The sequence below is a fragment of the Phocoena sinus genome, chromosome 13, assembly GCF_008692025.1.
Source record: "Phocoena sinus isolate mPhoSin1 chromosome 13, mPhoSin1.pri, whole genome shotgun sequence".
NCBI classification, from domain to species: Eukaryota; Metazoa; Chordata; class Mammalia; order Artiodactyla; family Phocoenidae; genus Phocoena; species Phocoena sinus.
The window spans coordinates 60,605,512-60,675,859 of NC_045775.1; the positions used below are offsets into that span (position 1 = coordinate 60,605,512).

General features: G+C 48.9%; 2 protein-coding genes across 2 annotated transcripts; both read left to right on the plus strand.

The window, feature by feature from the left end:
* Positions 1 to 1,709: 1,709 nt before the first annotated feature.
* Positions 1,710 to 28,588, plus strand: VAX2 (ventral anterior homeobox 2). Its single transcript, XM_032652006.1, has 3 exons — positions 1,710 to 1,947; positions 21,711 to 21,898; positions 28,154 to 28,588. Exons 1-3 carry the CDS (start codon positions 1,710 to 1,712, stop codon positions 28,586 to 28,588), a joined length of 861 nt encoding a protein of 286 aa, XP_032507897.1.
* A 2,199-nt stretch (positions 28,589 to 30,787) lies between these two features.
* Positions 30,788 to 58,584, plus strand: ATP6V1B1 (ATPase H+ transporting V1 subunit B1). Its single transcript, XM_032653797.1, has 14 exons — positions 30,788 to 30,972; positions 37,478 to 37,533; positions 50,295 to 50,393; positions 50,602 to 50,695; positions 51,288 to 51,365; positions 52,254 to 52,393; positions 53,335 to 53,436; positions 53,954 to 54,051; positions 55,035 to 55,158; positions 55,305 to 55,455; positions 55,695 to 55,777; positions 56,629 to 56,733; positions 56,927 to 57,056; positions 57,147 to 58,584. Exons 1-14 carry the CDS (start codon positions 30,855 to 30,857, stop codon positions 57,308 to 57,310), a joined length of 1,542 nt encoding a protein of 513 aa, XP_032509688.1. The 5' UTR covers positions 30,788 to 30,854; the 3' UTR covers positions 57,311 to 58,584.
* The last annotated feature ends 11,764 nt before the right edge of the window (positions 58,585 to 70,348 follow it).

Genomic DNA, 70,348 nt, shown 5'->3' on the forward strand with positions numbered 1-70,348 from the left:
ACCGTTTCCTTCCTTTCTCCCTCTCTCCCTCCCTCCCTTCCTTCCTTCCTTCCTTCCTTCCTTCCTTCCCTCCTTTCCATTAGTACGGACCAGCAGGCCTCCTCCCCTGCCCCTTTTTCCCGTCCCCAACCCTGTGGGGAGGCGCCATTAGTCACCCAATTAAATAATTGGCGCGCCCCTCCCACTTCGCCTTCAGTTGGGGACATTTGAGATTGGACACACGCACACACTCAACCGCGCACAAGCACACTGGACACCCACTAAGGCACTGACTCACACGCTCACTCATTTACCACTCCTCCGGCTCAGGGAGTCATGGAGGCTGCACCAGCAACGCACTTTGCCACCCCACTGCCACTGGCACCCGGCGCAGCCATGGGCCCTGCCCCCAGACACTCTCGATCGGACACACCGAAGCACCCCCGCTCGCTAGCATGCGGCACAGAAAAAGGAAGACAAGTCTGAAGTTATAGCGTTTTAGGGAAGGGGGTCACGGGCCCTCCCGCGCGCACACACAGGTTTGCACACACGTCTTCGCTGAGGCCTCTCAATCTTTCTTCCAAGCCCCTTTCTGAGTCAAAGGAAGGGAAATCCGGGCCTGGCCTCTCCAGGCGCTGTCCAAGGAGAAGCTCGACTCAGGAGAACACTAGGATCCTCATAAAGTGCTTGGGACTCGGAGGGCCCAGGGACCCCACTGCTCAGCTTCAAAACCCAGCTCGGCTTCCAGCCGCGCTCACCTCCGCCCTTCCCCTCTCCCCAGCCCGGCGAAGCGGAACTGGAACCCGGGAAAACCTCTTCGGGGCCGGGAGTGGGGTGGGGGAGACAGGGAAATTTTCACCTTCTATCTCAGTCTGAGATACCCCGTGTGAAGGCCTCAGAGCCGCAGGGGACCTGGGCGTTTGCAGCCTACCACAGTCTCGGCCTCACTCGACCCTCTCGGCTCCCGGACCCGGCTATCCGTCTGCAAATCTGTCTTCTCACCCCGGCGAGTGCGGGTCATTCCCTCAGTACCCTTGCTTCACTGTCTCGGGCTCTTTTTACCACAGTCTTGGCCTTGCCCTGCAAGGAGCGCCGGGAAGGGCCTGCGATCTGTGCTCCTGAGTGTGGGCAGAGGTATGAGTCTGGAGGCAAGGGCGGCCACTGAACCCCAGGCCTGAGCCCCAGCCCCCCACCCCGCCAAGCGCCCGAGCAAGGCCAACTTCCTGTTTTCTGCTCGGTCTCGTAGGTGTCGCCTTCCTGGAACACTTGGGTTATTGATCCCGCTGAAAGAGCCGGCGTGCGGAGACAGCGCTTCCCTGGGGATGAAGGGAGTGGGGAGGGGAGTAGGCTGGTGGTTGGGGGAGGGAATTGATAAAATTTAGGAGAGGATGTAGGGCCTCCCTGGCCTCCCTCTGCCGGGCTAAGTGTGGGGCTAGACAAGGGTGGGGAGCAGGGCCAACGAACCCCCATCCCTTGGCGCAGCTCCCTCGCGCACCGCTGGGAGTCGGAGAACCCTGACTCGAGACCAATCAGCAGGGAGGGGTGGAGCGGCCGGGCGGGGGCGGGGCCGGAGGAAGTGGAGGCGGGCGGGGGGCGCGGGCGGGGGGCGCGGGGGGCGCGGGGGGCGCGGGGGGGGGCGGGGGGGGGCGGGGGGCGCGAGGGGCGGGGAGGAGCAGGCTTGGCCGGCCCAGGCTGGCCAGGCGGTGGCTAAGGCGAAGGTGGCGGCCGGCATGGGCGATGGGGGCGCCGAGTGCGACCGCGGCACCTCACGCCGGGAGTCGCGGAGCGGGCGCGGCGGGGACCGCGGCGGAGCGGAGGACTCGAGTGCTGATGCCGGCGGCCGCAGCCCAAAGGAGACTGCCGGGACCTCCGCCTCCAGCCCCGCGGGCTCCAGGGAGAGCGGCGCCGACAGCGATGGGCAGCCGGGGCTCGGAGAGGCAGACCACTGCCGCCGCATCCTGGTGAGAGGTAAGAGGACAGCTCGAAGCCCTGGCCCAGCGGACGCCCCTCCCATCCCCTACTGGCGCCTCCGACCTTCCTGCATCGTCCACCTCCCAATTCATATATTCATTCAGACAGTCATCATTCAGTCATTCATTCAGCAAACATTGTTTTGAGCGTCTATTGTGTGCTGGACAGCAAGCTGAGTGCAGGGGAGAAAGCGGCGCCCGGTACCGAAGAAATCCCCATTTCACTGCCTTAACGATTCTCAGCTTCCCAGGCCCATCCTGGCAGGTTACAGTGGCGGGGGCGGAGTTGCGAGTGCGGGATGCAGAGAGCCGAGTCCCCGCCCCGCGGCCCTCGCGGCGGGTGCGGAGAAAAGCGTCACGAGCGCTCCGCGGGGTCAGGACAAGGAGGCACCAGCGTCCGGAACCGCGGGAGGAAGAGGCCAGGCTCCGCTCAGCAGCTGGGGCGCTCCCCGACCCCTGCCCAGCCCTGTTTCCCGTTCCCAGCCACGCAGACGCACCGGGCTGCTCCCGGGAGAGGGTGCCGGGACGCGGAGGGCGGCGTGCGCCCCGCTCGCCCGCCTGGGCTTCGCTTTCTCGGTTCCCACTTCCTCGCGGCGCCTGGGCGCAGCCGGCTCTCGGCGCGGCCTTCTCCCGGCCGGGCCTTTTGCGTTTCTCCCGTTCTCCCTCACCCTTCGCCCTCCTCTCTTCTTTCCTGGCCATTTCTCTCCGCCGAGCTCGCATTCCCTTCCTGCAAGCGTCCGAGTGCCCAGCTCTGCCTGGCTTCCTCGCCGCGAGGCTGAGGCTACTCCGGCCCCCAAAGACAGCCTCACGCGAAGCTCTAGGCTCGCCTTTAGCCGGGCCTGGCCTAGCGAGATGGGAGAAGAAAGGGAATCCCGGAGTCTTGCCTTCAGCCCGTCCCTAGGCCGTGGTCGGAGCCAGAGGTCTGTTCCCCCATCATCCCGGAGTCCCAGGACTGGGAGACCCAGCGCCTAGAAGAGGCCACTCGAGAGTAACGGCTGCCCCGGCCTCCTCCTCCAACTCGCTCCCGGCTTCCTCCCGCTGCCTTTTTCTTGCCCCTTTTTTTTTGAGCACCTCTCCTGCAAGCCTAAGGGCCTAGAAAGAAATCAGCCAGAGCCGATTTCCTCGGCCACCGCCTAGGGAAGGGAAACCAGCCTGACTGACACTGGCTCGAGCTCGCTCCAGCGCTAGGACCCCGAGTTTGTCTGATCTGGGCTGGGCTGTGTGGGAGCTACCCACACGCAGACTGGGACACCTTGGCCTGGTCGGGCACAGCCGCTGGGTTTGGGTGGCTCTGGGCAAAGGGGCTAAGGTAGAGCATGGAGGCGGCCCAATGTGAAGTTGGCTGATGACCATCTTGGACACAGACTCAGGGACCCTGGTCTTCAGAAAACACAGGAAACTCCAGGCCAGGTATGGTCACCCAGCACTGTTCTGGGTCAGGCTTGGGTCAAAGGACGGTATGGGGAGGTGGTCAAAGGACAGGGTATGGGGAGGTGGTCCCCACCCAACAGGGATTTCAACAGGTATGTGGACCTGTTGGGCACCTGGGATTAAATTAGATCTCATTCCATAGACTGTGGGATGTCCTGGGTACAAGGTGTTAGCAGCCAGCTTGGAGTTCCATTAAGGAAATCTGCAGGGCTTCCAGAAACAGAGAAATCAGCCCCTTAAGCCCACACTCCCAAATTTAGGACCTCAAGTCCCTGCAGGATACTCACCACCTCACACTCCATCTATGGGTAGTCATTTCCTTCTGCCTGGACAATTGTGAGTTCTGTGTCCACCTACCATCCCTTCTGCTCTACTAACTCCACATGTAGATCGAATAGATTTTGTGTATAGATGTCAGTCAAATAAATCCTAGGTTAAAAAAATAATAATAATAACTCCTAGGTGTAGACTCACAAAAGGTAGGAGTAAAAAATTACCCTGCAAGAGACCACCCACTCTAGGAGCAATCCACAGCCAGGAAGAGATGGACCCCCTACTGTATGTGGGGCAGCTTGTGTGCATTGGCAGGTGTACTTTTACAAATGCGTGTAGGCAATACAGCAGTGCCATTACACTTATACAGTATAATGGAAATAGAGCACAGAGGAGGTATTTATGCACCTAAAAGAAATAAAAGGTAAACAGGGCCCTCCTAAATCCCTCTGTCCTTTCCATTTAATGACAAGGAGGTTATTACAGGCCTGAGATACCAGGGACATCATTTACCGCTAATCCCTCCTAGCCAGGGTCACCTGTGTCACTCCAGCCCTGCTGGGCCCAGGGCAGAGGCTCTGGCAGATGAAAGGCCCTGCACTGGTGAAGGGAAGTCTGCAGCGTCTTGGCCCCTGGCTGAATGTCCCTCCAGTATGCTCTAAGCGAAGAGTACCTTTTACCTTTGACTTCCAAGGACACATCCTCCCAAAGTACCCTTGGAGGAAACCATAAAAAGGGGGGAGGTAGGCGGTTAGCATCTCAGCTGTCAGGTTGCTGGTGGGGTGAAGATTCTGGGAAAGAGCCCCACTCTCTCTGGGTCTTTCTTTCTGTCTCTTTTCCACTCAGCACTTGCTCCCTTGAGGGCTCTACCCCAGGGTAGCAGATCTGCTGGGGGAGTCCCAAGGTGCAGGGGAAGAAGAGGAAAGCCTGGTGCTGGAATTAAGCGAAGTTGGTTTTCAATACAGGCCTTACTACAGCCCTTTGAACTTGAACCTGTGTCTTTGCCTCTCCGTGCCCCAGTTTCCTCATCTGTACAAAGAAAGCATAGTGCTTCCCTACAAGGGCTATGCTAAGGGTCAGAGATGGTGTCTATAAAACTGCAACCGGGGCTTCCCTGGTGGCGCAGTGGTTGAGAGTCCGCCTGCCGATGCAGGGGACACGGGTTCGTGCCCCGGTCTGGGAAGATCCCACATGCCGCGGAGCGGCTGGGCCCGTGAGCCATGGCCGCTGAGCCTGCGCGTCCGGAGCCTGTCCTCCGCAACGGGAGAGGCCACAACAGTGAGAGGCCCGCGTAACGCATAAAAAAAAAAAAAAAACTGCAACCAACCGACAGGATCTCCATAAATATTCCATTGAATGAAAGGGGAGAGAACTCAGGAGACTCAAACTGCTTCAGGCAGTGGGCCTACTTCCTCAGAGGCCTCCCCAACTGCACCCCCTGGGCCCAGAGGCTGTGTTAAGTGTTGGGAGGTGAACGGCCAAGGGGTCAAGGACCGGCTAATGAAAGGAGGCCCAGTGCCACCTTGCAGACCACGCAGTGCGGCCCCCCGCATCCCCTTTGAGGAACCCTCGCTCCACCAATCACTCACGTTTCCCTGCCTCTGCAAAATGTGGGTCAGGGAGCCAGGGAGGCTGACCTTGCTGCATCCCCTGCCTCAAAATGGAGGCTGCTTCGTGCCACACATGGGCACAAACAAGGCCACTGGGATGACGGACGTACACACAACAGGCACCCCACACACCCCACCGGGGACACAGCTAGGCTTCCACAGGGACTTTAGAGCCGCCTAGGCTGCCCCACACCTCTGCTTGCACAGCCCGTTGACTGATGAGGGGAAGGGATGGGAGATCCTTTTGTTTTATGTTTGGAAAGGACAAGAAGGGGTGGGAGATCCTTTTGTTTTATGTTTGGAAAGGACAAGGCGCGGGCAGGAAGCAGATGGAAGGAGAGCCATGGCTCTAAGTTAGCTGCAGCCTTGGGTGCTATGGCTTTTTCGGTTGAGCCGGGATCCCTGCAATCAGAAGAGGTGGGACAACTCTTCCCCCAAAACTCCCAAACCCCACAGTCTACGCACACTCAGATGCACCTACGTGATTTGCAAGTTAATCGAGAGTCGAATTCAACAATCCCTCTGGATAGGGCCGGAAATGGCTGCCTGCCAGCGTCACCCCACCCAGCAGATGTTAGGAACAATGCCTAGCGCTGGTCCCAGCTCACCCAAAGCGTCCCTCTGACCTGCCAGTCTCAAAACCCCAGTCGGGCCTCACCAACTCCGTGCTGCCACCTTGGCCTGAGTGGAGCAGGATTTAGAGGCTACCGGCCGGGCACTCCCGCACCTTGAGGCCTGCGGCACTCCGGGCCCGGCTCAGCACCCCTCTGTCTGGGAGCAGGGAGACAGGAGAACTGTGGAATCCTTTGACTGAGTGAATGGCTACCCCCTCACCCCATAGCACCAACACCCACTAGCGGAAATGCTTTCATCTGGGAGCCTGATGTATGTGACCAGTGGCTGGGGATGTGGGAGGACACAGGAAGTCCAGGGCCTCTGGCTGTGGCTGAACAATTCCCTCTGTGGATGTGGGTTTGGGGCAGGGGGTCATTGAATTTAGCCCCCTGAGAATCTGAGTGCAGTGATGGACCCGCGCTGCAGAAATGCATCAGTCGAAACACAGCACAATGGTGTACACCAGGCAGGGCACTGGATGGATGCTGCAGACATGTCTGAGGACGCTGGGCAAGGGGCCAAGCCTTCCGGGGCTTGAGCTAGCATCGACCCATGGGAACAGACAACCCCCTTCTGCAGCCAGGTCTGGGCTCAGCGTTGACCAGCGTCGCCTCCCTTTCTAGTTGAATTTACAGCAGCCCCTGGACCTAGGAGGACTCCACCCAGACCTATCAGTCCTCCCCCGGCAGGTTGTGGCAGCTCCACAAGGGCACACCTGCCGATGGGGTGTTTTGGCAGTGGAGTCGGTGAGGCAGGGTGTTGTATTGGAAGGAGCACTGGATTGCGAGTCCCAGCGCCTGGGCCCTCCAGACCCCGGACCTCGGGACTATAGCCTCAGTATAAGTCTGCTAAGAGAGGAGATAACCCAGGAGCAGCCCGCCAGGCAGTGGTTGAAAGGTTTAAATGATTCATGCAGGGGATTGCATTTTGGGGTTTTTGGTTTTAGTTTTAGTTTGGGGGCTTGTGGCGGGTATTAGGTTTCTTTTATATTTTCCTGGGATTGTTTTTGTTTTATGTTTATGCCTTGTTTTTGGCAGAAGGACCCACATTCTCGGGCGGGTCTGTGCTGGGCCCTTTCATTTTTGCTCTTTATTTTTCTCCTTTATATCCATGCCCCCACCCCACCCCCAACACACACAAGCAGAAGCAGACCTGCAGCCAAATGCATCGTCTTGTTGGTGTGTCTTGCGTGCACCGTTTCATTTTCAGGAAACTGTGCAGGGCATTTGGCGGCTTCTTGTGTTCTCAGCTCTTGCTGTCGCCCTGGGTGGTCTCTTGAACTCGGGTGCCGGTGGACCCGCTGCCGCATCCCGCGCGCGCACACACGCACACCTGAAAGGTCTGAGCTCCCAGGTGGCCCACAGGTGACCCAGCCGGGCAGGGAGGCTGGGACTGCATGTGGGCACTCGGAACTGGAGGGGAGGGAACGGACTGCAGCAGCGTGTGTCCCTGGGCCTTTGTACGGTGACACCAAACAGATTGGGTCTCCGCACACTGTGCACCCCCCGTGGCGACAGAGGGCTTCTAAGGCTCCTGTTGGCCCTACGCTCTTTCCTCAATTATGCCGGACTCAAGTCTGGGGCCGTAGTAAACAACCCAAGCTCCCTCTCAACCCAAGCTCCCTCTCAGTTCGCAGTTTCTTTGATTTGTACTTTAAGTGGGCGTGGGGCCGGCGGGGGCGGTATAGAGAAAAGCATGTAAATTTTGCCTTTTATTTCCTGTTTGCTTAATATAAACTAAAGATCGGCTTGACTCTCCTCGGAAAGCGGGTAGCGGATTGCTCTCCGTGCATCCGCGGAGTTGCGTACCCCAGTTTGAACATCTCTGACAGAGGACGCCGAGGCAGAGTAGGCCTGCCCAGGGATCCCCGGGACCAGGGGTGGTCAGTGCGCTTGGTTTGCCCCCCACCCCGCGCCCATCCAGGAGGGAGGTTGGAGGGTCTCGGCTAGGGGTGCCGGGGTGGCAGTGGACACTACGGAAAGAGGTGGCAGTGCCAGGACCGACTCTGGCCTACAAAGCCGGGGAGTGGGCGGACCCGGAAAAGCCAGGGCTTCGAGCGCGGCCGGGGGATGGGGGCGACCGTGGGATGCTGCTTGCCACCCCTCCCCGCAGGCCTAGTAAAATCCCCCGAACCAACTCTCCCAAGTTCTCCCATGATCTTGCCCTTTGCTTGCTAGTTGATTCATTCCACAAACATTAATGAGTACCTACTACGTGCCAGACCGACCCGGTGGGGCTGCAGGTACTCAGATTACCAACCGAGAGACTGCCTCGCAAGCGGGGACTTGCCGGGGTCCTGACCCGCCCCGGCGGCGGGGCCCGGGTGGCGAGGGAGCGATGTCGGCGCTAAACTTAAGGGAAGCGGGCGCCGGAGCCCGGTTCCCTTGATGCCCCACGGGGACCACGTAGGAGGTAGTCACCGCACTCGCCAAACCCACGCGATCTCCCCAGACGCGTTCCGTACACATACAGTAGGCACTCAGTAAATATTTGCCGAACGAATGAGAGGAAGCGAAACCATCCACATCTCGTGTTTCACGAGGTAGGAGGCCGCAACGCCCCTCCCTGGGAAGAACATCTGTTGTGAAATGACCTCCTTATTTTTTGACGTTACAAAGTCGTTCCTTACATGAAATGGTTATGATGCCAGAGCACAGAGTAACTGTTAAAATATAAAGTTGACGACGCCATATTTCTGTAATTTCGTGCAATCCTCAACTTGGGAACCACTGAAATACAAAACCTGAAAAAGTTCAAATATGGTTTGTTTTACTGGTTCCTTGGATCCCCAGGGCCGGGGAGGCCCCCTAGAGGAGCAGGAGTCCGAGGGACGCACAGGGCCGAAAGGGCGGTAGTGAGTCTCCCGGCTCTCTAAAACTGCTTAGGGTGAGGTTCCACCCACAAAGCCAACCAGGTAAATAACTAGATAAATCCGCGCTCCTCCTCCCCGCCCAATTCACACGTCCCCAGTTCTCTGTTGGAGCCTGAAATAACCGGGTATTTAAAGTCACGGTTTGTTCTGTGTTTTGGTTGTCCCGCCGCCCACGGCGGAGCTGCGGGGAGCCAGGGCGCGGCGGGTGGAGGACCCCCCGCGAGGAATGTAAAGGCCACGCTCACGATGTAGACAGGAAGATAGAGAAATTAAATTCAAAAAGTAATACGTGCTCAAGGTAAAAACAAACCAACCGAAGTGGTAGAAGCCAGCATACCCAGTTTCAGGTGTGTTTCAGGAGATTTCCTCGCTCTCCTATACAGACAGTAGCGAAAGCGGAATCATATTACATAAGCTGTCTTGCGATTTACCATTAAAAAAAAAATTCAGTCCGCAGGGATCGTCTCTTTGGCCCGTTTCACACAGTTCCGTGACTGTACGGTACTCCTCTGGTGGGGGAATGCCGGATTCTCCTATCCTCTGGGAGGATGTTCCTGTTATTTTTCCCTGGTACAGGGAAGCATTGTTTGTGAAAAAGTAGAACCAACCTAAATATCCATCAACAAGGGACTGGTTAAATTAAATTTTATTATATCTGCTTAATGCAGTACTATGCAGTGGTTAAAGCACTTCCAGTACAAAGATTTTTTGTTTGTTTGTTTGTTTGCGGTACGTGGGCCTCTAACTGTTGTGGCCTCTCCCGTTGCGAAGCACAGGCTCCGGACGCGCAGACTCAGCGGCCATAGCTCACGGGCCCAGCCGCTGCGTGGCATGTGGGATCCTCCCAGACCGGGGCACGGTGTCCCCTGCATCGGCAGGCGGACTCTCAACCACTGCGCCACCAGGGAAGCCCTAGATACAAAGATATTTATTAAATAAAGTTTATCAAATAAAAAAGTAGTTTACAAAAAAATCTTACTTTTGTAATATACAACTTACATATTTATTATTTTTCAATTACTTGGGAGATTGCGAAATGAGCTCTCAATGCCTGGGTCTTTGTGCCCTTGAGTGTTTCCAAAGGATAAATTCCTAGCAGTGGAATTGCTGCTTCAAAAGGTTTACACGCACTAAAAAAATTTTTAATGTGTTTCCTTTAATTTTAAAATAGTAACTATTTCATTTGATTCAAATATCAAAAAGTTGTTTTAAGCACACAGTGAATAATCTCTCTCCCATCCGTGTGCCCCATCCTTCAGTTCCCACCCAGCTCAAAGGCAGCCATTATTTACTGCTTTCCACTATGTTCTTCGAAATAATTTCTATGTTTATGCAAGTCAGTACAGCTATATTACCTTTTTTCCTTTTGTTTTTTACTCATATGGTGACAACTCTATATATTTTTCTGCACCTTGTTATTTTCACTTACCAGTGTATCTTGGGATGTTAAGAACTTCTTGTTAGTTTTTTTTACAGATGCATAGTATTCCATTTATAGAGACTGGATGGACCATAATGTATATTATATAATCCGTGCCCTAATGGCAGACATTTAGCTTTTTTCTTATCTTCTGTTATTATATACAATGCTGCAATAAATCAGCTTGTTCCTTGGTCATTTCCACATGTGTGAGTATATCTGTCAGAGAAGTTCCTGAAAGTAGGTTACTGGGTCAAAGAGTATCTGTATTTGTAATTTGAAAGACAGTGCCCAGGAGCCCTCCATAAGATGGTACCCACCCACTGCCCAGCAATGCCTGAAAGTGCTTGTATCCCCAAATCTTGCTATCACAGTTCACACTTTGTATCTCGATAGATGTTAAGTTGTTCTTCCAGGGGAAAAAAATGTTTAGCAATTTATACCCCCGCCTTTCCCCATATTGGACATTGTATATCTTACATACCTTTGCTAAGAGGTACCTCACCGACATTTTAATTTTTATTTCCTTGATTATTAGTGAAGTTGAGCATTTTTTCATTTTTATTGGCCAGTTGTATTTCTTCTGCTATCTATTAATTCATTTCATTTGACCATTTTAATTTTCAAATATTCCCTTCCTTACTGGTTTGTAGAAATTCTGTATTATGGATGGTAGCTCATTGCTTTCAATATATGTTGCAATTGTTTTTTTAGTTTATAAATTGTTCTCTAATTTTGTTTCTGATGTCTTGTTGCTGAAATACAAAATATCTTTCTAATTACAAAACCAATCTGTGCTATTTTGCTGTATCATGTAAAAATGGAAAGTTCTTCATTTCCTCCACATAATACACTTCTACTCCCAATATGCAATCTCCCAAACTTTCCCTAGTAATTGGAAAACATAAATATGTAAATTATATATTATAAAAGTGAGAGTTTTGGCAAACTGCTTTTCTTCATTTAATAAACATTCATTTAATAAATATCTTTCTGTCTAGAACTGCCTCATTATTTTTAACAGCTGCATAGTACTACATTATGCAGATATAATAAACTTTTATTTAACCAGTCCCTTGTTGATGGATATTTACGTTGGTTCTAGTTTTTCACACTTACAAACAATGCTTCAGTGAACACCTTTGTATCCTAATTTGAACAGATTTTTTTTAAAGTCTCATGAGACAATGTGAAAAATATGTAAACAGGTGAGACATTTTATTATATTAAGAAATGGTTGTTAATGTTTCTAATTGTGACAATAGTATTGTGGTTGCTTTTTTAAAGGAGTCTTTAGAGATATGTATAAAAATGTTTCTGGATGAAATGATATGATGTCTGGGACTTGCTTAAAATTACAGGGGTATAGAAGGAATGGAACTATTCCTGAGTTTATAATTGTTGAAGTTGAGGGATAGGTATATCAGAATTCATTATACTATTCTCTCTCATTTTGTATGTTTGAAATTTCTCATGATAAAAATTTTAAAATTATAAACATAATTTCACATATGTCTGGTATGCATATAATTACAGGATAAAGTCCTAGAAGTGAAATTTTAAAATACAAGTATATATGCTTAAAACTGTGATTGTTATTTCTAAATGCCAAAAATGTACGAATTTATACTCGCAGAAATTGTATATAAATGTGCCATTTCTCCACATCCTCCCAACCCAGGATATACTCAATCTTTTAGAGTAAAATCTTTTCAAGTGAAAAAAAATCTTATTTTATTTGGCGTTTTTAATTACTAGTGAGGTTAAACATATTTTCATATACTTATTTTTCATTTTTATTTCCTCTTCTGTGACTTTTTCATTCATATACTTAGCCATTTCTCTATTGGTTTGCTCATTGTTTTCTTATAGTAGTAAACATTATTTATGCATATTTATATATCAATATATGTTATATATACTTATGTAAACATATAACATATATGTAGCATATGTAAACATACAAACATATACATATTTTAAAATATTTTATAAAAGGGAAATGATCCCTTTTTCTGTGACGTGTTGCAAACATCCCCAGATCTTTTTCTTTTTCTTTTTCTTTTTTTTTTGACTTTGCTGTGAGTTGGGGGGTTTTCTGAACTCAAATTTAAACTTTAATCACATCTAATGGTCATTTCCTTTCGGGCTTCTACATTTTAGTTCTCAACTAGAAAATTCTTCTCCAACAAAAGGCAACAATATTATATATATTATATATAATGTATATGTTATATATATTTATAATACAATACTCTTAAATTTTGTTACAAAAAATTCAGTATACATTACAATTTTTTGAGTTTATAATTTATCTTTTATTTTTCTTTCTAATGTCTCTTCATTTTTGAAGTATAAAATATCCATTTTTAAAATTTTTTATTTTATATTGGAGTATAGTTGATTAACAATGTGTTAGTTTCAGGTGTTCAGCAAAGTGATTCAGTTATACACATACACGTATCTATTCTTCTTCAAATTATTTTCCCCTTTAGGTTGTTACATAATATTGAGCAGATATTAGGGAGTTTGGGATTGACATGTACACACTGCTATATTTAAAATGGAGAACCAACAAGGACCTACTGTATAGCACAGGGAACTCTGCTCAGTATTGTGTAAAATATCCTTTTAATTACAAACCCAATCCATGCTGAAATCATGAGAAAGTTGAAAATTTTTCATTTCCCTCACACGATACACTTCCTTCCACTCCCAAGATGTAACCTCCCAAACTTTCCCTAGTAATTGAAAAACATAAATATGTAAGTTATATATTACAAAAGTGGGATATTTTTGCACACTGCTAAAATAGCCTCTTCACAGACTCTGATAGTCTTGGCAACAAACCAAATAATAAAGAAGTGCATAAAGTAAGATGGGAGAGGGGCTTCCCTGGTGGCGCAGTGGTTGAGAGTCTGCCTGCCGATGAGGGGACACGGGTTCGTGCCCCGGTCCGGGAAGATCCCACATGCCGCGGAGCCTGCGCGTCCGGAGCCATCTGCAACGGGAGAGACCACAACAGTGAGAGGCCCGCGTACCAAAAAGAAAAAAAAGTAAGATGGGAGAAATCTTCTCTCCCAGACCAGCTCCCACTCCACAGAGCCAACAGAAAAGAGAGGTGTTCAACCTGCCAGACTTAATTCTATGTAGGTACAAGCACGCACACACACAAAGTTTAGTTTTGCCTTTTGTTCTTTATAAAACTGGGTTTGTACACATGTACTTGTTGTTTTCACGTAGCAGGAGTTAATGGACATCGTTCAGGTCAGTGTATGAAGAGGTACCTCATTCTTGTTAATGTCTACATAACAGCCAAAGGCATGACTATACTGTGACTTTATCAACAGTATTCCTGTTGATAAACATTCAGCTTTTTCCTTTTTTTTTTTTTTTTTTGTCCTCTTACAAACTGCTACAAACAGTGAGTCCATCTTTATGAAAGTATACCAATATTTCTCAGGGGTAGAAACCTCTATAAAATTTCTGAAACAAAGGAACTATGCATTTTTTAATTTAGCTAGACATTGTGAAATGACCCTCCAAGAAAAGCTTATTTTGTATTAATTTGTATTCTCACCAATAGAGCTTGAAAAAACCTATTTTCCCTCACCTTTGCCAGCACAACTTTCCCAGCCTGATAAATAAAATATGGTATCTGAAAAAAGAATTATCTCATTGCTGTTCTAACTTTCATTTTCTCTAAGTCCCTCTGAGCTTGAGTATGTTTTCATATATTTTAGCCATTAGTATTTCTTCTCCTCTGAATAACCCTTTCGTTTAATTTGTTAAGTTTCCCACTGGACTGCTTGACTTTATTTATTAGACTATAGAGGCTTTGTGTGTACTAGACATTAAGACTGTTATGCATGTATCATTAACATTTTCTCCCAATCCGTCACTTGTCTTTTAACTGTCTCTCATCCTGCAGAAGCTTTTATTTCTAGGTACTCAAATCTGCTGTTTATTTTTAAAAATTCTTCAGAGTTTTTATTCCATTTTTAGAGCTTTGTTTTTTACATCTAAAGTTTTAATCCATCTTGTGTATATTTTTGCATGCAGTGTGAGATAAATTACTTTATTCCAGATAATGAGCTAATCGTCCAAAAGCCAGGTCTTTAATAATCTCGTCTTTCCTCCAACTAACTTGAAATATCTTTATAATATACCAATTCCTCATATAGGCATGGATTTGCTTCATAACTCTTGTGTCATCATCATACCATTTTAGTTGCTGTAGATGTGAAATATATTTTGCTGTAATGGTAATACAAGTATTCTCTCCTCATTCTTTACATTTTTTCTCAACTATTCTTCCATTTTTAATTTTCCCAATAAACTTGAGAATGAATTTTTTATAAGGAATCTTTATAGTGATCACATTATGTTTGTTAAGGCAGGAAGGACCTTGTCACACTTAAAAATCAGCACAGGACTTCCCTGGTGGCAGAGTGGTTAAGAATCTCCCTGCTGGGGACATGGGTTGGATCCCTGGTCTGGGAAGGTCCCACATGCCACAGAGGAACTAAGCCCATGTGCCACAACTACTGAGCCTGTGCTCTAGAGCCCATGAGCCACAACTAGTGAGCCCGTGTGCCACAACTACTGGAACCCATGCACCTAGAGCCCGTGCTCCGCAACAAGAGAAGCCACTGCAATGAGAAGCCTGCGCTTCTCAAAGAGTAGCCCCGCTCCTTGCAAATAGAGAAAGCTCGTGCACATCAACGAAGACCCAATGCAGCCAAAAAACAAAATAATCTGCATGTTAACAGCTTATCATGCAAAGGAACTACCTGGGTGCTACCTGGATGAAGTCGGGTAGGACTTTGAGGGGATCTATTGGGAGAGGTAGGTGGAGAGGGTAATTTTTGGTCCTGGAGGTCAAGAGCATTAGCTATCTGTTATCAAGCAGGGGTCATTACCTCTCCCATGGCAAAGGCTCTTTGGATGGAAATCACTCTCCCCTCTACCCCTAGGGCTCACCTCTCTTTGAGGAGATCTGAAAGACAGCAAAACTCAGCCTTCATTCCAGTTAGACTTACGCAATTCACCCTAACAAGACCCTACCCACAAAGAGGCTCTGCAGTTAAGCTGCCCCTCCTTCCCGGTGCTTCCCCCGCAACCCCACCTAGAAAAGGAACAATTCCGGAAAGGGGGCTCTGTCAGTAGGATGGACTAGATTTTGCTGCAGAGACAACCCAAAACTTCAGAGGTTTAACAAAACACAAGTATATTTCTAACTCACTTGATAAGTCCATCACAAGTGGGCAGGGGCTGGTCTTGGTACTCAGAAACCCAAGCTTCAGCTTGGCTCCTGCCTCTATGACTACCACAGTAGGGCGAAGGCGGTGTGGCAAATCACGAGCCAGCTTTTGACGTGTTCTCCTGAAAGTGCCTGCATCCTTTCCTCTTGACTAAAACAAATTATATGGCCACATCTGATTGCAAAGGGCAGAAAATCAGTGCAACCCCACCATGTGCCTGGAAGGAGTTGAAAACACTGGCGAACAGCATTCATGGCTTATACATTAACTTGACTTTGATGAGTGGCCTTCTCTGCCACTCCTGGCTAAAATAGCAAATACAAAAACACACACTATGACTCTTTTTTTTTTTTTTTTGTCTGCCTCGGGTCTTCGTTGCTGCACTCGTGTTTTCTCTAGTTGTGGTGAGCGGGGGCTACTCTTCATTGCAGTGCTTAGGCTCTAGGTGTACGTGCTTCGGTAGTTGCAGCACACAGGCTCAGTAGTTGTGGCTCGCAAGCTCTAGAGCACAGGCTCAGTAGTTGTGGCGCACTGGCTTATTTGCTCCGCGACATTTGGGATCTTCCCCGACCAGGGATCAAACCCACATCCCCTGCATTGGCAGGTGGATTCTTAACCACTGCGCCACCAGGGAAGTCCCACACACTATGACTCTTGTATGTTAGCTATTTGGAGAGGGTCAGTAATATCCCCTTATCTTGTTTTATTTTCTTCACAGCATTCATCAGTACCTTTCATATTCGTTTTTAAATTTATTATGTGTCTTTCTCCCTTACACAAGGTCTATGGGAACAGGGACCTTGTCAATTTTGCTCATTTCTATATCCTCAGACCTGAGAATACTATTTGGCACATAGTAGGCACTTATTAAATTTATGTTGAATGGTTGAATAGACACAGTTGTTTTATTTACATAAATGGGGTAGTACTACTTACTTTCTTTCACTTAATGTCAGTTCATATAGATATTGCCTCATTCTTTTAAATTGCTACATGGCATTTTATAAAATATGAATGGCATAAATGTACCACAGTTTGTTCAGCCATTTCCCTTACAGGGAACACTCAGGATGCTTTCGAATTTTCAACATTTTGAACAATGCTTCAGCAAACATTCTTATATATACCTTGGAGCACGTGAGCCTGTGCTTTTCTGGATAAATACCTACTAAAATAAAATTGCTGGGGCAGTAGTTGTGTGCATCTTTAAACTTGACAAATGCGGCCTTAAACGTTGTGACAATTTATGGTTCTACCAGCAGTGAATGGGAGTGTGGATTCCCCAACAGCGCATCATTGCTTTATTAATCATCTGCTAATGTCTTTCCAATCTAAGGGAGATAAATGGTTATCCATTGTTGCTTGAACTTGCATTATCCTGATTACTGTGAAGCTGTGCTCATTTTTTCATATATTTATTGGCCATTTGGATATCTTTTCTATGAATGGCTCACATAAATTACTTGACCATTTTTTCTGTTAGACTATTGCCCTTTTGTAAAAAATTGTATATTCATAATTGCATTTTATATATCTCGATATTATTTCTTTGCCTTTTAAAAAAAGATTTTCTTCAATTCTGTCTTTCATATTTTATCTTGGTTTTGGTGCCTTTTTCATACAAAAGTTTTTAGCTTTAATGTAGTCAAATACATCCTTTATTTTTCCGTTACAGTCCAGGTTTGCATTTTGCTTGGAAAGCTCTTCCCAAGCTTAGGATTCTAAAAATAGCCTCCTATATTTTCTTTTAATCTCTTTATCATATTATAGTCTATGATTTGCTCTCTAATCCATTTGAAACATTGTTCTTTATGGCGTGAGATGTGAAGTTAACTTGATTTTATTCCAAATGGATAATTTATGGTCATCAATCTACTTAACCCCACTGATAGACTAGACCAACCTGTCCCCATATAGAATGTTCCCTTTATCATAAACTCTGTCACTATATGTACATGGCTCTATTGTGTATTCCTTATTCCATTTTGTTTCCCAATATTCAGTTATTTGAATACCAACTTTACCATTTCTATCATGTCCATGTTTCATTTGTTTACTGAATATTTTAGCATAATATATTTTAAAATGAAATACCTACTTTAGCTTCATGCTAAGCATATAAAATCATAGATTTAAATTTTTTCTAGTAAACCCTAAAATAAGTGCATATCTTTTGAAATGACAAAGGTTTACTTATGTACCATTTTAAATCATCTTATAAACCACAAGTGAAATACAAAGGCATTTAGGGAAACACTGTTGTATTCTTTCCACTAACGGATTTGTCAGTTTCTATGACAAAACATCATTCTATCTTCATGGCATGTTTTGTTGTTGTTGTTGTTAATGTTTTATTTTGAAATAGCTGGAGAATCACAAGAAGTTGCAAAAATGGTAGGGAAATCCCGTGTATATACAACCTAGCTTCTCACAATGGTCACATCCTATAAAACTATAATAATGCTCAAAATCTGGAAATTGACATTAGTACCATGTAATTAACTAGACCACTGACCTTCTTCAGATTTCACCCATGTTTTGCATGCACTTTTTTCTTTGTATATAGTACTGATACTTTATCACAGTTATAGATCCGTATAACCACCACCCCAATCAAGATACAGAACTGTTCTGTCACCACCAAGAAACCCCTCTATAGTCACAGCCTCCCTTCCCTAACCCCTGGCAAGCACAGATCTGTCCTCCACTTCTGGAACTTTGTCATTTTGATAATGTAATATAAATGGAATCATACAGTACATAATCTGAAGGACTGCCTTGGCTTTTTTCACTCAGTATAATTTCCCTGGAGGTGTATCCAATTTGTTGTGTCTATCAATAGTGATTGTGGTACCACGGTTTGTTTATCCATTCACCTGTTGAGGGACATCTGGATTGTTTCCATTTGGGAGCTACCACAAATAACGCTACTATGAACATCTCCGTGTAGATTTTGATGTGAACCTAAGATTTCGTTTCTCTGGGATAAATGCCCAGGAATGAGGTCATGGGGTAGTTAATATAGGTTAAACTACCAGGTCAGTTTCCAGAGTGGCTGCACCATTTTACATTCCCACCAGCAAGGAATGAGAGATCTAGTTTCTTGGCATCCTCACCAGCCTTTTGGCACCCTTTTTTTTTTAAATTGAGATGCATTTCACGTAACATAAAACTTGACTTTTTTTTTTTTTTTTGGCTGTGTTGGGTCTTCGTTGCTGCATGCAGGCTTTCTCCCGTTGCGGCGAGCGGGGGCTACTACTCTTCACTGCGGTGTGTGGGCTTCTCATTGCAGTGGCTTCTCTTGTTGCAGAGCACGGGCTCTAGGCACGCGGGCTTCAGTAATTGTGGCGCACGGGCTTCAGTGGTTGTGGTGCACGGGCTTAGTTGCTCCGTGGCATGTGGGATCTTCCCAGACCAGGGCTCGAACCCCTGTCTCCAGCATTGGCAGGCAGATTCTTAACCACTGCGCAACCAGGGAAGCCCCTCAGTCTTTTAATTTTTGCTACTCTGATACGTATTTCTCCTCGTTTTCATTTGTTTTCCCCTAATGGCTAGTGATGTTGAACATTCTTTCATGTGCTGATTTGTAGGGCCTGTTTGGGTATCTGGGGACCAGTCTGAGGTGCCTTTGTTCCATGCTCCTGCCTCTCCTGGCCCTGAGGAGGAGGGCTGCCCTTGTCTGCTCCCCGAGGCAGGAATGCTCCTCTTAGCTCCTCTACAAAGAGGAAAGGAGGGGGCGCTATATGGTTTGACCTCAGTGGTCAGGAGCACAGGCTCAGAGCTTCAGGTCGGCTCCAGGAGGCTTACCCGGAAGAGGATATGAAGCTTCCAGCACCACGTATGACACCCCTCACCCTGTCTCCTGTTCACACCACCCCCCAAGAAACTTTTAATAAAATCAGTGCCTGTGGAGCTGGGATCACTTGAGTGTTGTGAGAAAAGTTCTGAGACTGGTTTCACAGTTGTAGACAGTATAACCTGTGCAAAGGGGACCCAGTCACAATGGGATCACAAATATTATGCCACTATTTTAAAATGTGGAAAGTATCAGGGTGAGGGGAAGCTTGAGTTGTCCCCAAAGGCCTATGGTTCTACCAAGCCTCCAAGAGCAGGGCGCCCTTCCGTGTGCTGTGCTCTGCCCAGCGCCCTGGCAACACTAGCCCAGTGGTGGGGGAGGGCAGCCTCTGGGCCATGACTCTGTCCCCGATCCAGGCTCACCTTCTCCCCGAAGGTTGACTGAGAACATGAAGGTGCTCGAACCTCTGAGATCGGGGGCAGGACCTTCGAGCTAGGAGCCCATGAAGAGCTGAAGTGTACCCTGGAGGAGTGAACATTAACTGGCCCTAGCAGGAGGCAGGAAGAACCGGTCTCATAAAATACACAGAGCGACTTGGAGGGAGAGGTCTCAGGTTCACCCTCTAGAGTAGGGATTCTAAAAGTAGGCTTTACAGTCCTGTGGCTTAGAAGGAGCCTCTTAACAAACAGCACATCCCAAATGCAATTCCTTTCCTACATCTTCCAGGGCAATGATGAACAAGTTCAGAAGATTCCATTTTCTACCCATGACCAAAGTTTTCTTCACTATAACCTATCAACTGAATCACTAAGGATTACTAAAAGAGGGTATTCATCAAGTAAAATGAGGGTGTTTCTAGACCTTATTAAACACTGTCAGTATGAACTTGGGTAAGTGACTTAAAATTTGTTCCTCCATTTCCCCGTCTGTAAAGTGGGGATAATAACAGTTCCAACTTCACTGAGACATGGGCAAAGTTTAAGTGCTTAAAACGGTGCCTGACCCAGAGCAAGCATTGCAGAGATGTCAGCTATTATTATGAGCGGCCACAGTCACTAACGCTTCTGACCGCCTTGCAGACTTTCACTGTGCATGCCCCCTGGAGATGGGCAGAGTTCCTGCAAGCTTGGAGGTTTGCTTTGTTACCTGTGCTTGGTAACAAGTGCTGCCTCGAGTTGGTAAGTTTCCCAGTGACACTCACCTTCCTATGTAACAGCAAATTACTCTTAGTTTAGCTTTATCGTTATTAACAGCACGTGCTGGGAGAGGTTTGGTAAATCCTACAGAATATGTTGCTGCATATTTCCACACTTTAATTTTTGACATAAAACTTTTCTAATAACTAGATTTCAAGCCATCAGTGTATGTGATTCAAACGTGGATCGTCTTTGCCCCTATACTGAAAGCTGATGTGTATATGTATATATAAAACCCCCCACCCCAAGAAATTTTGTTTTGCTTTTGCTGAGTTCTTTCAGTGGGACTGTGTGATGAATGTGGGCTACAGATTTTTCAACCTTTCCTAAGTAGGCTCCAAAATATTAGAAACCCAGGCTTTCCTGGTGGCGCAGTGGTTGAGAGTCCGCCTGCCGATGCAGGGGACACGGGTTCATGCCCCGGTCCGGGAAGATCCCAAGTGCCGCGGAGCAGCTGGGCCCGTGAGCCATGGCTGCTGGGCCTGCGCATCCAGAGCCTGTGCTCCGCAACGGGAGAGACCACAACAGTGAGAGGCCCGCGTACCGAAAAAATAAATAAATAAATAAATAAAAAATATTAGAAACCCCATGCATGGAGGGCATCGGACCAGGACCCAGGAGGGTGGCCCTGCTGAACAGAACTAGGCACCCGAGGAGTGGCAGAAGTTCCCCCTCTCAAAGGCACCCCAGAAGCTTGATACAGTGGCAATGGTCCTCGGGCTCCTCTTGGGGATCCCAGCTCTACCCCACACCAGCAAGCCTCTTCATGGACCCCAGGAGGGTCTGTGGACAGAGACTGAACCCATACACACTAGACACACACACACACACACACACACACACACACACACACACACACAGGGCTTAAGACCTGGCTCTGGACATTTCCTCTGGTAAGCCTTACCTGATTGATCATATCCAATTCTAACCCATCTTTTCCTCTGCACTTGAGGACTTGGTATTTCTCTTTCCACTTGTTTCTTATTCTGCTAAGGGAAGACAATCCTGACTGGGTCAGACTGAGTCCTTTCTGACCAGGCTATGATGATAGACCTGACATTTGTGCTGAGGCCCATTTGCATACATACATTAGATACAACATACTGCATTGGGTGATTAAGGAGGTAAGGCCCAGAGAGGGTAAACAACTTGTCAGAGGTCACACAGCCAGACCCAGACATGAGGAGCTCCCCATCAGATCATGCTGCCTCTCATTAAGTTGCTCACTGGTGGCTTAAATCCTTAACTAGTGAACTAACTTGCCTCTTTTCATGACCCCTGCAGACGCCAAAGGAACCATCCGGGAAATTGTCCTGCCCAAGGGCCTGGACCTGGACCGGCCCAAGCGGAGCCGCACATCCTTCACAGCTGAGCAGCTGTACCGCCTGGAGATGGAGTTCCAGCGCTGCCAGTATGTGGTGGGCCGTGAGCGCACTGAGCTGGCCCGTCAGCTGAACCTCTCGGAGACCCAGGTAAAAGGGCAGGACCAGGCCACTCCATCCCTGCCCTGGCAGCCCGGGGAAGTCCTTGGGGTGTGAGGCCTGTGGGCTGCTGCTCGGAGACCCAGCTTTGGAGTTCAGACATGTACTAGGGAACGGCTTAAAGTTATAGATAAACCAGAGAAAATAAATATAGTGCTGACAAGAGAAAGTTGGTATATGCCAACAGGGTGTGGGTGAGGGAGTCGGGGTGGGGTGGGGGGCTTCTGAAAGTATCAGGTGCTACTTCCAGTGGAGTATGGGAATAGGAGGAAGGGTCATTCAAGTTACAGGGGGGTGTTTGTTGGTACAGGAGGGAGCCTGCAGGAAGGCATGGTGAGGGGTGGGCTTGCTGGGAGCAAAGATTTGGCAGAGAGATGAGGCATTACAAAATTGGTCTGGGGACCTCTCATTTCCCCATTCTGGGCCTTTTCCCATCCTCCCTTCATCCCAGTGTGCCTCTAAACCTCCTGTTGGAGAGAAGGGGTCTGAATGCCCCCTTCACCCAGGAAGGGCTTATCACATAGCACTGAGCACCTACTCTGTGTGAATGGAGGTATTTCAAGCTGGTAATAGAGCTAAATAATAATAATAGTAATAGTACTACTAATAGTATTGGGTTGGCCAATAAGTTCGTTCGGTTTTTCCATAACATCTTAGGGCAAAATCTGAACGAAAGTTTTGGCCAACCCAAAAATACTTCCCCAGCACCTACTGTGCTAAGACACTGTTCTAAGTTAGTTGTTAGTTTACTAATCCCTCCCAACAACCCTATGATATAGCTACCAATATTATCCCATTTTACAGCTCAGGAGAGGTTCTGCCCAAGGCCATACAACCACTAAGTTCCAGAAGTAGGATTTAGACAAGCAGCCCGGCCTCTTTATGCTGCCTGTAAACTGGGTAACCACCCTGGAGCTTGTCAAAACAGACTTAGACATTCTAAGTCCAGCTACAGGTACACAGCAAGGGAGGTCAGTCAATAAATGTATGGAAAGGGCCAAACCAGGACACATGAAGGGAAGGGAGGAGGAGAAGGAAGCAGACAGTCTGGGGAAAGCTGCCAGAGGATCTGTGAGGCTCTCCGAGCACCGCCCGCTGCTGCCCTGGCCCTGGCCTTGGTACCGCCGTCCCGCGGCAGTGAGGTCAGGATCATGGGCAGCTGGGAGCAGCTGCTGTCCTGCAGGCCGGGGCATCTCCGCCTGGACTGTTTTCCTCCACCTGCCCCTGCAGAGCCCCAAACAACCCGGCAAATGGCCTGGGGCAGCTGGGCCCTCCGTCCAGCTGAGTCACTGGGGCTGGAAACCAGGCTGTGTTCAGGGGGCCTGCAGCAGCCAGGCGGGGCCAGAGCTCTGGGTGGGGAGTCAGGGAGACCCCCTCAGACCCTGAGGTCTAGGCACAGAGTCACCCCTCCTCTTTGCCCTAATTTCCCTCTGTATTGCCTAGCTTTACCCCCAAACTCTCCCCTGAAACTTTCTTTCCAAGGGCACCTCAGATGCCCAGGCCAGAAGCTCCTTCTCAGTGCTCATCCTTCCCCTGCCCTGCCTGCAGTACAGGCTACATTTATCTGCCCTTGAAGGTCAAGGCCAAGCCCCTTCTCCCCCAGGAAGCCTTCCCTAAGGCTTCTTGACTTTGCTGCAAGACCTATTCCACATGGCTTGACCTGTAAAAGTGTGGGGTGGGGGTGTGTGTGTGTGTGTGTGTGTGATGTGGTGGGCACCAACCAGTATGCACTTCCCAAAAGCAAGAATGTATTTGAAAGCCACATCTGCTCTTCAGGCCTCCCTGGGGAGCCCAGCACACAGCTGGGCACCCAGTGGGCCCTCAGTGAATCCTCGACTAACCGGTTATTGCTTACCACCCTCCTTCTTCTTTCCCCAGTCCTGGGGTTTTGCAGACAATTTACAGTGTAACTAACACTTACTGAGAGCTTCTGTGCACCAAGCACTGTTGTTCTAAGTGCTAGATGTGTTCTAACTGGTTTAGTCTTCACCACAGCCTCGTGGGATAGGTGCGCAGTTTTTCTTCTGACACCACTTCCCACATTAAATATGTGGTGTTCTCCCACACCAACAGCAACCAATTCTCCAATACCAGCTGGGTTTTCAGCAATGCAACTCCATTCAGTTCTGACCCTAACTCCTGGAGTTAACACAGACACTACAGGTTAAGGGCTCAGCCTCATGGGACAGTCCCACATCAGATGCCAGTAGCGAGTCCCAGGGCCACCCATACTTCTGACTAGCTACAAATAGGGGGATTCCCACATCCCCCTCCTTAGGCTTGATAATTTCCTAGAATGACTCACAGAACTCAGGAAAACACTTTTCACTGTATTTACTTTTACGGACTGATTATAAAGAATACAACTCAGAAATAGGCAGATGGAAGAGATGCATAGAGCCAGGTAGAGTGGGGAGAGTTCATGGAGCGATCCTCATTGTTCAAGAGACTTTATAACCCAGTCTCCAGCCCCCTCCGCTCCCTGGAGGGGTGGGGCTGGACGTTCCAACCCTCTAGTCACAGGTCTGGTCTTTCTGCGACCAACCCCCATTCGGAAACTAGGGGTCCACCCTGAGTCACCTCATTAGCATAAACTCAGGTGTGCTCAGAAGGAACTGGTTATGGATGACAAAAAGCTCTGGGCCAAGAACCAGATACAAAGACCAGGTGTATTTTTTCAGTACACCAGAATGGCTCTTTATTATTTTTACATTAAAGAGAAGGAAACTGAGGCACACAGAAATTAAATCACATGCTCAAAATGTAAAGCAGGCACATTCATTAGCTCTTCTAATCTTTATAAAAAGATGACTTTCAGGGCTTCCCTGGTGGTCCAGTGATTAAGACCCCGCACTTCCGGGCTTCCCTGGTGGCACAGCGGTTGAGGGTCCGCCTGCCAATGCAGGGGACGCGGGTTCGTGCCCCGATCCGGGAAGATCCCACATGCCGCGGAGCGGCTGGGCCCGTGAGCCATGGCCGCTGAGCCTGCGTATCTAGAGCCTGTGCTCCGCAACGGGAGAGGCCACAGCAGTGAGAGGCCCACGTACCGCAAAAAAAAAAAAGACTCTGCACTTCCAATGCAGGGGGTGCAGGGAACTAAGATCCCACATGCCATGTGGCATGGCCAAAAAATTTTTTTAAAAAAAGATGACTTTATGGGTAATATTATCCCCATTTCAGAAAGCTGAGCCTCAGAGAGGCTAATTAACTTGCCCAAGTTTATATGGCTAGAATTTTGTGGAATTCTCAGTATATTCACCCATACTTTGGGGTGAATATATTATTGAATGCCTGCTATGTACCAGGTGCTGTTCTAGGCATGCCCTCCCCTCTCTGTTACACCCAGAGCTGCAGCAGGACTGGACAGGTAGATCACTGGTGAAATCTTCCCTCATCATTGGTGGCACCCCTGTTACTGCCACTCCCTTTGTACCTACTTGCCCTCCGTTTGCTGGGAGTGGTCAGTGCCACTCTCCACTACATCCTCAGTTTCCTGAGGCAAGGAGCCATGACTTCTGAGTCTGTCCTCTCCCTCTAGTTCAGAAGTAGGAACAGAGAAAGTGAGCAATAAACAATACCTCACACTGAGTGTGGGCCAGGCTAAGCCCTCTACAGGGATTTCCTATTTGATCCCTGCCACAGCGCAGGTTTTTTGTTTTGTTTTGTTTTGTTTTTGGCTGCGTTGGGTCTTCATTGCTGCACAGCTCTTCTTTGCGGTGCGCGGACTTCTCATTGTGGTGGCTTCTCTTGTTGTAGAACACAGGCTCTAAGCGCACAGGCTTCAGTAGGTTGTGGCTCACGGGCTCAGTATTTGTGGCTCGCAGGCTCTAGAGCGCAGGCTCAGTAGTTGTGGCACACAGGCTTAGTTGCTCCGCGGCATGTGGGATCTTCCCAGTCCAGGGCTCGAACCCGTGTCCCCTGCATTGGCAGGCGGATTCTTAACCACTGTGCCACCAGGGAAGTCCAGCCCAGGTATTTTTATCCTCATGATAGAGATGAGAAACTGAGACTCAGGGGCTCTTGGGGGTGGTGACTGGCCTGAGGTAGGCGCTAGCCTGGCCGAGAACCCAGGAGGCTTCCCAGCAGGGGAAAGGATTGCAGTGACACGCAGAGCCACGGTCCCCACGGATCTGGTGGGGCCACTTCCTGGAGCAATCAAATTCCAGAGTGACTAATAGTCACTTCCAGCCAGACTTGGTTGAATCTTCCTCGGCCATCCCTTACCCATAACACCTTCAAATGTCACCTCTTCAGAGGTGCTGTGTTTGCTACCCCACTGATAAGATAGTCACCTCCCCGCCTCTCCCCTCCTTATTGTGCCTCCAAAGGGCCAGCCCACAAACTGTTATCTGTGCATGCCAAGTTAAGTACAGAAATGGAGAATAAGTGTTTAGAAATACACATAGCAATTCTTCTAGTAACTCATTTTAATTGTATTTTACAAAAGTATTGGTCCACGACAGATCGGAAACTTAAATAAAAAGTGGTTCCTCACCAAGAACAATTTGAGAGACACTGCTCAAAGCACTTATTGCCACCTGACAGCCACGCCTGTTTGTTTTGATTGGTTGTTTATCTTCTATCTCCCTCTCCCGTATGTCCACGCCACACGGCAAGGATTTGCTCTGCTTCGTGCCCTGCTGATTCCGCCCGCCTAGAACAGCGCCTGGCACAGAGTGGGCACTCAATATCTATCTGCTGAATGACGAGTGAGTGAGTGAATGCAGCAGTCAACCTCAAGTAGATCCCGTAACTCCCTGGTCACTTTCAGTTATTGAAACTCAATCCAATCCCGTTTAAAACACCCAACTCACATCTGTTTCAAATCGTTTCTTCCCTCCCCCTTCGCCCACTCAGAACAGGCCTGACTCACTGCTGGAGGGACCTGCAGGGGAAGAGCCCCTCCCATCACAGCCGCTAGAAGGGAGTGTGCTCTGTCTGAGCCACCTGTCACCCTCGCCCACCAGCAACCTCCCCCAGGGTAGGAGGGCAAAGAGAGTGGCACCTTCTGGCCTGAGGAGCCTCATGGCTGGAGGTCTTTGCTAGAGGGGCAGCTGCTCCCACAGGTGGCATGTTAGGCATGGCCCCAGGCAGCCTTAGCTCTGCGCTCACCCTGCCCAGGCCAGCCTCCTCCTCTCCACCTCTCCTTCACCCGGGACTACATGAGTTGCAGCTTCCCTTATGTCCTCCGAGGTTGGAGGGAAACAGCGGGTCTCCCCACGCTTTTCTTTCTGGGCCCTCCACTCCGTGGTCCCTCCTGGTCCTGCTGGCACAGACTACCCAGCCAGCTGCCAGCCTGTGGGCCAGAGGCAGGACCAGCCTCTGTGCTCCTGGGGACACGGGTCTGGGTGCTGCAGTGATTGACAGGTTTTCCAGCTGAGGAGCAACTGTCAGTCTCTCCTTCTCTCAGGCATTTCCAGGTCCTGCAAGTGATTCAGGACCCAAAACCTGCTTCCTGGGGGGAGCACCCTGTCCTTCCCAGAGAAGGGAGAAAATCCCGTCACTGTCAGGGGGCCCGCAGAACTGACCACTGGGCTTCTCCCCAACCCCCAGCCTTCCTTTCCTTCTACAGACTAGGATGGGGTTGGAGTGCTGGGTGCTGGGTGCCGGGTGCCGGGTGCTGGCAGAGGGCAAGTTCTCCTCTCAAAGGCCTTGAAAGATGTCTCTGCCCTTTGGTTGGTGGCTCCATCTAGGATGTCCCCAGCTTTGGGTGTGTGGCCGTTGGAAGTGTCCCTCACCATCCTGACACATCTTAACACTTGGTATCATGGTGAGAAGCCCTTATAGGTGATGGGGTGGGAGGGAACTGCTGAGAGTTTCAAACAGGGGGATGGCCAGATGGGCTAGGGAGCTCCCTTCAGAGGCAGCATGGGGGCCGAGACAGGAGGAGGGGGGTGGCTAAGAGTGGAAGGAGTGCGGGCCAAGAGGGGAACTCATCTGTGCCCTCCCACCTCCACCCTCCAGCTGCCAATCCAGCCCTCCATCCTAGGGTCAGCGTAGCAGTGGAAGGGTGCCCATGATTTAGGGGGCCAGTGTCTCTTTATCAGTTCCCCCAGTCAGCCTGATTGTGGGAAGATCTTAATGTCAGTCTGATTACTCTTCCTTCCTCTCTCACTGCACCCCTGCTCCCCCCTCCCCACTCCCCTGCCCCTTCCTTTGCTCATCCCCACCCCCACCCCCCGACGCCACTTTGCTCTGCCTGTCCCCTCTCCCTCGCTGACACCCCTCCCCTTCCTCCACCCCAAGGTGAAGGTCTGGTTCCAGAACCGCCGCACCAAGCAGAAGAAAGACCAGAGCAGAGACCTGGAGAAGCGGGCGTCCTCCTCGGCCTCCAAGGCCTTCGCCACCCCCGACATCCTGCGGCTGCTGGAGCAGGGCCGGCTGCTGTCCCCGCCCAGCGCCCCCAGCCTTCTGACACTGACCCCCGGCCCGCCGCGCCTGCCTGCCAGCCACAGGGGCGCCTCCTTGGGTGACCCCAGGAACTCGTCCCCGCACCTCACCCCGCTGACCTCAGCCTCAGCGTCGCCCCCGCTGCCGCCCCCTCCGCCAGCCCTCTGCTTCTGCACCGCCCCGCTCCTGGACCTGCCTGCTGGCTACGAACTGGGCTCCTCGGCCTTCGAGCCCTACAGCCGGCTGGACGGGAGGGTAGGCAGCCCCGGCGGCAAGAAGGCCAGCGCTTAAGTCTCCACCCCCCGTGTGACACTGGGTCCCCAAGCACAGCACCACCCTGGCCTCCTGGGCCCAGAGACGAGAAGGGGCAGCCACACACCTGCCCCGCCCACCCTGCAGCTCAGAGACTCTCCAGTGGATGACGTTGGTACCGCAGCTTGTGTGTGCGTGTGCCTCTAACTGAAATAAAAGGAAAACATGACAAGAAGGGAAACGGAGTCCCCACAGCACTGCCACTGCCCCTCAATCCCCTCTCCCGCTCCTCACTGGGAAGGAAAATGGGCTACAGACAGGGGGACCTCTGATGGGAGAGGCGGAAGCTGGGGCCACGTTCGCAACTGCGGGGGATAGGGGTACCCACCTGACTCCCGCTGCCTGTTAGAGCTCCCACCGGGCATTACAGGTCCCATGGTACCACCAACGATGCTTTCGTTGGTAAGCATTGCCCTCTGCAAGCTTCTCTTTCAAACGTGTACTCGAGAGGGGGGATGTCAAGGCCTTGGAGAGGGTGACTAATGAAGGGTGGCACCAGGATCCAGAGAGCTGGAGAGAGGGCATCACAGGTAAACCCAGGCATGACCGCACAATGCTTTAGAGGACCCACCCATTACAAACACCCCAATTTGAAGCACTTCTTAAGATGTTTTCTTGCTTAAAGAAGACACTTTTATTTAACTTTTTATTTTGCAATAACTGTAGACTTATAGGGAGTTGCAAAGGTAGTCCAGAGAAATCTGAGTATCCTTCACCCAGTTCCCCCCAATGGTTGCATCTTCCATAATTACAGTATAGTATCAAAACTGGGAAATTGGCATTGGTGCTGTGTGTGTGTGTGTGTGTGTGTGTAGTTCCATGTCACTTTATCACCTGTGTAAGATTCGTGGAACCACCACCACAAACAAGATACAGAACTGTTGATCACCACAAAGATCTCCCCTGCGCTGCCCTTCAAAGTCACACCCATCCCCCACCCCAGCCCAAGAGAGTTCTTTGAAAGACTAGGAATCGTGAGGGGGTTGAACCTGAAGTGGGAGACAGAGAACCCTGAAATGGGTTCTCAGGTCGGAGGATGCAGGGTGAGATTTTGACTCTGAAGGAAGAAAAGGCAAGCACCTTCAGCTCCAGTCTGCTCTGGGAAGCATATTTGGTTTCAAGTTGGCTGCCCTGAGTTACCCAGAAGGGGGTGCTGGGAGACAGGGAGCCCCAGACAGCTGTGCTGTGGGGCAGTGTAGTTTGGGGAGGTCCTTAGAGATGCTGGGAGATCCTGAGTCTGCAAGGAGACACGTAGGTCACCGGAGCAGCCAAACACCGGTGCCCACGATGCCTTGCCCAACAGACCTGTGCATGCTCCACGGCCCAGGGGACAACTTCTTTAGCCACCAGGCATGAAGAGGGATCCTCTATTTGTACTTTCTACCTTGGGTTGAAAATGTCAGGGCAGACCTGCTGTCCGGGACCCTGGAGGTGAAATATAAGGTGAGACAGGGTCCTGTGATCAATGGAGAGAGACATGCCCTGGCTCTCAGGGAGCCCTCAATATTATGAGACAGAAAGGCTTAAGGAGACCCAAGTCTGATGGAACAACACAGGCTGAGCTTGTGGGGGCTCACAGCCAAGTGGTGGCAATGAGAGAACTCCCCAAAAGGCAGGACATAGGAAAGAGATCAGATGTGTGGTGAATCCAGGGTGCTGGAGGATCCAGGGAAGGCTTCCTGTAGGAGGTGGCACTGAAGCTGGCCCAAGAATGATCCTCTATAGATGTGCGAAAAAAGATGATGATGGAATTTTGCGGGGGAAGAGGCACCCAGATGTGGTCAGGGCAAGGAGGGCAGGGTGAGAGCAGGTTGGGAGGACAGTGAGAAAGAAGACCTGAGGAGATGGCAGCCTGCCGGAAGCAGGGTGTGGGAGGGAGCCCAGCAGGAGATGTGAGGGGCATGGGGCTGTCAGAGCACCTGAGGTTCCAGGGGAAGGGCTGACTTCACACCGGCTGCAGGGCCGGGGGCGGGAATGGAGGAACAGACAGAGATGGGAGAAGCCTGCCCTACCCCTCTGCCCCTCCCCCAGCCTCCCACTCCCAGGTGGCCTAGGGCACCTCCCAGATCTGGAAGAGCTCAGAGCCAAAGCGCCAGGTTTCCGTGTTTACAATCAACCCCGGGGGAGGAGAGGAGGGTGGAAGGGAGGGGTGGCCGCAGGGGGAGGCCGGCCGGCTCTCTCCAGCTCCAGCTGGGCCAGAAGTATTGGAGGCTCAGGCACTCAGCTCCCAGCCCTCCACCTCACCATGGCCGCAAAGGTAGACAGTAGCCCCGGGGGGGTCCCCAGCAGTGGCTCCAACCTGGGTACCACCCGAGAGCACATGCAGGCCGTCACCCGAAACTACATCACCCACCCCCGTGTCAGTGAGTATGACCCCCAGTGGGTGAGGTCGGGCGGGCTGCTGGGTCTGCAGGTCCTCCTTAGCCTCAGGGAAAGCGAAGGACCCGAGACCTGGGGAGACCTAAGGGGCTTTCGGTCCTGCGGAGTGATGCGGGTAGGGGGATGGGGGTCCCCAGCCCAGGGTACCCCGGAAGAAAGGGCAGGGGAGTAGCTGCTGGAAACTTCCTGTCATCAGTGATCTTGCACTGAGACCCCAAGTCCACAGAGAGCTCCCAACTGCCCCCAAGAGTGTGTGTGTGTGTGTGCACTCGGGGTGTGTGCATGTGTACACCAGAATACTCCGTGTGAGGAGTTGTATAATCAAGTGTCCCTGGGGGATGTATGTGGCAACGCAGAGTACGTGTGCGTTCTCAGGATGGGGAACACCTGACACCGTGTGTGTCACGTCATGTGTGCATTCTGGGGGAGGGTGCCTGGGTGTGGAACCAGGGGCAGGCATGTGCCTGGGTGGGCGTGTGCCCCCACCTTCACTTGGGTGATGACATACGTGTGTGAATATGTATGTGACAGCGTGTGTGTGATCAGAAAGGAAATGTGTGAGACTGTGTGTGCGTGCTTGTACACTCAGGGTGGGGGTGTGTGTGCAAGCATGCGTGCTCACGGGGAGAACATGGATGAGTGTGTGGTCAGATGATGTCACATGTCTGTGTGAGCAGCTAGGAGAAGGGCACATGCCTGGCATCCGGGGGTAGGGGTGTGGGGACCATGGGCACTGGAGTGGACCCTTGCGGGCTTCCGAGGGGGCATCGGGGGCGTCTGTGGGTGTGGCTCGAGTGCCCGTCCTGCAGGGGTGGGCCGAGTCCGGGTGTCTGGGGCAGAAAACCCTGGACGTCCCCAGGACCAAAGTGAGCACCCCTGCTCCGGCCATATTTCTTTGTCCAAGGTCACATTCCCTGGTGTGGTGAATTGTTGAATTCTCAGACAGCCCCGTTCACTGGAGTAAACCGGCCTGGCCGGCACCAGCTAAGCAGAGCCAGAGGCTCCCAAGAGGGTGTGTATGGGGAGAAGCTGGCCTAGCACGGCCACCCCTCCCTCTGCAGCCAGCCAGCCCCACCGGGGCAGGGGGAGTGTCTGGAGAGGCAGCTGAGAGCTGCGTGTCGGCGGGGCCACACCACGGAGAGCAAAGCAGGAGCAGAACGGCCAGGCCCAGGGCTCGGGGGGAGCAGCGCCTCGGCTGGGTGGGCCACCACCTGAGGCCCGAGGCAGGCACCGCGGGGTGCGGAACACTCCAGCTAAGGAAAAACTGACAGCGAGTGGGGTCGGATTTATCAAGAAGGCCCCGCGGGCCCGGGGAGGACCAAGGTCCAGATCTTCCCCGACTGCAAAGCCGGGGTCACCAAGGCCCAGAAATATGCAGTGACTGTGCCCCCCCGGGGTCCAGAGCCCGGGCCCGGAGACCTGAGTAGAGTCGGCTGACCTTTGTCCAGGCCACCCCCGCAGGCTCCTCCCCCGTCTTCCCCTCCCCCTGTGAGAACGGCAGAGCCGCCTGGGTGCTGAGTGGGGGGTGGGGTCTGAGGTCTGGACCTACAGCTCGGCTTTCCTCTTCCCTGGAATGTGCCCTCCCAGGGTGCAGCCTTACCCGGGATCCCCTCCCAGCCGGCCTCTTATTTATAGTCCACAAGCCCTGGCACTAGGGCCAAGGCCCAGGAGGTTTGACCCCGGCTGGAAGCAGGAACAGCAGTGTCCCCCCCGCCCCCGTTGGCACCATGCGGCCCCCAGCCAGGCAACTGTGTTCACACCCAACAGCCCACCCAGAGTCACGGGTGAGCGCGAGGTGAGCCCCTCGCCCAGTGCCGCGTTAAAGGTGTTGCTGTGAAGACAGGCAGCTCCTGTGCTTTTCGCTGCACACCGGCGTCCTGTCCTCACAGGTCCACGCAGGGGCCGGCCGGCACCCCCCCGCCCGAGGGAGGCTGGACTCCTCAGCGTGCATCTGCACCTGCAGCTTTCTCCAACACCTCCCTTCCTCCTCGGGGGCCTGGGCAGGTGGACTCCAGTGCCCCTCTGTGCCCTCCTGCCCCACCAGGGGACTCAGCACTTCCAGGCAGAACTTTGTGTAGAGGCAGAAGGAGCCTAGGAGGAGAGCTGGGGGACCAGAGGGCCAGGGGACGGGGCAGCTGACTCCCAGCCCCAGAGCTCGCTTGGCCATGCGCATGGGTCCAGGGGAAGACTTCCTGGAGGAGGAGGTGGACTAAACAGGCCAGAGGCATTAAAGGTGATTTCTCTGCAGTGGCTGAGGGAGGGAATAGGGCAGAAAGGGGGGTGGGTAGAATCAGGATGGGGAGGAACCCCAGCAGTATCCACCCTGGGAAGGAAGGGACCCCTCTGCCTTCCTCAGAGCTGGAGTTGTGCTCCACGGAGAGGAGGCGGCAGGAGCTCTAGCTGGTTGTGTGGGGCAGAAGGGGTGGGGTGAGGGGTCGGGGCGCCCCGCAGGAGCAGAGGTTAGGACGGACGGGCTGGCAGTCTGGCTGGAGGGCTGGAGCCCGGTACGATGGCCCAGGGCCCCGAGTGCCAAACCACTGGCTGCCTTGGTTTCCTCAACAGAAAGGCAAGGGAGGTTACACGGAGAGAGTTCCACCGTCAGGGTCTTGGGCCGATTCTAAGAACCCTCCACCCCTGCCCTCCCTCCCCTAATCCCTCCAGCGGGGATCTGGGAGGAGGTGCAGGGCCTGATCCGCTCCGCCCCGCCCCCCGGCCTCACGCATGGACGCCCGCCTCTGCTGGCTCCCAGGACGCTGCAGGTGTGTGTGGCTGAGCCGGCCCTAATTAGCGGAGCCCCGCTGAGCCTTTGCCGGGGAAGGCGGTGGGGAGGTGGGAGCAGAAGGGGCCCGCAGCCCGAAGAGCAACCCGAAGTGTCAGCTAGGACAATGGAGAGGGGGTGGGCAGAGCAGCTGGAGGGAGTGTCTGCAACGTGTCCGTGCAGGGGTCTTCTCGTCCAGCCCTTGCCTCCAGCACCACCTCCAGGGTCAGGGACGTGCCCTGGGCTGGGGTAGGGCCCTAGGCCTCGAGTGCCACAGGCTACTGTCCTGACTTGTGGTGGGCCCTAGGAGAAATCCGCCGACTTCCTGGGCCTCAGTTTGCCACTCCACGCGACAGACACCATCAGAGTTGGTGGGTGCAGACAAAAGACCTGGCTTCTGGTCAAGGACCACCTTGGCTGTGTCCAAACCAGACAGCCTCTAAGAAAAGATACTGTCTAGTCCTACAGAGGAGACACCCTGGTCTGAAGGGACGACACGATCTGTCTCCAGTTCCGGACAAGCTGGAGGGCAGGGCACCCACTTGGGTGGCAGCTGTGGGACTTCAGAGGGGAAAGGGCCCAGTGAGCTGCCGTAGTCAGTCAAGGGCGAGACCTTGGACAAAGGAAGGCAATAGCCAGACACTGAACCGAAATGGCCACGTAAGTGGATTATCTGCGATGAAAGGTCCAGGCTATGGAGCGATGTATTCACCCAGCAACTAGAGCCCAGAACCACCGAGTCCTCGGGAATCCTGGGAAGGCAGCTTACGGATGAGGCTGGTGTGATGAGATGGGGACTTAGAGACCTCACGCTGCATAGAATTGAGAAGTGCTGAGCACCCAGCTCTGCTGCAGACCAGCCCCTCCTTGGGAGCTGGAGTGGCCCCCCCACCTCCAGATCGCTCCCCTCTTTGTGCCTGTGACCTTCACTGCGCCTCCCCTTGGCAGGTAGAGTTGTTGGTACTTTAGAGTTGTCTTGGTATTTTCTCCACAGGGCCAGTAAGATGCCAGCTCTTCCCCAGGGCTATTGAAAACGCGGGTCTCCCCGTCCCGTGCTCCTTCCCCTGTTCTCACAATCCTCCACCCTCCCTCTGCTGGGCTCCCTGGCTCCTCTCTACTTCACACAGTCCTAGTAACCCAGAGGGTTTGATCAAAATGCCCCCTGGGCAGGAAGGGCTGTTTGGTGATTTTCTTGGTGGGCAGGTGGATGCCCTGGCCTCTGCCCTAACCCTCCAGAGGCTGGGGTCTTCCTGTGCCTACAACCCCTTTAGCCTGTGTATTTGCTTTATCATCCCTTCCATTCTACCTTCACAGGGGTGGCAGGAGCCAGAGTAGGCGACAGGTTCCTCATTTGGTCTGGGGATGGGAAGGTGTGTGTGTATATGTAGGGGGAACTCATAGGTCCTGATGTGGGATATACGGGAATGGGCTGGTGGGACAAAGTGACACCTTCCATAATTCACCCAACAAATATTTACTGAGTGTCCATCATAGGCCCACACTCTTCTAAGAGGTGGAATCCAGCAGTGAACACTTTTCCCCAAAGGCCCCCAGTTCTTTCTCTGGGCCCCTGGGCCTCCTTATCTCTGCCAGATGTGCCCTTTGCCCAGCTGTCTGGGTGCTGCCTGGATGACTCCACTTGACCTTGGAGCCTCAGCTCAAATGGCCCTTCCTGCAAAGCGCCTCCTCCATGAGCTCCAAGCCTGGTGTTCAAGCCCGTTCCCGCCCACCCTGCTCTTTCCCTTCAGACCAGTTGGCAATTGTTTTATCTTTATCCCCTTTTAAACTGTAGGCTCCATCTTTCATCTGCCTCCTTTATTTGCCTAGCCCAGTATTGTGAAGGCATCCGAGAGGCAGGCTTGAAGATAGGACGGGAGGAGGGAGGAGGGAAGCAGAGCTTGGAGGGCAGGAGTGAGATGTCAAGAACCAGGTCCCAGCCTTGAGGTCTCAGCATCCAAAGGTAAGGAAATAGGCTGAGGAGTAGCCGGGTGGGGGGGGGGGGGAGGGGAGGGGAGGGGCGGGGCCTCCAGGAACCTGCAGGAGAGAGTACATCCAGGCCCTGGTCCCTTCCAGGGGCAAAGCCAGACTGGAAGGTGAGGTGTGGGTGGCAGGTGGAGAGGGCAGTGGAGCCGGGCTGTTATCGTCGCTGGACAAGGATTGGGGTGGAGGGTGTGATTTTAAGATGGAAAATACCAGAACTTGCTTGATGAGAAGGCCACAGAGAGAAGGAACGCTGGCGGGTCACCCTAGTGCTCAGCCTTCTCTAGGGCCTGGTTCCCAGTGCCGGGGAGGGGCTGGCTTAGATGGAAGATGGGACACCACCTCCGTGGGAAAAGGACAAGAGAGTGGCTCAGGTGCACGTGGGGGCTGGTAGCTTGAGGGCAGGAAGGAGAGGGGAGTGCCCCAGCTCTGGGCCCAAGTCTGAGAAGAACTTAGCTTTCTTGAGTTTTCCTAATAGTCCTTAAGTTTGGGAGAACATAGAAAACATCTGTGCAAGGATCACCTTGCCCAGTCGGTCTTCCTAGACTAAGTCCCCAGGAAAGGAACTTCGATCTGACAAAAATAAGGGGTTGACCACTGAGACCCGCTTAGCTTTGCCTGGCGGGAGCAGCTGGGCAGCAGGCCTGCTAAAGCCATGAAGGCAGGTGGGAGCCCATGTGGTGTGATAGGAAGCACGAGGGGGGCCCTGCCCCTGCTCTGCCACAGGGCTCTGTGTCCCTGGGTGGACTTTCCACTCCTCTGAGCCCCATTCTCCTGGCCTGTTGAGAGGAGGGCTGCACCGCTCTCCTGTCGGAGGCCCTTCCAGCCTGGGAGTGACCCAGCGACCTCACAGTCACCCCTGACCATCCTGCCCTGCCAGGTCCCTTCACCCCAGTTGTCCCAATGGCACTTCAAAAGGACCCTGGAGAAGGGCTACCATGTCCCGGGGTCATGGGTGATGGAAGGACCCAGGGCCCCTCAGCTAGTGCCTCACAGAACCAAAGTAAGCTTCCTGTCTGCCAGTCTGTGCTTCTCCTACTGGGGTCCCCAGCACTGGAGCTGGGAAGTATTTCCTGATGTCTAACCCAATCCCTCCCTGTAAGCCGAGCTCACATCCCCATCTGTGGCTCTCTCCAGCCATCAGGACTGGGGCAATCTGCTTCATCCTCCTTCTTTGTGGCTCTGCTCTCTCCCCGCTCCCACAGGCGCCCAGTGAGCCCGGCCTCGTGGCAGCGCAGGGCCCTGGCTGACTTTTCTCACTGATGCCTGCACCCCCAACACACACACGAGTGCCCAGTCAGTGTGGGGTGATGGAGAGAAGTGTGGCCCTGCTGAGGTGCAGGGAGGGCAGCTCTCATCACATCTCTAGCTTTTGGAAAATGCTGTGGGTCAGAGAGGAGGGAGTAGTGGGTAAGTGGGGGCCGAGGCCAGACGGGAAGTAGCCTCAGAGATGAGAAAGGCCTCTGATGGCTGGGGGTGTGGGAGGGAAGGACTCGAGGGGCCTCTGCCCTTGCCCTGGCCCTCCCCCAGCCTCCTGCAGGTGTCCAAGGCAGCGGGGGCCCTGCGGGCAGGGGCATGACCCTTACAGCAATGGTGGCTGGCCCTGTCACAGCTAATGACCCTGACGGCCCAGGCTCCAGAGAGGGGAGGGGGTGGTGCTTAGAGGGAGGGAAGGTGGAGGATGCTTATGCGTGTGTGTCTGTCTCTCCGGGTGTCGGTGTGAGACCCTCACCCCCCCACCCCTCCCCCAGCCTACAGGACCGTGTGCAGCGTCAATGGGCCCCTGGTGGTGCTGGACCAGGTCAAGGTAAGACTTCTGTCTCTTCCCAGGCACCACGGCCAAATCCCAGTACTCCCGGCCCCTGTACTGATCTCTTCTAAATTGCCCTGCCCCTTGGTGGCCCCCATGCTCCAGATCCCCAGACACCCACCTCCACATTTTCCCTCCCTGGCCACCCGAGGTTTTCTCTTCCTGCCTTTTCTGTGGGCCCCGCTGTGGGCCTTAAGAGACCTGCTCCTACCAGCAATGAACAGGGGCATTGCAGCTATCGTGCCTCTTTCTTCATCAGTAGAATGGCTGTCTTTCATGGGTCTTCTTTTTTTTTTTTTTTTTTTTTTGCGGTACGCGGGCCTCTCACTGTTGTGGCCTCTCCCGTTGTGGAGCACAGGCCCCGAACGCGCAGGCTCAGCGGCCATGGCTCACGGGCCCAGCCGCTCCACGGCATGTGGGATCTTCCTGGACCGGGGCGCGAACCCCTGTCCTCTGCATCGGCAGGCGGACTCTCAACCACTGCGCCACCAGGGGAGCCCTCACGGGTCTTCTTTTAAAAGGAAGAGGAGGAGGCGGCAGGCAGATGGATACCAGCTGACTCTCCAGAGCTTGAGGCTTTCAAAGGTCTTTGGACTGTCTCAGCCTGGGAGCCAGCAGCTTGAGCTTGAGGGAAGTGAGGCGGGCCTCACGGAGGAGGTGGTATGCGGGCAACTTGGTGTCCTCAGGGAACCGTAGGACCATGGCAGACACTGGCAGTATTCTGAGTCCCGGGGTTGGGGATTCTCGAGGCGTAAAGAGCTCTGCAAAGCTACCCGATCACTCTGCTTCCCCCCCAACCAGTTCCGCCCCTGTCTCCCACCCCACGCCACCCAACCCCAAACTGGAAATCTGGGTGCCACATTGACTCCTCCCTTCCTGGCCCGTGTTCTGTCGGCAATCTCCCACCCACCACACCCTTATCATGGCCATGGCCTCAGGGGCCCCAGCCTAGCGCCCTCCCATCCTCTACCCTGCAGCCATAGGAACCCTGACCCCTTCCCTCTGCTGCTCCAACCTCCCCATGGCTTCACCTTACAGGCCCTCTGTCCTTTAAGGGTCCTGCATACCTCTCCACATCTCATCACCCTCCCTTCCCCACTTAGAAACCCACACTGTCTCTGTGTGAAGCTGACATGTGATGTCTCTGGGCCTTTGCGCATACTCTGCCTTCTCCACTGCCTGTCCCCCTGGTCCCTTCTTCTGACTCACCTTCTCCTGGAAGCGGTGAGCCTGTCCCTGCTCTCAGCTTTGTGTACTGTCTTGCTGGCAGCATCCATCGAGGCATTTGGTCACCACCTGGCCACATGTCTACTCCCTGCCCCTCTCCGCCCACCACAATGTGCCCTCCTATTGGACTTGGATGGTGTTTGTAAATCCCAAGCTCCCAGAGCCCCACGGTGTACTTTTACTGAACACCTAGCCCATCATGGGGGCTCAGTTTGTTCAAAGGAAGGGTGAGTGAATGAATGAATGAATAAGAGCATGAATAAGTATGGGCCTGTCAAAATCTGAGCCAACTATATTAAAGAGATCAGACTCACTCATTTCTGGAAAACAGATTCCAAGCTCATGGAGACATCACAGTTGGGCCCATTAGTGTCAGGGACACCCTGGGAAGAAGTGTGGCGGAGTTGGTCTGCACGTGCGCGCTGGAACCAGACCCGTGTGATTCAGACTTCTTGAACTTTAATCCCAGATCCATCCCACCCTTTCTATCAACTACCCGTCAATTCTAGATCAGCAGCATCAGCACCACCTGGGAACCTGTTAGAACTACAGATTCCCGGGCTCTACCCCAGGCTGACAGAATCAGAAACTCTGAGGGCCCACAAGTTTGTGTTCACAGCCCTCCAGGTGATCTGAGAACCATCCGTCTAGGATTGTAAATCCTGGTTTCCTCAGCCATTAAAAGACAATAGGAGACTTCCTTGGTCATCCAGTGGTTAAGACTCTGCATTTCCACTGCAGGGGGCATGGGTTTGATCCCTGGTTGGGGAACTAAGATCCCGTATGCCCTGCAGCAAGGCCAAAAAAAAAGACAATAGGACTGTTGTGAGGATCAAATCCGATAAATGTATTGTTATTATTCCTCCTTGAGAACAGCTAGCAGAGCCCTGCCTGGAATGCGGAAATGCTAATATACCTCATTAAATAAACAGCTGGTGAATCTCCTGCCCCTTTGCCCACCTCTGCCACACTCCCTGTCAGTCTACATAGGACTCTGTATGGAGAGTCAGTACCTATGCAGACATGCATTTTCCAGCTGTAAGGTGGGGCATAGATTCCCAGGCTATGGTTCTGTGATTACTGGACACATCGGTAACTCAAGTAGAACAGAGTAACTGGGTGAGGGAGACACCCAGAAAATCCTGGGCTTGCAGAGGGAGGGAAAGGAATCAGAAGTTGACAGTCTCGTAAGTGCAGGAGATGGAGAAGGCACCTTTATGCACCCCTCTCCACTGTCCCACACGCCTTGTTCTAGAGTTGCTTGGGCAAAAGTGCCACAATTCTGTCTCTGTAGCGCCACCTTCTGTGTGAATTGAATCACACAGGCAATAACGCTTTCTGCTTCCATCCTTCTCAAATGGAAAAATATTGGGGGGAAGAATTTTGCATAGATCCAAAGTTCTTAGACAGGTAATCAGGGCCTTGAAATTGTATGAAAACCTCTTAAGGTAGCAGCCTGGGTTGAGGCCCAATAATGTGCATTCCTGACAAGCTCCCGGTGGCTAATGCTGCCGGAGGGCCGGGTCACCCTTGGAACCGCTGTTCTAGACGATCTCCGCCTGCTATATTCTGTGATTCAAACTGGCCCTTGTTTGAGATTCACATTACCCACCAGACTAGGTTCCAAATGTCTGTGGCTGCTCCCAAACTCATCAGGGAAAAAGCTTTCAAAAGTGTGTGCAGGACTTCCCTGGTGGCGCAGTGGTTGAGAGTCCGCCTGCCGATGCAGGGGACACGGGTTCGTGCCCCGGTCCGGGAAGATCCCTCATGCCACGGAGCGGCTAAGCCCGTGAGCTATGGCCGCTGAGCCTGAGCGTCCAGAGCCTGTGCTCCGCAACGGGAGAGGCCACAACAGTGAGAGGCCCGCAAACCAAAAAAAAAAGTGTGTGCGTCAGCTCCAAAAACAATTTCCAAAGAGGAGTTCCCAAACTGCCCTGGGCGTTGTCATGGGGGGAAGCCTTGGAGGCAGCACGCCCTGTCCAAGTCCTGCCAGGCTTGCTAAGAACTTCCCAGGCTCCTGAGTGGATGCGACAGCACCCCTGTGCCTGACCCCTGGCTGGTTGGGAACTCGGTTGAATCTCCAGCAGAGGAGGTGGGCTGCACTGAATCATCCACACACTCCCTGCAATTCTCTTAGTTTTGCAGGGAGAGCTGAGAGAATCACGTCTGCGGCTGGGAAACGGGGTATAAATAAAAGCTCACTGCTGCACATTGGAATTCTCCCGCTGCACACCCCCCCTCCCCCCCAAACAAATAACGGGCATTCTCTTCCTAAGGATTCCAGATAACACCCTCCATGCTTGGGCTCCATGGTTCTGAGGGTTCTTCCTCCTATCTGGCTGTAACCTCTCTGCTGCTTAAAGTTCCCTTTCTGTGATGTTTCATCTTTCAGGGACACACAGTGTGCCACCTCTTCTCCCCTCTCCATCACCCGCACAAACCCACATACCAACGATCGCTTTTTTTTTTAAGGTAATAGAGAATTTTAAAAAAATATTTATTTTGAATGTGCCGGGTCTTAGTTGCGTCATGCGGGATCTTTAGTTGCGGCATGCATGTGGGATCTAGTTCCCAGAGCGTGGAGTCTTACCCACTGGACCACCAGGGAAGTTCCCAAAGGATCGATTTTTATCAGCCTGCTGCCTGTTTTTCATTGGGCCCACTGCCTAATTGCTTTGGGGCCCGCTCAGGCTGGTGTTCTGTCGAGCATTTTTCCTCCTGAGGTTAGCAGCCCACCATCTGCGCCCCAGACAATGAGGCCAGTGGCCATTTCAGAGAGAGAGAGACACAGGCCCACAGAGACCGGAAGAGGGGTTGGAGCCAGGACTTGTATTTAACTTGTTTCCCGGGGCCTCGCAGTCCTTGCTCTTGGGCTCCCTCTTGTGCTTATGAAGCCAAAAGCTGTCCGGCATCAGCCCCTCCGTGGACCTCAGCACTCCTCTTGGGGCGAGCCCCCTCCCCCAGTGACCCCATTCCGCGGGGCCTGACGGTGGTTTGGGAGGAAAGAAGATCGCCTTCCTGCCATCCCCAAGCCAGAGCTTCTCTCAGTGACTGTCAGAGCTGGGAATCCTCCTGTCTCAGGTTCAACTTCCGGTCGCAGGGAGCCCTGGGGGGAGGACCTCACACCGCTTAGGGGAATTGAGCCATCCACCCCTCTTCCCTGGCCCTGAAGGTCACTGGTATGTGGACAGCAGGGGATATAATGATAGTCGTGAGGGTGACAACGACGTCACTGTACTTGAACATGTTCCCCTACTCCCCCCGCCCTTTTTTTTTTTTGGCCGCACTGCGCTGCTTTGCCGGATCTTAGTTCCCCGCCTGGCATGCAACCCCGGCCCCCTGCAGAGAGAGCGCGGAGTCTTAACCCCTGGACCGCCAGGGAATTCCCCCCCCCATTTTTTTTTTTTTTTACATTTTAATTCCACGCACACACAAAACATGCTTTTTGTAACTAGTGAAATAAAATACACAAAGTTAACTATTTGCCCCTAACCTCTTTATTCCCACCCTCGTGTGATAACCAATGTAAAGATCCTGCTTATACGGGCAAATAAGCAAGTTAGATGTTTACGTTGGTGTTAGTCTCTTAAAATGTATCGAGTATTTCCTCCATGTCAGTAGATACACATTTTGCTCATTCTTTTTGATAGCGACTATGGTTTGGACATACTGTGGTACGGATGTACCGTGATGTCTTCCATTTTTGATAGACAATCAGCATGTTTCCAGGTTTTGCTATTACAAATAGCATAGCGATATATATCCTTTTTATACTGGTGCCCTTATTGCTACAGGATAGATTCCCCCAAAATGGAATTACTGGTTCAAAGTTTATATATATTTTAAAATAGATATTGACAATTCGGAGCAAAATTGCTTGCCCAGCAAGGTTGTGGTAATTCATATTCCAACCAGCCATGCATGAGAGGACCCACTTCCCAGCATCCTTGCCAGCACTGAATATGTGCTCTCCAGTAATTTTGCCTAATGGTTAAGACTAGTCCTATCTTGCTTTTATTTGCATTTCTCTGATGACTAGCGGAGCTGAGTATCTTTTTATCAGTTGAGGTCGCACTTCCTCCTCTGTGACCGTTTCCTACACATTGAGTTGTACGTTTTGCTTTATTGTTCACCTTTGTTTATGGTATCTTTGCCATACAGAAATTTCAAATATTTATATTATCAAAGATTTCTATTCTTTTGTTTATGGCTTCTGGATTTCTTATCTTGCTTAAAGATGTCTCTCTTATCCAGCTTTTAACTGGATTGTTCCATAGAAAAAGGAAAGAAGAAAAGCTTCTGGTATTTTGTTTTAGTTTTATATTTAAATTTTTATATGCCTGGAATGCGTTTGTGTTTATGATAGGGATAGATACCCAGTGTATTAGCACCATTTGTACAATAAATTCTTTTTCCCTATGAACTTATATGCCACATTTGTTCTCTAATAGTCTCCTAACATCTGGGATCTGTTTCTGGACTCTAGCCTTCCAACATCTCCGTTCATCTGCCTCATGCCAACACTGACCACTTGACCTCAGTAGCTTTAGAGCACGTTTCAATATCTGACAAGGCAACTCCTCCACCCCTGATCTTTTCCATACTGTTTTTGGATATTCTCAGACATTTACATGAATTTTAAGATCATTTTATCAAGTTCCAGGAGAAGCAATCCATTGGGAAAACATTGAATTTATATATTTTTGAAAAGGATTTATATTTTTGTGATAGTAAGTCATTGTGTCTTGGAAAGCACTAGTGCTCTCCATTTGTTCAGGGCTTGTTTTCTGTCCTTCAGTAAGAGTTTATTATTTTCTTGTACCTTTCTTGTTAAATTTATTTCCAGATATTTTATGGGTTTTGACCCTCTTGTGGATGAAATATTTTTCTCCATTTCCTCTTCCGTTGATTGCTGGAATAGAAAAAAATAGCGATTGTTTTTCTTTCATTTTTTGCATAAATTTTGTTTAATGATACGTTTTAATATTCTGTGATTCTTTTGGGGGGAACACTTTTCTTAATTGAAGTATAGTTGATTTACAATATGTTAGTTTCAGGTGTACAGCAAAGTGAATCAGTTTTATATATATATATTTTAAATGAGAAGCTTTTTTTTCTTTCAATAAATTTATTTTTTGCTGCATTGGGTCTTCGTTGCTGCACGCAGGCTTTCTCTAGTTGCGGTAAGCGGGGGCTACTCTTTGTTGTGGTGCGCGGTCTTCTCATTGCGGTGGCTTCTCTTGTTGTGGAGCACAGGCTCTAGGCGCACGGGCCTCAGTAGCTGTGGCACGTGGGCTCAGTAGTTGTGGCTCATGGGCTCTAGAGTGCAGGCTCAGTAGTTGTGGCGCACAGGCTTAGTTGCTCTGCGGCATGTGGGATCTTCCTGGACCAAGGCTCGAATCAGTGTCCCCTGCACTGGCAGGTGGATTCTTAACCGCTGCGCCACCAGGGAAGCCCTATATATATATTTTTTCAGATTATGAGATAAATTAGGAGTGTGGGATTAACAGGTACAAACTACTTAAATAAAATAGATAAGCAACAAAGATTTACTCTATAACACAGGGAACTATACTCAATATCTTATAATAACACAATGGAAAATAATCTGAGATTGATTTTTATATATTTATCTTGTATACAGCCAAATTCTCTTATTAATCCTGGATGGGGTTGTTTTTGTTTTTAACTAGATCCTCTTAGAGTTTTTTAGATATACAATATCATCTGCAAATAAAGGGAATCGTGTCTCTTTTTCCACTGGCATACTTTAATTTGACTTTTTATTGAAACAATTTCAAATTTATAAAAAGTTGCAAAAATAAAAATAGTACAAGGGGGCTTCCCTGGTGGCACAGTGGTTGAAAGTCCGCCTGCCGATGCAGGGGACTTGCGTTCGTGCCCCGGTCCGGGAAGATCCCACATGCCTCAGAGCGGCTGGGCCCGTGAGCCATGGCCGCTGAGCCTGCGCGTCCGGAGCCTGTGCTCCGCAACGGGAGAGGCTGCGACAGTGAGAGGCCCGTGTACCGCAAAAAAAAAAAAAAAAAAAAAAAACAAAAAACATAGTACAAGGAATATCCATCTACCCATTTGTTCTATCACTGCTCTGAGTGTATATGCGTGTGTGTGTGTGTGTGTGTGTGTGCTTAATTTTTTTTTTTTTTAGATATTTTGAGAGTAAGTTATGCCCAAAACTCTAGTGTGTATTTCCGAAGAATAAGGATATTCTCCTACACAACCACAGTAGTTATCAACTTTAGAAATTTACATTGATACTTTAATCTACAATCTATATTCCAATTTATAAGCTGACCTAATAAAGTCTTTTATAGCATTTTTCTCCCTCCAGTATAGGATCCAGTCTAGGGCCTGGTATCACATTTAATCATCATGTCTGTTTAGCCTCCTATAACCTGGAATATTTCCACAGCCTTTCTTTTTTTTTTTTTTTTTTGATAACTTTATTTATTTTATAAAATGGGTCTTCATTGGGTCTTCGTTGCGGTGAGTGGGGGCTACTCTTTGTTGCGGTGCACGGGCTTCTCATTGTGGTGGCTCCTCTGGTTGTGGAGCACAGGCTCTAGGTGCACAGCCTCAGTAGCTGTGGTTCACGGACTCTAGAGCGCAGGCTCAGTAGTTGTGGTGCATCGGCTCTAGAGCACAGGCTCAGTAGTTGTGGTGCACGGGCTTAGTTTCTCCTCAGCAAGTGGGATCTTCCCGGACCAGGGCTCGAACCCGAGTCCCCTGCATTGGCAGGTGGATTCTCAACCACTGCACCACCGGGGAAGCCCTCTACAGCCTTTCTTTAACATTTCTGAAGAATACGGTCTTCCCTCACTATCTTTTTTAAAAATAGAACATTCTCTATTTATGTTTATTGGTATACTTCTCAATTTCTTTTTTTGGTCTTATTGTATAAACCAAAAATTCCAAAACAACATTATGTAACAATGGTGATACAGGCATCTCTCTCTGTGCATTACTGATTTTATTGGAAATGAAAATAGGCTTAGCATTTTACTATTTAGAAGGATGTTGATGTTGGTTTTGGTAAATAGTCTAGTATTCAAGGAGTTACCTTCCATTCCTGTTTCACATAGAATTGCATTACAAACAGCTGCCGAGTTATATCAAAAGCCTTTTGATTTCTATTTGCATAATCCTGTGGGGTTTTTCTTTTAGGTTCACAAACTCCCTATTATTATAAATGATGTTGTGAAATGTTGACTCCGGTTCAGAATTTCCCAGAGGTTGATTGATCTAAACTTATATGCTTGGAATAAACCCTATTCGGTCATACGTGTTTATTTATTTAATACATTGTTTGATTTGACTGGCCAGTAGTTTATTTATAATTTCTGCATCTATATTTATAAGAGAAATTAGTCTATAGTTTTTTGGGGGTACTATATTAGATTTGGGGTTTGGGAGTTTTCCATTTTATAGTTTTGTTTTCTTCTAATCTCTGTTTTCTCTTCATCTTATTACTTTGGTTAGTTCCTCCAGTACAATGCTGAATGGAATGCTGATAGCAGGCGGTGTTGTTTTGCTCCTAAATTTAAAGAGACTGTTTTATACTTTATACCACTGAGTATATTTTCTGTAGGTTTTCTGAGGCTACTTTTTGGGGTTAAAGAATTTCCCTTTTATTCTGTTTTCAAACAATAGTTTTGTTCTTTGTTTTCAATCATAGTGTTTTTCTAAACTTTTTGTAAAACTTGTTGAGATAACATGTTTTTTAATCCTTTAATTCATTAATAAGATAAATTTATTAGTAGATTTTCTAATGTTAGACTAACCTTGAATCCCTGGAATAACCCCAACTTGGTCTTTTGTGTGTATGTGTTTATCTTCATTTTTTGTTTTTTAAATTTTTTCTTTTATTGCTTGGTTTGTTTGTAACTTGTGGTCTTTTTTGGTACATTGCTGGATTTAGTTTGCTAATATTTGCTTAGTGTTTTTGCATCTATGTTCCTGATTGAGATTGCCTATAGATTTCCCATTATTATCTTATTTTGATATTATCTTATTATCTTATTATCAAGATTATTCTTGCCTCATAAAATTAATTAAGACTGGAGTTTTTCTTCCAGTCTTTTGAAGAGCTTAAGTAGGTTTCAAATTATTTGTTCCTTGATTGTTAGAACTCACTAATTATCTGGGACTGGTGTTTTCTTCCTGGAAAGATTTTAAGTTATTTATCCAATATCTTGAAGATTATAGGACTATCCTGGCTTTCTATTGTGTTTTTAATTGGATTTGGTTTGATTTGTATTTTTCAAGAAATTTATTCATCTAAGTTCTAAAATATATTGCATAAAGTTATTCATAATTTTTAAATTATTTTTAATATTATTCGTAGAGCTAGCTTTGACTTTTTTTATTCCAACAATTATTTACTCATGTCTTTTAGTCAGTGATGCCAGAGATTTGTCTATTTTATTAGTCTTTTCAAAGAACCAGTTTGGCTTTGTTGATCGTCTCTATTGTATATTTGTTTCTATTTTAACGATCTCTGCCCTTTTATTATTTCTTTTATTTTATTTGGAATTTTAATGCTGTTCTATTTTCTAACTTTTCATGTTGCATACATTTAAACTACCTCTACATTTTTTCTTTTCTAATATAAGCATTTAAAGCTTTAAATGCATCACATGTGTGTTGAAAAATAGTTTCTCATTATTGTTTAGTGCTAAATGTTTTCTAATCTGATTATAAGTTTTTCTATATTTATTTTGGGCTTCATTGGGTCTTCGTTGCTGTGCGCGGGCTTTCTCTAGTCGCGGCAAGCGGGAGCTACTCTTCTTTGTGGCACGTGGGCTTCTCACTGCAGTGGCTTCTCTTGTTGCGGAGCACAAGCTCTAGGCACGCGGGCTTCAGTAGTTGTGGCATGCGGGCTCAGTAGTTGTGGCACATGGTCTTAGTTGCTCCACGGCATGTGGGATCTTCCCAGACCAGGGCTCGAACCCATGTCCCCTGCATTGGCAGGCAGATTCTTAACCACTGCACCACTAGGGAAGTCCCACTTTTTCTATATTTAGAACATTTCAAAATTTCCAAATGTATGAAGTTTTTCTAACTATCCTTTTGTTATTGATTTCTAACTTACTTTGATTATGATCAGAAAACACTGATGTGTTCGAAGTGATATCCTTTTCATTATTTTCTGTTTCTTCTGTGATTTTAGTTTTGATTTCTTCTAATGTCCAAGGAGTAACTTAGAGGAGTACTTTAATTTCCCAGAATATTAGAAACATGGCAGGGAGAGATGCAGTCTTTTTTACATGTATTCTTATTGGATTAAGATTATGACTTACCCCTGAAGTGAATCAAGGAGGCCAGGTGGATGGGCAGCAAGGTGAGGGAGCCTGGGCGATGCCATGCATTCTCTCCAGGACCTCCCCTGGGAAGAAGGTGCAGGTGGAGGGCTTAGCTCTCCTGGTGCTGACCAGAGCTGAGGACCAGTGTCAGCTGGGAGCGTCTGCTCTCCCAGCCCAGCTTCTTTGTCTTGGCTCATAGCCTCATCTAGAACTTGGTTCCTGAAGCACACACTGACAGCGGAGCTCGGGGATTCCCTTGGGGCAGACATCCACCTACCCACTTGCTGCCTGGGGTCCTGAAGGGACAGCCTGATTGGTTTTTAAAATTGAGTTATAATGTGTATACTATAAACTTCACTCTTTTCAAGTGTATAGTTCAGTGGGTTTTAGTCTATACACAGAGTTGTGGAACCATCACCACTACTTGATTCCAGAACATTTCCATCACCTCAGAAAGAAACCCTGAACCTGTTAGTTGTCACCACCAATCCTCCCTCCTCCAGTCCCCAGCAACCACTAACCTTTTTGTTTTATGGATTTGACCAGTCTGGACATTTCATATCAATGGAATTATATACTGTGTGGCCTGTTGTTTCTGGCTTCTCTCACTTAGCATGATGTTTTCAAGGTTCATCCATGTTGTAGTATGGATCAGTACTTCATCCCTTTTTTTTTAAAATTTATTTATTTTTGGCTGTGTTGTACGCGGGCTTTCTCTAGTCACGGCAAGTGGGGGCTACTCTTCCTTGCGGTGCGCAGGCTTCTCATTTCTCACTGCGGTGGCTTCTCTTGTTGTGGAGCATGGGCTCTAGGCGCACAGGCTGCAGTAGTTGTGGTACGCGGGCTCAGTAGTTGTGGCGCACGGGCTTAGTTGCTCCGTGGCATCTGGAATCTTCCCGGACCAGGGCTCAAAGCCGTGTCCCCTGCATTGGCAGGCGAATTCTTAACCACTGCGCCACCAGGGAAGTCCCCTTCATCCCTTTTTAAAGCTGGCATATTCCACTGCCTGGATATCCCACCTTTTGTCTATCCATTTGTCAGTTTGTGGACATTTGGGTTATTTTCACTTTTTGCCTATTATGAATAATGCTGCTATGAGCCTTCATATGCAAGTTCTTATGTGGACATGTGTTTCTCTTTCTCTTGGGTGTACACCTGGGAGTGGAATTGCTGGATCATATTGTAACTCTATATTTAACCTTTTGAGAAACCACCAGACTATTTTCCAAAGTGACCACACAATTTTACATTCACACCATCAGTGTCTGAACGTTCCAGTTTCTCCACAACCTTAACACTTGTTATTATCTGTCTTTTTTAATACGGCCATATTAATGAGTGTGAAGTGCTGTCTCATTTTGTGATTTTGCGTTTCTTTAGTGACTAATTAGTTGATCATTTATGTGCTTATTGGGCGCATGTATATCTTCTTTGGAGAAATGTTTATTTAGATCCTTTGCCATTTATAAAATAGGGTATTTGTCTTTTTATTGTTGAGTTGTAAGATTTCTTTATATATTCCAGATGTTGGCCAGATGCTTTCTACATTGATAAGAATGAATACTTCACTTGATCTTAGCCAAAAGCAAAGTGATTGCCTGATTCGTTTTTTTCCTGAAGCCTGTGAGGACTACATGTGAATTGATCCCAGCCCCATGGCTAGGGAAAGATTGCCACTGGTAGATGGGGCCATCTGGGAGCTGAGGAGAGAACTTTGCCAGTGTGTTCACCATTAGTCCACAGGGGCAGAAACAATGGTGCTGTCAGGAGACCTAAACAGCCATAACAGCTACTACATTTTATTGAGCTGTTATAAGGTCCTGGCACCAGCTAATGACTTTCCATATATTTCCTCCCCACAGCAGCCTTACGAAATAGGTGTTAGTATTATTCCCATTTTAAAGATGAGGAAAGTAAGGCTCAGAGACATTAAGTAACTTCCACAAGGTCACACAGCTTCTAAGTGTCAGAGCTTCAATTCTAACCCTGGTCTTCCAACTCTGAAGACGGTGCTCCTACCCACCCAGGTATACTGCCTCCCAAACAGAATTTAAGCTTTCCACTTACCAGTCTCTGAAGTTCATTTCCAGGAGTATCTGGGCACAAGATGGGAGAAAGGAGCTTGAGAATGGGTCAAGGAAGTCTGGGGAGGAGACAGGGACTTCACCTCTGGTCTCACTGACACTCTGGGGTGCTCTCCCCTCCTGCCAGTTTGCCCAGTATGCTGAGATCGTCAACTTCACCCTCCCCAATGGGACTCAGAGGAACGGGCAAGTGCTTGAGGTGGCTGGGACCAAGGCAATTGTTCAGGTAAGTGGTGTCAATAAGATGTTGGTGGTTGAATAAATGAATGAATCCACAAAGTTTCCACACTATCTTATAAACTCCAAAGGCAGAAAATGTTCTATTTCCCCTGAGAGAGCTTTGCCCGGAGCTGGACACAAAGGGAGCTTAGAATGGGAGGCCCCGTTCTCCGCAGCAAACCACTTATTAGACTAACTAACCTCTTACCCTGTAGGTGTTTGAAGGGACCTCTGGGATCGATGCCCAGAAGACCACCTGTGAATTCACAGGGGACATCCTACGGACTCCAGTGTCGGAGGACATGCTGGGTGAGGGGTAGGGATGGGTAGGGTGAGGGCATCCCTCTGTCCCACCAGCCCAGCTGCCCTGACCAAGTGCTTACCTAGCAGACCGCACTGTCATTGCCTCTTTACCTAGTCTGCCTCCCCTGGGAGCCCTTTAAGGTCAGAGGTTGTGCCTTGTCTTTGACCCCCAACCCCAGCTCAGGGCCTGACATACAGCAGGTGCTCAATACATGAGGAAGGCAGCTTCAGTAAATTAGAGGCAGAGGAGGTAGCCGTCTATTTGGGGTCAAGCTGGAACGAACTGCACATCCCCTAATTTTCTCCCAAGATCTGCCATACCTGGCCCTCTCCTGTTTCCAGCCCTAAAACTCCCCATTAGAGTCGTTGTCCTGGGCCAAGGCCTTGCCTGTAAAGGTTTCCAGGAGAGGAGGAAAGACCCGCAAGGAGGCAGTCGCTGTAGCCAGTTTCCTGGGGGTAACCAAGGGCTGAGGGGAGGGGGACATGGGGCAATTGGGACGCGAGGGCTGGGTGAGAGCTGGTGGTGTGCAGGGTGAGTGGCAGTGAGAGACCCAGGGCTGTTCCTGAGCACCACTCAACCCCTCTCACCCACTTCCAGGTCGGGTTTTCAATGGCTCTGGCAAACCCATTGACAAGGGGCCAGTGGTCATGGCAGAGGACTTCCTGGATATCAATGGTAAGTGACCGGAGGCTCGGGACAGCTCTCGGGACCCAGCCCCCAACTACCTTTCCCCCCCAGTCACTGCCTCTGTCACCTCGCCCTTGGAAATTCTGCCCCAGATAAAGACCAGGGCCATTGCCCAGGGCTCACCCCCAGGACTGGTCATACTAACAGGCAGGTCAGGTGAGATACAAGAGGAGCAAAGGCCCCTGTGTCTGGGGCCAGCTGCATTTCATGTCCCATTCCTATAAAATGCTATCATCATTGTGCAAAGTTCCCCAGGTGCCCAAGACCCTCACTCTCCTGCCTTCTGGGATCCACCTGTCTGCCACTTCTAATGTGCCTGGGTGGCACCGTCCAAGGGAGCACTGGACTGTGGCTATTGAAATACAGACTAATTCAAATGAAATAAAAGTTGATTTCAAAACCACATGGCGAGACTTCCCTGGTGGCGCAGTGGTTAAGAACCCGCCTGCCAATGCAGGGGACACGGGTTCGAGCCCTTGTCTGGGAAGATCCCACATGCCGCGGAGCATCTAAGCCCATGTGCCACATCTACTGAGCCTGCGCTCTAGGGCCCGTGAGCCACAACTACTGAAGCCCGCGCGCCTAGAGCCCGTGCTCCGCGACAAGAGAAGCCACTGCAAAGAGAAGCCCGCTCTCAGCAAGGAAGACCCAACACAGCCAAAAATAAAATAAATTAATTTTTTAAAAAACCCCTCATTTTGCATGCTCAATAGCCACACGTGGCCAGGGCTACGTTTTGGGCAGCGCAGTTAGAGCACAGTTCCATCATGGAAGAAAATTCTTTTAAACAGTGCTGCCCTGGAGTCTGGGACAGGGGTGGGGGAGGGCGGGCAAGACCTGAACGCTTGAGCAGGGTCCATGGTCACCGTCTCCCAGGCCAGCCCATCAACCCCCACAACCGCATCTACCCGGAGGAGATGATTCAGACGGGCATCTCGCCCATCGACGTCATGAACAGCATTGCCCGTGGCCAGAAGATCCCCATCTTCTCAGCAGCTGGGCTCCCCCACAATGAGGTGAGGACTTCGAGGGGCCTGTGGGCACGACCAAGGGGAAGGGATGGAGCAGAGGCCGGGGCTGGTGGGCCAGCGAGGGGGGCCTCCTGTGCCGAGCAGGCTGGGGTCTCCGGCAGCTGTCTCCTGGCAGCTCAGGGACTCAGGGCCCCCAGACAGATCTCCAAGCCTCCATCCTGAGTGAGTGGGGCTCGCACTGGCTCATGAGAGAGCCCACGGGTAGCCCCAGTGTTGAGTGTCCTGCGCAGCTGGGCCCACGGCTCTACCACTGGTCCTTGCAATGGTCTTTACTTGCCTGCGCTGAGCGAACCCCACCTCGGGCCAGCCCCACGGCCGTCTGAAGCCTCCCTGTGCAGGTTTCCTGCCCTACCCCCTCTACCCAGAGTGGACAGCCCATTTCTTCCCAGAGCGGCTGGTGTGACAAGGTTTGTAGATGATCCCCCGCCCGACCACCCCCACTCCTCTACTCCTGGATGCGCCCCGGCTCCCCCTCAAAATGCTCAGAGGGATTAGACGGCAGAAGTGTCCCTGCCTTCCCCCTACACACACGCTCATCCTGGATCTGGACATGACGACTGGAAACTCCACACGCTGCAGGCCTGGGGCAAACCCCAGAGATACCCCTAGCAGGCTGCGGGGCAGAGGGGACTCTGAAGGGCCAAGTTGCCCCTAACCCGTGGTAGGCAGTTGCTCTCTGGAACTGTTTTTCCACGCTGCTCCTCATGACAGGCACCCTGGGTCCTCAGATGCCACAGAATAAGGCAGCCCTCCCCTGAGAGCGGCTGTAGGACCCAGGGCAGCTCTTCTTCCTTGCTGACCTTGGGTCCCTCCCGCCGAAGGCCTTGGCGGCAGGATGGGCTAGGAGTTACCCTGTCCGTGCTCCTCAGTGGTGCTCAGAGGGCTGACTCGAGCTCCGGTTCTGCTGTCCTTCCTCCCATCCCCAGATCGCCGCCCAGATCTGCCGCCAGGCTGGGCTGGTGAAGAAATCCAAGGCCGTGCTGGACTACCACGATGACAACTTTGCCATCGTCTTTGCAGCCATGGGGGTAAGAGGGGCTGGGCCGATTGGCAAGTTCTGGAAGCTATGGGCAGGCAGGCTTGGCCCCTGGCACACCCAGTTTTATGGGGGAAGCATTATCCTCCTTCTTGAGAAGCCGTCAAAGTCGGAGTCTGTCTGGTGAGAGAGGCGAGAGCATGACTGGAGGAGCGGGCAGTGTGTGCCCCACAGAAGCTCAGAGGCCACGGCAGCTATAAGATGAGCCCAGGACAGCTGGGCTCCCGGGGGCCCTTAGAGGGCCCAAGGCAGGGACGGGGAGTTTAGCAGGGAAGCAGCGGGTAGGGTAAGGGGCAGGGGTGGCACTGAGCAGAGCTGAGCCTGAAGTCTGAACCTCTCTCTGGGGCTCTGATGAGACCCTATCCCGGACTGGTCAGCAAACCCAGCCCCTGCCCTCTCAAGCCCCAGGTTCACCCCAGTGACCGTTAGCAGGTCAGTCAATAGGCATTACTGAGAAGAGAGGGAAGGAGCCTGGTCCCCGCCTCCAGCCCTCCCTGCTGTGTGTCCAGGTGAACATGGAGACAGCCAGGTTCTTCAAGTCCGACTTCGAGCAGAACGGTACCATGGGCAATGTCTGCCTCTTCCTGAACTTGGCCAACGACCCCACGTGAGCCATCCCCTGGCACCCATACTGCCCTTAGGCAGCAGGCCCTGTCCCCTTCCAAGACCCAGAGTACCAGGTCTCAGGCATCCCAGAACTACAGCCATGGGCCAGAGCTGGGAGAACAACCCCTCATTGTGGAGATGGGGACACCAAGGCTGGGGAAGAGGTAGGGACAGCACACGGAGAGACAGGGAGCTGGGCCACAGCCCGCCTGCCACCTGTCACCCCTCTGCCCTGCCCACAACCTGCATCCAGCCACCATCTCAAGTCAGGACCCCTCATCCGAGACTCACTTCCACAAAGTCACCACTAAAGAGATATTTCCCTAAACCATTTGCTTAGAAAAACTGCTATTTTAAAAGTTGAGAAAATGTGAGTTTAAATTTGTAGGTTAGGTGATGAAAAAAGAACCTAAAAAACTGTCCTGGGAACTGAAGGTACTCAGAAGGAACTCAAACCAGGTAGCAGAGTTCAGGAGGCCCAGATGACGTCACCAGAGAAAAGCTCCACAGGCACAGAGCCCGGGGACTGAGAGTGCCTGGACTGCCCCCAGTGGAAGGGGCTGCCGGGGCAGGCCAGCCTCTGACCCATGCCCAGCAAGGAATAGTGAGGGGAACAGTAAGGAAAGGACCCCGAGGACACAGAGTGTGTGAGTGCTCCAGATGACCCAAGCTCGGGTGTCCTGGGGGACGAGGGACACTGTCATCGTCATCAGTCACTCCTGGCCCTGCCTGTCCCTCTCTCACCCAGCTCCCTGCCTGTCCCCGCCTCTGTCCTCATTCCTACCTTGAATAGCAGGACGTGACTGAGGGCCCACTCCCAGGAACCATGGCCTGGATCTGGGGGCTGGGGCCTGGGGCTCATCTTACCCAGTCCTCTGCTGCTGTTCACTGTACCAGCTTCCCAGTTCACCACCCACTCAGCACGGGCTAAATGGAGCACAGGCCTGGGCCTCGAGGCTCTCTAAACGTTGGCCATACCTGCAGGATCGAGCGGATCATCACCCCACGCCTGGCACTGACCACGGCTGAATTCCTTGCCTACCAGTGTGAGAAGCACGTGCTGGTCATACTGACGGACATGAGTTCCTACGCAGAGGCCTTGCGGGAGGTGAGGTGGCTGTAGTCACTGTGCCCAGAGCTGGCCCACGCAGGCCTGTCCCCACCCCTTTCCTCATGGTCACTGGGACCCCACTCCCCTTCCTTTGTGTCAGCCTCTTGCCCCCTTTCTTACCCCAAGGCCCACGAACATTGCAGGTCTCAGCTGCCAGAGAGGAGGTCCCCGGGCGCCGAGGCTTCCCCGGGTACATGTACACAGACCTGGCCACCATCTACGAGCGGGCAGGCCGTGTGGAGGGCCGGGGCGGGTCCATCACTCAGGTCCCCATCCTCACCATGCCCAATGACGGTGAGCCGCCTCCCTGCCCACTACCCTCTGCAACCCTCCTGCCCTCCCATCCTACCCAGACACCTAAAGGGCCCATGCTTCGTTATATAGGTGTGCAGTAGCCCTGTTCCTCCATCAGGGTAGACACTGTCCCTTCCTTGCCTCCCCCGATCACCCACTCCCATGAGGGAATAGAACCTACATGGCCCTGAGTAGGTGGAGACCTGGATCTACACTGACACCAGTGCCTTTCCTTGCAGACATCACCCACCCGATTCCAGACCTGACGGGCTTCATCACAGAGGGACAGATCTATGTGGACAGACAGCTTCATAACAGACAGGTACTGTCCCCTCCTTACCCACTTCCTGCTCTCTCCACCATCTCCAAGTACGCTGACTAATAACCAATGTCCCACCACCCCCTGTACTTCATCTCCCTGTGAATGAGGAGGGGCCAGACAAGGCTAACCCCTAACAGGAGATAATCCCCAGGAAGGAAGACTGTTTGGTTCCCAGACAGAAGACAAGTCTGGGTGGAATCCAGCCTACCTGGATGTGGGACCTTGAGAAAATCATTTCATCTCTCTGATCCTAGATTTCCTCATCTATAAAATGGGAATGATAATATATGTCACACAATTGCATTGTGGAGAATAAAATAAAATAAGTTGGCCCACAGAAAGCATCTAGCAGATCGTAGATACAAAATAAATATCACTTCTCTTTCCTTTCTAGTAATTTGCTTTGGTGAGCAAAAACAATCGGTAACTGACACAAGTAGGTGGTGAATAACGTACCAAAGGGTTAGAAAATGTGTCTGTCCCATCTTAGGCCACCCCCTTACTCTTTCCTCTTTGTTTGGCAGTTTTTCTTTGCAACTATGAACTATTAAGGTTCTACCTGGCTTTTGTCCAAATAATCAGAAGTTTTGAAAGAGCGAGACTTTCATGAATTAATATCATGGCATCTTCCCCCTCCACTCTCCTGTCTAGGTGCGCACATGTAGGCACCTTTATACCCAAGCCCTAGAATTTGTGGGCGATAGAGGGCGGGGTGTGACCAGCTGACCTCTCTGTGGGATGAATAACGACCAGTCTGCTGAGAACCACAAGGGGAGGGAAGACAAGTAGAGGTGGGAAAGAAGGGAAAGTTTGGACCCTGCCTTCTGACACGCATTCTTCGCCCCGCCCAGATCTACCCCCCCATCAACGTCCTCCCTTCCCTCTCGCGGCTGATGAAGTCCGCCATTGGGGAGGGCATGACGAGAAAGGACCATGGAGATGTCTCCAACCAGCTGGTAAGGAGAGAGCCCAAGGGCTGGTGGGGAAGTTTCAGAAGCTGGAGATTGGAGCCCTAGCTGGACCACGAACTTTTCTCCTGGAAGAAAAAAATTCCTCCCCTTTTGGGGGTCCCCGCACAGTCACATGGGGGAACACGGGGCTCCTGCGGTAAGCCTGCCGTGACCGCTGACCCCCTCCCCGCTTCACCAGTATGCCTGCTACGCCGTCGGGAAGGACGTGCAGGCCATGAAGGCAGTGGTGGGGGAGGAGGCGCTCCTTTCCGAGGACCTGCTCTACCTGGAATTCCTGCAGAAATTTGAGAAGAACTTCATCAACCAGGGTGAGGCGCGTTGGGGGCGTTCAGGCAGCAACCCCCTTGGTCCGACACCCACACGCGCACACACCCTTAACACTCCTGCTCTGTCCCTAGGTCCCTACGAGAAACGCTCGGTGTTCGAGTCTTTGGACCTGGGGTGGAAGCTGTTGCGCATCTTCCCCAAGGAGATGCTGAAGCGCATCCCGCAGAACATTATCGATGAATTCTACTCCCGCGAGGGGGCGCCGCCGGACCCCGAGCCCGACACGGCGCTTTAGCCCCGCGGGAAGCCTGGCCCCGGAGCCAGGTCCTGGCACCGCTCTCGCCGCCCGATCTACACACCCCGCCCTATCGTCTTGGTCCGCACACCTTAACCCATCGCTCCGTGCCCACCCTCAGTCCCCTACAGGTTATGGGGGGGCTCCTACGCTCCAGTCCTCTCCCTGGATTCCCCGACATGGGAAACAGAAGGTGGTTAAGCCTATATTCTCTGTCTTGTTCTGATAGGAGCATTTGTATTTTAAAAGTACCACTGCCCTCTTCCAAGAATTTATCTCATGTAAATACAAGATTGGCAAAACACTGATAATTGTTGGAGCTGCGGGGGTACATGAAGTTCACTAAACTATTCTCTCCACCTTAAAAACAAAAAAGGCTACATTAGTGTCTTAACAGGTGACAACAGAATTCTTCTTAGGGAGATATTTATCTTTGTTAAAAACTATCTTGATAAATTTCTTGGGTGGAATGTGAGCTCATGGGCCATAGAAAGGACAATCTCAAGGCCACAAAAGACGTGTCTGATTCTAAACAGCTCTGCCTAAGAGATGCTAGGAAGGAATTTGGTTTGCTCCAGATGGGGAGGGGAGTTGCTGGGAAGATGGCCTGAGGAACAGTGGGGGCAGTGTGCAAAGGCTGAGGAAAGGCCCCCCAGTTAAGAAATGGGCGAAGAGCTTCCTAAAAACCAGGATACCTGATGTTCCTTTGAAAGCTGCCTGCTCTTCTGTAATGCCATCCCTTCCCGTCTCCTCTGCCCCACCTACGATGAAGTCATGGATGCTTCCTAAGAGGTAGGGCAGGTTGGGAAGATAGAACTTCAGCAAAAGGCTGAGTTCCATTTCTGGGTCAATGTGTTATGGAACCAGGCCAGAATTCTTGGATCAAGAGCTGACACCAAAGGAGGACTTGAGAACAAAATTCCCATCCCCAAGACAATTTACAGCCATTTTAGGGAAAGCTTTTGGGTGTCCACAGGACATAGGGTTGTTTTGACTTAATAACAGCTTTATTGAGATGTGATTCACGTACCATACAGTTCACCTACTTATAATCGTACAATTCAACAACTTTTAGTATATTCACAGATTTGTGCAATCATCACCACAATCAATTTTAGAACATTTTCATTACCTTAAAAAGAAATGCTGTACCCCAAGTTATCACTTCTCAAACCACACTTCTGCCCCCTCCCCAGCCCGAGACAATCATTAATCTTTCTATCTCTGTAGCTTTGCCTACGCTGGTCAACTCATATAAATGGAATCATACAACATGTGGTCTTTTGTGTCTGGCTTCTTTCACTTAGTGTAATATTTTAAAGGTTCATCCATGTTGTAGCCTGTGTCAGTACTTCTTTCCTTTTTATTGCTAAATAATATTACACGGTATGGATACACCTTTTATCTCTTCATCAGTATACGGACATGTGGTTGAAGCAACTTTTCACTGTCATAAATAATGCTGCTATGAACAAATCATGTACAAGTTTTTGTGTGGATGTATGTTTTTATTTCTATTGCGTACATACCTAGGAGTGAAATAACTGGGTGTCAGATGGTGACTCCCTGTTTAACCATTTGTGGAACTGCCAGACTGAAAGCTACTTCCCAAAGTGGCTGCACCATGTTACCTTCCCCAACAATGCAAGAGGGTTCCAATTTCTCTACACCCTCAAGCACACTTATCTTTTTCCCCCTTTTTTAAATTGAAGTATGATTAACTTCCAATATTAGTTTCAAGTGTACAACCCAGTGACTCGATATTTTTATACATTACAAAATGATCATCACAAAAGTCTGATTACTGTCTGTCACCATGCAGAGCTGTTACAATATTATTGACTAATTTCCTATGCTGTACATTACATTCCCGTGACTTATTTATTTTATCTGGAAGTTTGTACCTTTTTATCTCCCTCACCTATTTCACTCATCTTCCCCTACTCCCCTCCGGCAACCACCAGTTTGTTTTCTGTATCTGAGTCTGTTTCTGTTTTCTTGTGGGTTTTTTTAGGTTTCATATATAAGTGAAATCATACAGTGTTTGTATTTCTCTGTCTGACATTTCCCTTAGAATAATACCTTCTAGATCCATCCATGTTGTTGCAAATGGCAAGGTTTCTTTCTTTCTATAGCTGAGTAATATTCCATTGTGTGTATATATGTATATACCACATCATCTTGATCCATTCATCCATCAATGGACACTTAGTTTGCTTCCATGTCTTGGCAACTGTAAATAATGCTGCAGTGGACATAAGGGTGCATGTATCTTTTTGAATTAGGGTTATTGTTTTCTTCAGAGAAATACCCAGATGCAGAATTGTTGGATCGTATGGTAGTTCTATTTTTTTTTTTTTAAAGAAGATGTTGGGGGTAGGAGTTTATTAATTAATTAATTTATTTTTGCTGTGTTGGTTCTTCGTTTCTGTGCGAGGGCTTTCTCTAGTTGTGGCAAGCGGGGGCCACTCTTCATCACGGTGCGCGGGCCTCTCACTATCGCGGCCTCTCTTGTTGCGGAGCACAGGCTCCAGACGCACAGGCTCAGTAGTTGTGGCTCACGGGCCTAGTTGCTCCGTGGCATGTGGGATCCTCCCAGACCAGAGCTCGAACCCGTGTCCCCTGCATTAGCAGGCAGATTCTCAACCACTGTGCCACCAGGGAAGCCCTGGTAGTTCTATTTTTAATGTCCTGAGGAATCTCTGTACTGTTTTCCATAATGACTGCACCAATTTACATTGCCACCGACAGCACACGAGGGTTTCTTTTTCTCCATCTCCTTGCCAATACTTGTTATTTGTTGTCTTTTTGAAATTAGCCGTCTGACAGGTGTGAGGTGATATCTCATTGTGGTTTTGATTTCCATTTCCCTGATAATTAGTGATGTGAACATCTTTTCATGTGTCTCTTGGCCATCTGTACTCTTTGGAAAAATATCTGTTTAGGTCCTCTACCATTTTTTAATCAGGGGAAAATGTCTATTCAGCTATTCAGCCCATTTTTCAATTGGGTTGTTTGTTTTTTTGATGTTGAGTTGAATGAGTTCTTTGTGTATTTTGTTTTTGGTTTTGGTTTTCGGGGTTTTTTTTTTTGGCTGCACTGGGTCTTCACTGTGCGCGCAGGCCCTCTAGTTGTGGCATGTGGGATCTTAGTTCTCCAACCAGGGATCGAACCCGCGTCCCCTGCATTGGAAGGCGGATTCTTAACCACTGGACCACCAGGGAAGTCCCTCTTTGTGTATTTTGGATATTAACTCCTTATCAGATTTATCATTTGCAAATATCTTCTTCCATTCAAGGCAGTCTGTTCATTTTGTTAATAGTTTCCTTCATTGTGTTAATCTTTTTAGTTTGATGTAGACCCAATTTGTTTATTTTTGCTTTTGTGTCCCTTGCCTGAGTAGAATATTGCTAAAACCGACAGCAGAGAGCATACTGCCTGTTTTCTCTAGGAGTTTCATGGTTTCAGGTCTTACATTTAAGGCTTTAACCCATTTTGAGTTTATTTTTTTATATGGTGTGAGTCCAGTTTGATTCTCTTGCATGTAGCTGTACAGTTATTGTGTCTTTTTTTTTTTTTTTTTTTTTTTTTTGCGGTACGCGGGCCTCTCACTGTTGCGGCCTCTCCCGTTGCGGAGCACAGGCTCCGGACGCGCAGGCCCAGCCGCTCTACGGCATGTGGGACCCTCCCGACCCTGGGCACGAACCCGTGTCCCCTGCATCAGCAGGCGGACTCTCAACCACTGCGCCACCAGGGAAGCCCTATTGTGTCTTTTTGATTAATAGCTATCTAGGGGGTGTGAAATGATATCTCATTTTTGGTTTTGATTTGCATTTCCCTGATGACAAATGATATTGAGCATATTATCTTTTCATGTGCTTATTGGCCATTTGTATATTTTCTTTGGAGAAATGTCTGTTCAGATCCCTTGCCCATTTTAAAATTAGATTGTCTTTTTTATTGTTGAATGTAAGAGTTTTTTATATTTTCTAGACACAAGTCCTTAATCAGTAATTTGTAAATATTTTCTCTCATTCTGTAGGTTGTCCTTTCATTTTTTTGATGGTATCTTTTGAAGCACAAAGGATTTTAATTTCAATAATGTCCAGTTTGTTTGTTTCTTTCGATGTCATATCTAAGAACACATTGCCTAATCCAAGGTCACAAAGCTTTACACTTATGATTTTTTTTCTAAGAGTTCTATGATTTTAGCTCTTACATTTAGATCTTCCTTCATTTTGAGTTAATTTTTGTTATGATACGAAGTGAGGTCCAGCTTCACTCTTTTGCGTGTGGATATTCAGTTGTCCCAGCACCATTTGTTGAAAAGACTATTCTTGCCCCCACTGAATTATCTTGGCACTTTCATAAAAACTCAATTGACCAGGGGCTTCCCTGGTGGCAGGGGACACGGGTTTGATCCCTGGTCCGGGAAGATGCCACATGCCCCAGAGCAACTAAGCTCGTGCGCCACAACTACTGAAGCCCACGCGCCTAGAGCCCATGCTCTGCAACAAGAGAAGCCACCTAAATGAGAAGCCCGCACATGGCAACGAAGAGTAGTCCCCTTTCGCAGAGAAAAGCCCGCGCACAGCAACAAAGACCAAATGCAGGCAGAAATAAATAAAATAAATAAATAAAAAACTTGATTGACCATTAATGTGAGGGTTTTTTCCCCCTGGATTCCAGATCTATCCCATGGATCTGTATGTCTATCCTTTTGCCCGTACCGGGTTCCTTAAGATTTTCAATATACAAGATCATATCATCTGTAGAGATAGTTTTACTTCTTACTTCTTTCTTTTGAATGTGGATGCCTTTTATTTCATTTCCTTGCCCTCTTTCCCTGGCTATAACCTTCAATACAATGTTGAATAGAAGTGGCAAGAGTGGCCATTATTGTCTTGTTCCTGATCTTAAAGAGAAATCAATCTTTCACTATTATGATGTTAGCTGTGGATTTTACACAGATACTCTTTATCAAGTTGAGGAATTTCTTTCTATTCCAAGTTTGTTGAGTGCTTTATCTAGAATAGGTGTGGAATTTTGTTAAACACTCTTTCTGTGTCTGTTGAGATGATCATGGGTTTTGTCTTTTATTCTATTGATATGGTATATTACATTAATTGATTTTCAGATGTTAAGCCAATATTGCATTGGCTGGGATAAATTCCTGGGATAAATTCCACTTTGTCATGGTGTACAATCTTTTTTATATGTTACTAGATTCTGTTTGGTAGTGTTTTGTTGAGAATTTTTGCATTTTTATTTACAAGAGCTATTGGCCTGTAGGATTTTTTTTTTTCTTGTGATGTTTGGTCTGATTTTGGTATAAGGATAATACTAGCCTTACAGAATGAGTTGAAATTGTTTGATCTTTTAGTTTTTACTTTTGGAAGAGTTTGTAAGCAATTGGTAATAATTCTTCTTTAAATATTTGGTAGATTCATCAAATGTCTAAACCTGGGATGTTCTTTTGTGGGTAGGTTTTTTAAAGTTTATTATTACTAACAACCTCTTTACTTGTTATAGTTCTATTTATATTTTGTATTTCGTCCTGAGTCCATTTTGGTATTTTTGTCCTAAGAAATTGTCCACTTCAGGGAATTCCCTGGGGGTCCAGTGGTGAGGACTCCGTGTTCTCACTGCCAAGGCCTGGATTCAGTCCGTGGTTGGGGAACTAAGATCCCACAAGCTGCACAGTGCGGCCAAAAAAACTTTTTTAATTAAAAAAATTTTTTTTTGTTAAAGAAGAATTTGTCCATTTCATCTAAGCTATATAAATTGTTGGGAAATGATTGATCATAGTATTCCCTTGTAGTCCTTTTTGTTTCTGTTAGGTCTGTAGTAATGTCCCCTCTTTAATTCCTGTTTTAGTAATTTAATTCTTCTTTTTCTCTTGGTCAGTCTAGCTAAAGATCTGCCAGTCTTCTTGATCGTTTCAAAGAATCATCTTTTAGTTTTGTTGATCTTATCTACTGTTTTCTATTCTCTATTTCATTAATTTCTGCTCTAATCTTTCTTTCCTTCTACTTGCTTTGCTTTACTTTACTCTTCTTTTTACATTGTTAAGGTGGAATTTTAGATTATTCATTTGCGATCTTTCTTCTTTTTTAACATAGGCATTGACAGCTATAAATAGCCTGCTTAGCACTGCTTTAGCTGCACCCAATAAGTTTTGGTATGCTGTGCTTTTGTTTTTATTCATCTCAAAGTAATTTCCCTTTTGATTTTTTTCTTTGACTGATTTGTTATTTGGAAGTGTGTTTCTTAATTTTCATAGATTTGTGAATTTCCCAAATTTCTTTCTGTTATTGAGTTCTAATTTCATTCCAGTGTGGTCAGAGAACACACAATTGTACGATTTACATTTATTTAAGTTTATTGAGGCTTTTTAATGGTCTAATATGTTGTCTATTTTGCAGAATGTTCCATGTACACTTGAGAAGAATGTGTATACTGCTATTTTTGGGTGAAGAGTGCTATAGATGTCTGTTAAGTCATTTATTTATAGTTTTGTCAAGTCTTCTATTTCCTTGTTGTACTCTGTCTCCTTGTTCTATCCATTGTTGAAAGTGGGGTGTTGAAGTTTCCAACTATTAGTGTTAAGTTGTATATTTCTTCTTTCAATTCTGTCAGTTGCTTCATATTTTGGGGGCTGTGTTGTTAACTGCGTATCTGTATAATTGCTATATCTTTCTGATGGATTAACCCTGTTATCATTATGAATTGTCCCTCTTTAGCTCTAGTAACAGTTTTTTGTGTTAAGGTCTTTTTTGTCTGATACTAGTATAACCGCTCCAGCTTTCTTATGGTTGCTGTTTGCAAAATATAACTTTTTCTTTCCTTTTATCCTTTTACTTTCAACCTATTTGTGTCTTTGAACCCAAAGTATATTTCCTGTAGAAGGCATATAGTCGGATCTTGATTTTTATTCAGGTTGCCCATTTCTGTCTTTTGATTGGATTGTTAAATCCATTCATATTGACTATTATTTCTGATATGGTAGGATGTACATCTGCCATTTTACTTTTCATTTTCTATATGTGTCTTTTTTGTTGTTATGGTTCCCCTATTCTTCCTTTAATGCTTTCTTTTACATTAAGTGAATCTTTCGTAGTTTAACATTTTAATTCTGTTAATGATGAGTTAAACTCTTGTTTTTTATTTATTTTCTTAGTGTTTCCTCTAGGGCTTACCATAGACAATCTCACCTTAGCAGAATATATTTTAGACTTACATTAACTTAATTCCAAGGAGATACTGAATATCCTATATGTCCTGTATATCTCTATTTTCTCTTCCACTTTTTTGTAATATTATTATACATATTACAACCTGTATATATTACATATGCATTGTTACCATTGCTTTATGTAATTTTACAGCCTTTAAAGACGCTGAGAACAGTATATATTTATAGATTTTGTTATACTAATTTTCTAATTTACAATTTCTGGTTCTCTTCATTTGTTCCTGTGGATTCAAGTTAAAATTGTACTTTCTGGGACTTCCCTGGTGGTCCAGTGGGTAAGATTTCGCACTCCCAATGCAGCAGGCCCGAGTTTGATCCCTTGTCGGGGAACTAGATCCCGCATGCATGCGCAACTAAGAGTTTGCATGCCGCAACTAAGAAGTCTGCATGCCACAACTAAAAAAGATCCCACATGCCGCAACAAAGACCTGGCGCAGCCAAAATTTTAAAAATAAATAAATAAATATTTAAAATCTTATTTTCTTACTCCATACAGCTTTGCTCCCATCTACCTCCTTTGTAAATGTAGTTGTTATTGTGAAATATGTTTCTATATGTTATAGGCCCAACAATACAATTATATGTATATTGTTTTATACAATTTCTTTTAAAATCAGTTAAGAGAAAAAGGAGAAGAAATACACATTTATATTGTTTTTTATAAGTACGTAACTACCTTTACCAGTGTTCTTTGGGTTTTTTGTTTGTTTTGTTTTTGTTTTACAAGGACCCAAATTATGGCAGGGGGTCACTTGCTAGTAGCCTGAAGAATCTCAGTTAGTAATTCTTGTGAGGCAGGACTGCTAGCAAAATATTTTCAGTTTTTGTTTTCTGTTTTTGGGGGGTGTAGGCAAAGTTTTTATTTCATCCTCATTTTTTTAAAGATAGTTTTGCTGGATATAAGATTCTTGGTTGACAGTTTTTCTCTTTCAGCATTTGCATATGTCATCTCACTGCCTTATGACATTATTTCTGATGGGAAGTCAATTGCTTATCTTTTTTGGATACCCTCGTATGTGATGAATCACTTTTCTCTTGTTGTTTTCAAATTTTTCTCCTTGCCTTCAGCATTTTTAGTATGATTGCTCAGGTGTGAATCGCTTCGTGTTTTTGTACTTTAAGTTTGTTGAGCTTCTTAAATGTGTAGATTAATCTTTTTCAACTGTTACTTCTTCAAGTATTTTTTCTGCTCCTTTCTCTCACTTCTCATCCTGGTACTCCCACTATGTGTATGTTGGTGTGCCTAATGATGTCCCATATGTATTTTTCTTTTTTTTTGAGGATCTGTTCATTTTTCTTCACTCTTTTTTTTTATCTCTGTTCTTTGAATTGCATAGTCTCTATCCACTTATCTTCAAGTTTGCTGATTCTTTTTTCTGCAAGTTCAAATCTACTCTTGAGAATTCCTAGTAAACTTTTCATTTCAGTTATTGTATTTTTCAATTTCAGAATTTTCATTTGGCTCTTTTTTTAAAAAAATAATTTCTCTTTATTGATATTCCTTATTTGATGAGACATTGTCATACTTTCTTTTCTTTTTAGTATGGTTTCCTTTAGTTCTTTGAAAATACTTATAATAACTGTTTTGAAATCTTGGTTTGTTAAGTCTGATATCTGTGCCCTTTCAGAGACAATTTCTGTTGTATGCTTCTTTTTTTCCCCCTGCTTATGGGTCATACTTTTTCTATTTCTTTGTATGTCTCATAATTTTTTGTTGAGAACTGGACTTTTTAAGTAATATATTGTAGCAACTGTGGATACTGATTTTCCCGCCCCCTCTCCAAGGTTTGTTTGTTGTTGTTTTCTTGTTTATTCATTTAGTGACTTGGATGGAATATTTTAGTGAAGTATTTTTCCCCATCAGTGTGAAGCCTCTGATATGACTGCTAAGAGGATGCAGCTCTGGATATATGCAGGTAACTCTGGGATGGCAGTAGTTTTAGCAGGACTCTCTCAGACTGTCTCTTTCCCCGAGTTCTCTGTTAAACTGGCTGTCTCTGCTGGTATCATACTCGACTTTTAGGCTCCACTAATTGTCAGCTTATTGCTCTATTGTCAACAATGCCCTACGACATAAATTGCTCTAGGGTCCCATTCAATTAAACTTGGGTCCCTTTGTGAAGGTAGTTTTTAAAGCCATTCTTTGAGGTTTGTTCTGACCCCAGGAGGGCTCTTCTAAGATTTCTCTTTCCCTGGTTCTCTCTGGTAAACTAGCTGGCCTACAGCTTGTTGTTTTTAATTGCTTACAACCAGAATCCCCATTGTTTTCAGAGCACTCTTAAGTTTGAATGTCCCCATGCTCTGTTCCAAATAAAGTCAGTGATTTTTTTTTTTTTTTTTTGTGGGTTTGTGGCTTGTGGGATCTTAGTTCCCGGAGCAGGGATCGAACCTGTGCCCCCTGCAGTGGAAGCATGGAGCCCTAACCACTGGACTGCCAAGGAATTCCCTAAAATCAGTGATTTAGGGAAGAGCTTCGGAGCTCTTAGTTTTTATGGATTGACTGGGCATAATCTCTGAGTCTCTGTTGAGGAGCTGAGGGCAAGGACAGTGGCTCATATCTCTCAGAATGACATCCGGCTTTGAGAGCAGGGTTCTGGGCACTGGTGGTAGCCTCTGATCCTGTCGATGGACATTTAGGTTGCCAGTAAGCCTCTCCCAACACAGAACCCCTGCCCCATGAGCATGTAAGCTGGGACAAGGGTGATCAGTATTCTCAGACAGCCATGCCTGAAATGAAGCCTCTGCCCGTTGGTGAGGGCTGGGTGAAGGAAGGGAGCCCCAATCTTTTGGCTACACTCACCAGGAATTTAGCCTCTACAACTTGGAGCAGAGAAAGGAGGCATTGGTGAGATGCTGGCAGCCTGCTCCTCTCAGTGAGATACCATATCTCTTGACTGGGAGCTGAGGGGAAAAGGAACCCCATTTTCTTGGCCACACTCACCTGGATCAGAGCTTCAGTCATTGCTCTGAGATGGGGAGAGAGGAGGGAGGGAGCAGGTTGTAGCTTAAGTGCCACAGACTCTCACTGTTCTCGCTGAGATTTAGTAGATTTTCTTGAATAAGTTTCTTCATTCGCTGTATGCCCTTAGGAAATTTTCCAGAGACTTTTACAATTGATTTGTAAAATAATCTTTACCAGTTACAGTAGGACAGTGGGTCAACAGAGCGCCCCATGCTACCATTCCAGAAGTGGAAGCCGGGCGTAGGGATTTGAGACAAACTCACTGTAGCCCTCAGCAGTTCAAGAGACATTAGAATTACATTTTAGATCCCTTCTGGGGTTGTTAGAATTAAGCACGATACTGTTACTGAAAGCTTCATGATAACCTCCAATCTCTGAGACACTCGGTGGTGGGTTGAAAACACCAGCCCAGCTGTGGTTCTGCTGATCCTTTGGAATTGCTCTGAGGCTGAAGCAAAGGATTCATTCAGATTTGACGCCTTCATTGAGAGTACTAGGGAGGACAGATAAGAAAATGGGCACACAAATCTGAAAAAGGCCTCACTCTGTGACCTTCTTTCCTCAGGGGTTCCTGTCCTGAACAGACTCCAGCTCCATGCTCACAATGTAATAGGCACCCAGATTCCTGTCTTTCTCCAAATCCGGTCTCAAGAGGCAGGCGTTCCCTCTCCTCTCTTAGGACCTGTCTTCCAAGCTTCCTTTCTACCACAGATGGGAGTGTTTACCCCATCAAGGTAGCATTATTCCTCCCTCCCACAACTACAGCTCAAACTACCTCAAAATCAGTCAGCCCCATTTCCTATGCCATTACCACCACAGCAGAAGCCAGACCCATCACTTGAGGACTTCAAGTGCTTGCAGCCAAGATCCCCTGTCCTACTACCATCCTCAGACAATGTGCTAGCACCAGCCAGGCCACAGGGAAAGTGCCAGCCTCCTCCTGCCCTAGCCCAGGTGAGTGTGCCCCTGCTCAAACCAACCAGTCCTGGCGTCCAAAGCACACCCACCCCTTAGGAACTGGTCCCAATGTCCTCTGGGGTTCCACAGTGCCCTGGCCCACACGGCATCTTCCAGGGACCACCCCACTGGTCCCAATAATTTGTCCCTATGGAGAATTTAACCTCAGGAAGTTTTTACTAGTCGGGCTTCAGTTAAAAGTGATAGAAACAATCCAAACTAGCTTAAGCTTTGGAAGGATCTCGGAGTGGCTTCGGGAGCAATGAGGAGCGGGCCTTGGGCATGGGACCGGGATGTGGAGACAGCAGGCTCTGAGGTCCTGCCTCCGTTTCTCTCTGGGTTTGCCTCTTCCCTCTGCCTTCCATCACCCTTGCCTGGAGGCTGTCAAACCAGTTGTTCAGGAGATATACCCTTATCATCCCCTTCCAGAGAGGAAATCCACCCGCTCTGGGCATTTTCTGCCATCTGCCCTCCCCGTGGTCTGGCTTCTGTTGTTCCATCAGGCACTGTCTGCCCAGCCGCATGGCTCTAGCTCTGGCCAAGGGTCTTTAGGGTAAAAGCCATCCTCTCCTCCCATCTCCCCCCTGCCTCACTCTGTGACCTTCTTTCCTCAGGATCATCTGCAGCCTCTGGCCTCCTCAGGAAGAGGACTGAGGCAGGAATGCCTCAAAGTCCTTCTCAACCTGGCTGCATGTGACCATCACCTAGAGAAATTTACAAAACACCAACTGCTCAGGCGCTAAACCAGATCAATGAGTTGACCCTTGAACAACGTGGGGGTCAATCCTCACCTAACATAGAGTTGGCCTTGCATAAACGCGGTTCCTCCTTATCCGCAGATTCAACCAACCAGGGACCATGTAGCATTTACTGTTGAAAAATATGCACGTATGAATGAACCCACGTTGCGCAGTTCAAACCTGCGTTGTTCTAGGGTCAACTTGTAATTTGAATCGCTAGGCACAAGTCCCCCACATTGATATGCACCCCCCACCGCCAGGTGATTCCAATGTACAGCCAGGGTTGCAACCACCGCTATAGAGACTGCAAGATACCCCAGGTGAAGATAAAGAGCGTTTACTTGAAGAGGTCCTGAGATACACCCTCCGACCCCTAACACAGACATAAGGTCTTGCTGCCATTGTTTGGATCCTCACATTCCAAAAGCAACAGCCCAAAGAATCCCTCAGCTTCCAGGAAATCCTCAAAATCTGTCCCTGCAAAACATTGTCACTTTATCTTACTTTGAAGCCAGTTGCTAAGGCCCCACCTGGGGCAAATATCCAGTAGGAGTTGCTCGTTTTCAAGGTGCTCAGGAGAGGTGCTGGCTCCTTCTGACCACTGGGATTGGAAGGCAAGTGGGCTACAAAAGGAGGTTTTCCCTGGAAAGGGGGAGAGGTCCTTCTGGTTGGAGAATCTGCATTTTTGTCTCTCCTTGCAGGTCACTGTGGTCATAAAAAACCCTCTCCCCTCCATCATAGACCTTCCCAGTGGAAACACTGGGAAGTCCGGTGCAGAAGGAAGAAGGTCGTTAGAAGTGGGTGGTGTGGCCAGATAAGCCTAGAGTCGACCCTGGGGCCTCAGTAGCCCTCAAATAAGCTTGGGGTCTGTTTCCCCTGAGAAGTGGTGAGAATGTGGATGGTTCAGTAACACTAACACTGATTCAAGCAACATTTATTGCTTGGCTACTTGACCAAAGTCATGTGGCTGATTTACAGTGTATCTGTTTCCCTTCAGGTGGAAGTGTAAGGGAATAGAAAACCTTGCTGGAGGGCAGTCTGGAAACATATCAACAGCTAAAAAATGTTCATTCCCTTTCACTTAGTAATTCTACTCCCAGGAATCCATCCTAAGAAAACAACCA

Bases quoted from the DNA above. Each gene is read 5' to 3' on its own strand.
- VAX2 (XM_032652006.1), top strand. From the start codon at position 1,710: ATGGGCGATGGGGGCGCCGAGTGCGACCGCGGCACCTCACGCCGGGAG. The intron at 1,948-21,710 runs GTAAGAGGACAG...TGACCCCTGCAG, and splicing joins CCGCCGCATCCTGGTGAGAG to ACGCCAAAGGAACCATCCGG. The intron at 21,899-28,153 runs GTAAAAGGGCAG...CTCCACCCCAAG, and splicing joins TGAACCTCTCGGAGACCCAG to GTGAAGGTCTGGTTCCAGAA.
- ATP6V1B1 (XM_032653797.1), top strand. From the start codon at position 30,855: ATGGCCGCAAAGGTAGACAGTAGCCCCGGGGGGGTCCCCAGCAGTGGC. The intron at 55,456-55,694 runs GTGAGCCGCCTC...CTTTCCTTGCAG, and splicing joins CCTCACCATGCCCAATGACG to ACATCACCCACCCGATTCCA. The intron at 55,778-56,628 runs GTACTGTCCCCT...CGCCCCGCCCAG, and splicing joins GACAGCTTCATAACAGACAG to ATCTACCCCCCCATCAACGT.